This window comes from Aythya fuligula, chromosome 15, assembly GCF_009819795.1.
Source record: "Aythya fuligula isolate bAytFul2 chromosome 15, bAytFul2.pri, whole genome shotgun sequence".
Taxonomy (NCBI): domain Eukaryota; kingdom Metazoa; phylum Chordata; class Aves; order Anseriformes; family Anatidae; genus Aythya; species Aythya fuligula.
Genome location: NC_045573.1, coordinates 590,475 through 653,006, shown reverse-complemented (window position 1 = coordinate 653,006; position 62,532 = coordinate 590,475). Strand labels below are relative to the sequence as shown.

The window sequence follows — 62,532 nt, the reverse complement described above, 5'->3', positions numbered from 1 at the left end:
AGCCAAGCTGCTCAATAGCTTTGAATTTATGATGTTCAGCAGGTGTCAGACCAAATTCTCCTACCATTCCACAGACCTTTCTGGTGTTTCAGATGACTCAGGAGTTCAATAAAGTTCAATATTTAATTCATGATGAAGTAATCCATTTCTGGAGCTCCTGTAAAGGCTGCCTGCCTCCTGAGGGCTCTTCCTATGAAGGACAAAGCGCTGCTCCTGCCCCGGGGAGCAGGCACAGAAGTCACCCGCAGACAACCTGTGGTTCTGCAGCCCCTGGGGGCAGCTCAGCCTCCAGCTGCCCCCGGGGCTCACGGCAGGGTCAGGGGGGAGGCGACCCCTCAGCAGCTTTGCTCCCGGCCGGGTTGTGTTTTCCCCCAGAAGTACTGCAGTTACCAGGTGTGCTGTTCGCCCCCTTCCTACACCGGATTTCTTGTAGGATTGGTGCCACCCTGTTTTAGAAGGCTTTTGCTTAAAAAACTTTCTAGAGGTGTCACTGGTGGAAGTGCCATCTGTCGGGTTCTGCTATAACAAGAACTTCACGGCACTGCAGGGCTTTATTTATTTATTTTTTCTTATGAATTCCCAAGTAGATATGAGAAAGATGTGGGAACCGGTTCGTGGCAGCACATGGAAGCAGCACGTGATGCCTGACTGCCAGCGATGTGAAGGGTGCCTGCGGAGCCGCACCAAGGGCACGGCTCCTGCCCCGGGCCACATCCCCCCAGCCGTGCCTCGTGGCCCACCCGTGGGGGCAGCAGCTGTGGCATGGCGGGGACACGGCCGTGGCCGTTGCATGCAGGTGCTGAGGGAGCAGCACATGGCCATGGCCCTGCTGTGTCCCGCAGGGTGCCAGGTGCTGGGCCAGCCCCACGGAGGGAGGTGGGCTGCAGGGAGCCCCCAGCTGCAGATCAGGACGTGGTGGCTCCCTGCTGGGCTGGGCTGCGACCTTCACTGGGACCTGAGCTCCTCGTCAGGCAGGGCTGGGCTCTTTTGGCTGCGTAGTGCCAGCAACCTGAGAACAGCTCCTGTCTGCCCTTGATAAATGCCTCAACACCAAGTGATGATGCCCTTGCTCCTGACAGGGACACGTACGACACATCGTGCCCCATGGCTGCAGCCCCTGCTGCCCTGTCCCATCCCCACGTCCCAAGATGCCAGCGGGATGGCGCAGGGTGGTGCAAGGGGCAGCAGGTACAGGGGGTTTCCTTGGGGCAGCAGATTGCTTCATCAGTGCCAGCTGATTTAATTGAGCTCTGGGGGCTCAGCTGGGGGTGGTGGTTTGGGTGGGCTTGGGGCAGAGCTGTGCTGTCACCTCCCCTGCTCGTTGCTGCTGTGTCGGTGTGAGCTGGGCAGGGAGCTGCTGCCTGCTGTGTGTGCATGTTCTGATGAAGAGCCAAAGAACTGCGGTGTGTCCCGCTCTGAAGTGTTTCTCAGGTAGACTTTGTGTTGTTTTTACTTTTTCTCAACTTTCAATCTTCATGAGGTTACAGCCTGTAAGAGCTAGAGTTAACGTTGCTTCTAGGAACTCTTTGCATGTGTAAGAAGTTGTCTCAGGTGCTCCCGAGCCAAACTGGCTCCCACATAAAGGAGAATCAGCCTGGAAGGAGGCTTTCTGTAAGATGCTGTCTGGCTTAGACCTGCTCTGCCTTCCTTGCTGCTGTAGTTACAGCAGCTCAGTGCCATTTCCCCTCACGTTACAGACGTGGTGTGTGTTTGGCCCCTGCAGGCTGTCCCAGCTTTCCCCCCTGTCTGTTCCCTGCTGTCCCAAACAGCCAGTGTGGGGGTAAGGAGCGCTACTGCTGGGGGGACCCAGCAAGTAAGGGTGGCTGGGGCAAGCAGCTGGCTGCTCTGAGTGCCTCATCCTTGCCCATTAGAGAAGGGGCTTTGGGGCAGGGTGAAATCCATTCTCTTCTCCCTGATGGCCTCCCAGGGCTGCCCAACAGCTTGTCTGAAGGGAAGCACCAGGCATGATGTGTGTGCCTGCAGGTCAAACCCGCAGCTCCTCTCTGCCTTGTGGGCTGCAGACAAGTACTGAAAGCACAGGTGGCACCGGGCACTTCGGCCTGGCCTTTCCTCGGGTTGTGCTGCCAAGGCAGCACTTAGATTTACAGAAACACGACTCTCTTTTAGGCCACATACTCCTGGGGAGTTTGCTGCACAGCAGTCCTGGGGCAGGCACGGGAAAGTGCTGGCATCTCTTGGGCTGCCTGCAGGGAAACAACTCGCACATTGCTGCTTTAATAGGTGAGGTGGGGAAAAAATAGGAACAAGCACTTACTCAAAAATATATCTTTATTTTTTCAGTTTATCAGCTATTTAAATAATCCGATTAAAATATATTTTATTGCACATTAAAGAACCTTTCTGGATTCTCACTTTCCTATATAAAATAAGTTCATCTAGAGAGAGAAAGCAGGAGAGGGACTTTGCACATTGACACACGCACGCATGTGTGCGTTCACTATGAAATCCCCAAGCAGCCAACCCAGTGCAGGATCTGCTGCTCAACATCTACACAGTGTGCTCTGGTCGGCTACGGAGAGGCTGCAGTAGGCAGGGCCGGGTGCAGGATCTGGGGCTGTGGGAAGGATGCTGTTGCTGCTGGGTATCCCTGGATGGCCCCTGCAGGGCCAAGAGCCAGCTCTGCCGGTGTTTGGGCAACAAGCTGCAGGGCGTGAGCCTGCTGGAAGACAGCTACAGGCTCGGGAAGGAAAGCCACAGCTCTGCTTCATGCTCGGACAAAGCCAGCGTTGCTGTCGCCTGGCTGCCAGGTGCTCCTGCTCGCGGAGGTAAGGCGGGGACCTCTGTCGAGGAGGTCTCGCCTGCAGGACGGGCAGGGGCAGCAGAGGATGGGGAGGGGCAGCAGCCTTGAACAAATGGCGCAAAGCCTGGCGCTGGCTCTGCCCAGCACGGTGGCAGTGCAGGGAGGGTCTGGTGCATGGGAGGCAGGGTGTGGGGTGTGTGTGGGGCTGGGGACACAGCAGGGGGGCAGAGGCACCCTGTGCCCCCCTCCTGTCAGGGCGGTGCACAGAGCCTGGGCAGCAGCAGCCCTGCTGTGTCACCTCCCTGGGCAGCACCACCGCGGGCAGTGTTGGGGCACTGAACCGGTGGCTGCGGGAAGAAAAAGTCCTTGCCTGGGGTTGGGCAGGAAGAGAAGCCGGCTCCCTTTGAGGCTGCTGGGAAGTAATCAGTGGCTGAGCTTAACGAGTTACTCCAAGGCTACGTTTAAAGGCAGCTCAAGCAGCATTAAATGAAACAAGCTTGCAGAATACGCGGTTCATTACTCTAAGCTGAATTAGGCTTCGTGCCCTTTCCGATGACTATTTTGGGATGACTTAGGTTCTCCGACTCAAGCTGTGAATAACTTGCTTTACAAGCACATCGGTGACTATACTAACTCTTCACCCCAGAATAACAAGCTCTTCAAGCCACCTTTGGAATCAGGCTCCTAATCAAAACTCAGCTTGAGAGCTTTCCTTGTATCCATTTTCTTTTCTTCCCAAGCCTCTGTCCTTACCCTTCCTGAAAATGTCATGCTGCATTCCTGAAAGCCCCGGGTTTTTCCCACAAGTCAAGCCACACAGCAGAGAGCAATTAGTGTTGATAGTCAATGTGGCATCAATCTTCTGCTGTGGAGTAATTCCTGCCCACAAATAATGGGGTGCAGGTAGTTGGTTGCAAACACACGCCTCTGTTTGGCAAGACATCCCAGCTCAGTGCTACATCCTGCTCCAGCCATCTCCTGCAATAATTACCTTGGGAATTGATGTTGTTTGAAGTTCCTAATGTTTCTGAGCCCTTGGCTTTTGCGTCTGAGCTTTGCTCAGAGAATCTTAGGCTGCAAGTTCAATCCTTGAATAAGGGTCTGACCCAAGAGCCCTTCAGTGCTCGCTTGGGTGCGTGCCTTTCACCCCAGGCACATGGGTCCAGCACCCACCTCTGACTTTGGCACCTGGATGAGCGGATAAATAAGTGTCAGTGTTGCCCAGCCTCCAGTGTGTCGGGCAGCTGCTCCGTGAAGGCGGTCTCTAGCCGCAAAGTGCTGTAGTTTGGGGGGGGAGTCCTGGGCAGGTGGCTCTCCTGGGGCAGCGGCAGGCGGAGGGCGGTGTTGAAGGTGGGCAGGTCCTCGTCGATGCAGACGGGGTTGTCGTGGCCCTGCCGCTCCACATCGCCGACCTGAGGCTTCCCCGACCCTTCCCTTTTCCGGTCGTTCCACCACTTCTTCGCCTTTTGCCACTGGCGCCGCATTACGATGGAAAGCGAGTCGATGAAGAAGACCTCGACGATCTCAATGACGCAGACGACCGAGCAGCTCATCCAAAGGCCCAGCTGGCCACCAAAGTTGGACAGAAGAATGACGATCTGGAAGAGAAGAGAGCACGAGGTCAGCAGCTCCTGTGGGTGTGTGCCCGCAGGGATGCTGCGCCCAGGGCTTGGCACAGAGTGCCGTGAGCCCTTCCCCTGCCGCCTGTGTGGTCCTCTCCTGCCCGCTCTGCTGTGGTGGGAGGCTGGCGAGCTCTGTGCGTGTTCGGGGTAGCCCATGGGGTTCAGAAGGGCTGTGAAAGGGCAGGACTGGGCACCTCAGGCTGCACCGGGTTTCCTGCCTCTGCCTGGACGGGACCCTCCTGTGGCTGGAGGAAAGCCTCCGGCCCGGCAGGAGAACGAGCTGTCCTCCTGCTGTGTGCTCACCGTGTTCGTGGGATTCTCCGAAATGAATCTCTCATTCAGGTCTTTGTAAAACACCATGAGGTTTGCAAGGTCCGTCCTGAGAGGAGAAACAGAAGGCGGCTGAGGGTTTAGTAAAACAATAACATGAAACATACTGAAAAACTATGCAAATAACCAGTTGGACCAGTAGGGCTGGGCCGCTCTAAGGGAGCTTTTTCCCCAATTGCCATCATTAGGGCTGCTAAGATTATATCTGAGCTTGAGGTGCAAGCTAGAAACATATAAATGGAAACTTACTTGTTCAACTTGTTGATTTTTTGCCCTTTGTCCCAAGAGAGAACTCGAAGCATCCAATCCTGGAAAAAATATAGAAAATAATACTATAGCTGTGTGCACTTATGTAGAAATACCCTAGAAAGGGAGCTCAGGCTCCGCAGCTCCTGGGACCAGCTTGGGCTCCCAGACCAAATGCGTGACAAGCCAGCTGTCCCCAAGAGGACACAACCCAAACTTAGTGTCATGGCTAACGAGTATCCCCTGGCCCCTCTGCCACTGCATTGAACTTTGGGGTTTGTTTAGCACCTCCTTCTGCAGTCATGGCTAAGCAGAACTGGGAACTGACCTCTGACACGATGGACGGCCACTGGGCGATGCTGGTGGTGAGCGCCCACTCCTTGAAGCTGTGGGGAAGGGCAGGTTGTTAGCTGTGAGCCCAACGCCCCCGCGCAGCCCTACCGCTGCCCTGGGGCAGGGCTTACCTGCAGGCGTCTTTGCAGATTTGCTGGCAGCCCAGCTGCTCCTTCACGAACTTCTCGTGTAGTCTGTAGTAGCAGTACACTGCAAGAAGGGAACACAGGAGCTGTTTGAGAAGCTGGAGAGAAAAGCAGTGACCTTTTGCTGCCTATGCTGGAGTGAGGCGAAGGGGGTGTAGGTGGCCCCTGGGGCCATCGCCTCCATGATGGGGATAGCAAGATTTCCCCTACAAATATTGCAAAATACTGAGTAGTAGTTGTCACTTGCTGTAAGCATGCATGATTGCCTCACACAGTCAAGTCCTCCACTCGGCACTCCTGTGGTGTGTGTGAGTGACAAGCAATAAGGAAAACTGTCAGACACAATCCAAACGAGAGGCAGCTCCCGTGCTCTGCGGTGTGAGTGCTGTGTGGGCTACAGATCCCCTTTCCCACCTGCTGTGTGGGTGCCAGGCGCAGGCAGGGCCGTGTTGTGCTGAGGGCTTTGCGGCTGGCATGGGGTGGGGGTGTCCCAGCACTTACTCCAGTTGGGGTTCTTCTTGTAGTTGCAGTACTCTGCCCCGGCAGGTAACGGCTGCGTGTACTGGGCGCAGCCACAGGACTCCACCATGGCCTTCTGGAAGCAGGAGTGCAGGCAAATCTGGGGAGAGAAACCAAGACCTGGTGGCTCGGAAATGTGGGCTGCTGCCTTCTGCCCTGTGCTTGTGCAGCACTTGCCCCTGGCTCCCCAAAACCTCCCCTGCTCGTGGCAGCAGCAACAAAATGGGAACCCCAATGAACACAAAGATGGGCAGAAAGTGCTGCGGAGCGTTTAGGTGATAGTGCAAGGAATAGGAATATAATCCTTTATGAGGGGGAGGACTGTGTGCATGCTCCCCCTTTCCTCGCAGCCCTGTTGTTGCTTTTTCCATCAAAACCTCCACAGAGGCTTTTGGTCTGCCGTGGCACCTGGTCCATGATTCAACAAGGTGGGGGAAGTGACTTGCTACTGAAAATGTTCACAGCTCTGACTGTTTTGTGTTGGTTCATGTCTGGAGATTGGAAATTGTAAGGATTAAAAGGGCAGTAGTCAGTATTTTCTACTAAAATGCTGAATCAGTTGGAGCAAGCAGGAACTGAGCTTTTCTTTCACAATTCCTAGTCATCTTTTTGTTCCCAGTCCCAGCCTTCCTGAGCCCTGAGTTTTCTTGAAGTACTGTTATTAAAGCCTCAGATAATGTCTGTGTGATCCTGCTAGGCAATACATCACAGCAGATTTTGGGTTTAATACCCATAAAATAAAAATCCAGCCGAGGAAAAGGATTTGCAGAAAGCAGCAGCTAATAATGTAATTGTGATTCTTCAAGTGGAGAGTATCAGAACAACTGACACTCTCCAAGAGGACCCAATTACAGAAACCAAGGAAAATTAGTGGAAACTTACTCTGTAAACAAACATCCTGCTATCTGGATACTGATTAGATGGTATCTGTTATTCTTGGAGTCCTAAAGGTCACAATTTCTGGCTTCAAGGGTTACTAAGCTGCAACATTTACTTGGCCAATATTTTCCAGTCTCACAGTGCTTGAAAATTGCCTAATGAGCTAATGTTCCTTCTTTATCTAACAGGGTGCCTAAGGGAACTTCAAACATCAACCACTTAGGAATAAAACTCTGATTCTAAAAAGTGCTGCGGTATCTTGCATCAGTGATTGAAAGCAGTGACCCTATGCCTGGGCTGTTAACAATCTCAGATCCTGAACTACAGAATATTGTAGAGCTTTTTATGAAGGTAGTTTTCAAGCAATTGATAAAAAACAAATGCAACGGTGATTTACCTGGAGGGAGTAGCTCTTGTTATAGAGATTTTCTACTGGTATGTCAGCACCAGTCTCTGTACAGTCACTGTAGGGCTTGCTCAGCTTGCGGGACCGAGTCTGAGAACCAGAAAAGAGCAAATTTTGGTTTGGGAACATCAGAGAAACCAAAGAATCTCCTGGCAGCTCATTTGTGGTTGTAAAACTTTCAGTGATGGGGTGGTTTGAACAGCACGTTTACCTTCTGCCACCTCAAATGATTTGTCAAAATGAAGGTTTTCTGGTTTGTACAGTTCATTTCCCAAAGTGCTGTTCTAGCTTCATCTAGTGCCTCCGTATGCCACCTCTGCAGGAATACTGAGGTAGTATAACTGTAACAGTGAGGATTTTCCACAGCAGAGTCTTTCATCAGTGTAATTTCTCTCACTGCAGAGTCTTAGTGACCATGTACCACTTATCCTGAAGAGAAAGCACCTGGGGAGAGCTGCGCTGCCCCGAGCTGCTGCTGTGCTGGCTGCTCCTGCTCTGCGGGTAAAGCAGCACTTCGGGCTCCACTAGTGCTCAACAGCACCTCTCCAAAATCACTCCAAATGTTTGTATCTCCTTCAGGACCGTTTCCACGAACTGCTTTGACCCTTCCACTCTGTTGAATGCTAACAGCTTTTCCTGTTCTGCAATCTATGCTGAGAGAGAAGAGCTGTGAAATGCCAAGTGCTGTGCCTGCACGTGGAGTTGGGAGCCCTCAGCTTCACGAGACCTGCCTCAGGTTAGGCTGTCTGCTTCCTGCAGCTGTACCTCCCTCAGCCCCAAACTCGCTATCTTTTTGATATAATTATCTACTTATAGCAAAGAAAGTGGCCCAAATGCGACAAGAAATGTCACTTATTTAAGAATCTGTTCACTCATCTTTGTACAGAGTTTACATTAGCGGCTGGTCCTTCAAAGGCTGATAAATGCCTGCCTAGCTGTAAGGTACTGACTGTAGAGCAACAGGTTACTGAGATCAGGCCTGACAGCAAGCATCACCTTTCTGTCTGCACTACAGAAACGCCAAGTCTCCAATCATGAATTTGACAATAAAAGGTAGGACACATTGGCTCTTTTAGAAATATGCCCAAACCTCTCTTTGGGGAAACACGGAAATGTATTATTTCAGTATTACAGGTGGGCAACTTCTGAAAAAAACAAATGAAACCAGCTTTTGATAGTTATTCTTTTAACTTCTGTAGACAATCTGATGCCAGGATACCTGCCTTGGCGAGCATACTCCCTGGCAGATGATCAATCCTTTTTATAGATTATTATTTTTTGTCACAGCTTATGCCCCTATGAAAGCAAACTTGTTTATTTAGGTACTGAAATAATTTCCAAACTAAATATTTAACTGAAGTACTGAAACTGCTACCAAACAATGCCTTGTTTGCATTCCAAACATCTTGGAATATTTTTGGGGGTGGGGGTGTGTGGGAAGTCCTGGTATACAGCAGAAGTACATGAGTGATTAGGAACCTAGACGCTGACATTTGCATTTGGAAAACGTCCCTTGCCCCGCTCAGGCCTACAGAGTAGAGTGGTTGTGTGCAGCACATCCCTGCGTCCTCCTTCCCGTGTTTGGATGCAGGTACAGGGACTGATCCAGCCCCTCGGCTGCGCAGCCCTGTCCTGATAACCACAGCCCTGTCCTGATAACCACAGCCCTGTCCTGATAACCACAGCCCCCTCAGCAGGCTCTCTGCAGTCTCGCTTCACTGGCAGTACAGCGATCACCAGATACAGGCGTTTGTTTTGGGTCCAGAAACTGTGTTGAGCTTCTGTTTCAGCTGATACATTAGGATGCAATCAGAACACTTCCTCATGCCAAATCTTAAACGCAGCCACCAGGATGTATTCACTCTTGTTTTTATACTATATGCAACAGTTCAAATCTACTGTGCCAAGGAACTCTTGCATTAAATATTGATATTCCTTCTGCAGTGGCTTTCTCCTGCATGGTGTAAGAGTTACAGAAGAAATACAGCTTTCTGAGGGTCTGCCTCCTTCCCACCATTCTCATTCTGATGCCTTCTATTTGTTTTTTAGGCAGCATTTATCCCTGCTGGTTAGACCAAGCAGTTGGTGCCCCAGCTTTTCAGACAGCTGGAAGATAGTTAGCTATTTGCACATTTTAAAGCAGTCAGCCTTGTATTTAATGTCTTTTCTAATGCATGGACTATCTAGATCTGGCACACCCAGCCGGGACAGATAAGCAGGATCCCTGATGCATTTGAACCAGCCATCAGTGAAGAAAAGGCAGAACTAAAGCGCTCACTTAACAGCCCATCCAGATGAAAGGAAAGTCTGGCTTGCCTGATGGCACTGCTTTCACTTCTCCACCACAGAAAGAAGCCCCTTGGGTCAAACGCCTGGTTTGCACTACACTAATTGGGGGAAATTTGATAGCCGTTTGATGGCCATGCATTTGATAGCCCATCTCAGTGGCTGTGGATTTTGCTGTGAAAACAACACAGATACTGTAAAGCCAGGGGGCTGGAGAAAAGGTCCCCAGTAGCTGCTTGGTTTATAAAGAACAGATTTTCCATCCTCAGAAAAGAAAACTGTTCAGAATAGTGCTATCACAGGGTTTTCCTAGGGGTGCTTCAGCTGTACAAATGAGGAATTAGCTGCCCTCCCAACTGGCTGTGTTCAAACACCGCACTGGTTCACATTTACACCTGGTTCATAGAAATAATGCCGTGCACCTGCAAACAAGATTGCTGTCACTCACAAAGTGCATCCCTATGGAGGTGGCCGCTGCAGTTTCGATTTCTGTGCCGATGTCCTCAATAAAGGGATACTCGTCTTGGTCATGGACAATGATCTTGGCTCCTGTTGATGTCACCAGGAAAGGGTTGTAGTCTGCTTCGTCGATGTACAGAACAACCTGCAATCCTGAAGAACAGAGATGGGGTAGGAGCAGTGTTAAACCAGAAGCCAGAGCCAATTTTTTCTCTTCAGGGAGGGCACCAGAGTTTACTCAACACTACCTGGCCTTAAGTGGAATTATAACAGTCAGGCGATGCCTCTGCCATGCTAGACTGAGACACTTAGAGCAAGTGGTGTCCCTCTGCAGCCCCAAGTACAACAAACAAACAACGACTCCTTAGAAGGCAGCTGAAACTTACTTTAAGAAGTTATATAACTGGAAAGCAGTAATTTCAGATGGAAAACATTAGTGATGCAATGATATTATCTTTGTATTCTCTGGCAACAGTTTGCACTAGTTCAAACAGGCACTTCCCCAATCAGACTGCACATCTAGAGCCAACACATCAATCACTCTCCAGCAGGATCCAGTTCACTGAACCGCTCGTTATCTAATAGTTCCTCCGCAAGCAAAGTTTCCTTACCGTACTCGCTGCCTCCGGTGGAGGTGCTCAGGATGGTCCCATTTTCTCCACTGTTGAAGGTATAGCAGTTGCCGTGCAGGGGATGATGGAACCGGGTGAAATGCCTGAAAGAAACCAAATATTGTTGCATTGCCCTCTGCAGTTTTAACTGGCTCTGGCAGAAACTCAGCAGGTTTGGACTTTTTTTTTTTTTTTTTTTTTTTGGCCAATAACATAGCAGGACTGGATTTGGATTTTTCTTTTCTTTTTTCTTTTTTTTTTTTTTTTTTGTGTAAGCACTTTATTTTCCTGATTTTTTTTTCTTTTTCTTTTTTTCCCTTAATATCCCTTAATATCTTGAAACTACATGGAGATATGATCTGGTTTAACAGCACCAGGAAATGAAAGATTTCAGAGGTTTTAGTGTGGGAGTCGGGGCTGAGAGAGTGGGGGGGCAGATTTCTGAACTAGCAGGAAGGTGGCAGTGGAGGGGGCAGAGTCCTTTCTCATTCAACAGTCAAGTGTCCAAAGGAACATGAATCTTCATTTTTCAGAAAAGATGTCACAGCCACGGCTGTGCAGGAGAGGCTGAGGAAACACCCTTGCAGTTCAAGCACGTTCATGTCTTTCCTGAGAACCTCCCCTCCCAGTCAAGCAAATCTCTCTTAATTCCAATAAAATATTTTATGATTACAGACACAAACAAAATGCTTCCAGAAAAGCTTCAGCTCTACCTGCTAAGGTGAGAGTTACGATGCAGCTCACTTTGTACGTGGCAGTGGGAAAATTGCTAAAGCCATGTACAAGTGCAGCTTCATCCCAAGGGCTGCACCTGGCAGCTCTGCCGTTATCCCGGCATTAAGGGATGACTCTCCCACTACCAAGACACACGGGAATTGCACTGCAGCAATCATAAGCAGGTAGATCCAATTCTGACAAAAAACATGAGTTTATCTGAAATGTGGAGAGCAGAACACTGAGACAAATGAAATCAAAGACCATAATTGAAGTTCATTAAGACATGAATGTTTGCTTTCATTTAAAAATAGAGCTGGTTCTTGCTGGAATTCAGCAAACTCCAAATATTAAATTCCTACGTATGACATACTTGGAAATAAACCGGTAAGCTGGCAGGTATTTTCTGTGCACTGACCTTTTGTCACAAGATAGGCCATCAAAGAAACATGTCAATAGAAGGTCGTCAGCAGAATAACTCAATTCTTCTTTAGTCTCCAAGGGAATTTGAGCCATGATGTTCATGTAATGCAGTTTGTACCACTCTTGGATAGCATTAACACCAGAACTGAACGTATAAAGTGCACACTCACTGCTGTTGTTTGCATCGCACTGATAATTACAAAGGAGAAAAAGCATTTCAGACGGAAAGAAATGATATGTCCTATAAAGTCTGCGTGTATCATTTCTTTCCCACTGTAATAATCACATTTGAAGTTCTAGTGGCAGCAAGAGGACAAAGGGGCACCAAAAACCTTTCATTCAGGGCTAAACGATACAGTCAAATGCTTCAGGCCAAAAAGAAAGGTCACAGATGGCACTAAGTCTGTTTTGGCTAGACTTCAGGAAGGCGTTTCTCCTCCAGAGAGCAGGAGATGGATCTGCAGGCAGCAGCAGAGGCAGACCGGGCAGAGGGGTGGGCAGAACTTTATTCACTATCGCGCCACTAAGTGAGCAATAAAACCCCCCCAAAGAATACCCCCCCAAACACCCCCTCAATGCCCCCAGCAGGAGGTTGCTGCCCAAGGAAGGGTGCCACTCACCAGCTGGAAGCCGATGATATCGTTTGAATCCCCGGAGTTCACGATGGAGGAGTCCTTGTGAAAAACACTGCCCTCAATTTTCCTCTTCCTCCCGCTGCGGAGGTCAGTGGCCGTCCTGGAGAAGTCCTCGAACTTCAGCAGAGGGATCTGATTGAAGAAGTGGCTCTCCGTCTCGTTCCAGTCACCCGCCGAACGACGCACCTTGGACTTGCCCTCTGAGAACCCGTAGAAAGTCTCCAGTGCTTTTTTTGTCTCTTTGTCCAGTTCTGACAAGTAGTATTTCATCGAACTGTACCTGCGTTAGAGAAAACGGGAGAACATTGTGTCGTTCACCGCACTCCCCACCTGACTGCAGCACGCTGCCTGCTGCGTGTCTCAGTGCTCAGTGAGTTCTTTGTCACAGACCTGCATCCACCGCTTCTGACCCCACTCATTTAAATCGGTGTGGGGAGAGGCTGAGAGGGCTCAGGGAAGGGACCAGGGAAGGGAGCATCGTAAGCAGAGCAGACTGAGCCGATTCCCGAGCTCCCGGGAGGTTTTGCCAGCAAGCCCGAGGAGGCAGCACGTGTGGAAATGTGACTTCTGCAGCTGTGCCAGGAGGCAGCCGGAGAGCTGGACGGCAGGGACGGACTGGGGAGGATAGCTGGCAGCAGAACAGACCTCAGCATAAAGCGTAATTTGGCAGGAAAAAGATATTGTTGATAGAAAAAGTCAAGGCATCCCCTAGGAAAAGAAAGGTAACGGAGGAGTGACAGCTGCTCCCTCTCCCCTGTTCAGGAGATGTCACTGTTTGTAATCCTGGAACGGCCATCCTAGGGAGAAGGAAATTTGAAGAGTGCCACAGACCCGCCAGGGGCCGTCTCCAGCAGAAAGCTAAACCAAGAGCTGCGGCTCGGCAGGCAGTAAGTGGAGAGAGATTGTGATCCACAGGTGTCTGAGAGCAAGAGCACAGAGCGGGTGTGTTAGCTGATGAGCGGGAAGGGAAGGGAAGGGAAGGGAAGGGAAGGGAAGGGAAGGGAAGGGAAGGGAAGGGAAGGGAAGGGAAGGTGCTGAGGAGCAGCAGGGCCATTCTGCCCGAAGTGCCCGCAGCCAGGGCAGCGCGGGGCCGGGACTGGCAGCCCGGCGTCCACCACAACCTTACTTGTAGGGGTTGATGTTGCAGATGGTGACGGCAGGGAAGGGCAGCTTCTGGAACTGGACCGTGACGGACACCGAGGCGCTGTAGTAGTTCAAGAGCAGCTCCGCGCACTGCCAGAGGATGAGCCCCACGGCGCTCAGCGTCAGCAGGATCCAGATGAACCTGCGCAGCCGTCCCCGGGACACGACGATGCGGCGGCAGCCGTGCGTGTTGGTGTTGAGGCAGTACCAGCGCATCAGCTCGCTCAGCGTGGGCGCCTGCGGGCCCCGCACCGGCAGCGTCCTCTTGATCCTGGCCGTGATCTTCTTCCCGGGGGCCATGGCGCTGCCTGCGGGGGCACCGCGGGGCTGAGTCCGGCCCCGACGTGCCCCGGAGCCCCGCTGCCGCCCGCAGGGGCTGGGAGGGGGCCGGGGCCCGCTCCTCGCCCCCGCCCGCGCCGCTTGTGCCGGTTCGTGCCCTCGGACGGGACGGGACGGGACGGGTCGGGTCGGGGCAGCCCCGTTCCCCCCGCCCGGTCGCGGCAGACCCGTGGGGGCGGCCGGACCCGGACCCAGCCCCAGCCCCAGCCCCAGCCCCCCTGCACCCCCCGCGCCCCCCTCACCTCGGCCGCCGTCCGGGCCCGTCGGGGCCATGCTGCCGCTGCGCTCCCGGCCCCGGCGCCGCCGCTGCTGGCTCTGCGGCCGCCCGGCCCGGCACCTACCCCCCGCCCGCCCCCGCGGGGCCCGCCCCGGCCCTGCCCTGCCCGGCCCTGCCCGCCCCGCCGCGCCCTGTGCGGGCACACAGCGCCGCCAGCCGGCAGGGACGGGAAGGGACGGGGCGGGCACGGACGGCACCGGGCGGCCGTCGGGGGGCTGCGGCCCGGGGGGCGGCGGGGGGCGGCTCGCGCGGCCCCCGGGATGAGGCCGGCCCCGGACACCCGCCCCGTGTCCCCGTGGGGTGTCCCCGTGGTGTCCCCGCTCCCCCCCCGCCGGCAGTGGCGGTGTGACGGGGGGGAGGGTTGGGGGGGGCTGCCCGTCGGGGGGCGGCCGTGCCCTCAGCCAAGATGGCGGCGGGGCCGGCTTCTGCCCGGCGCGGCCATGGCGGCGCGGTCACGTGGGGCGCGGCCCGCCCCGCCCGCGGCATGGCGGCGCCGTGAGGCGGCTGCGGCCCGGGGCTGAGCGCGGCGGGGGGATGCGCGCTGCGCCGCGCCGCCATGCAGCGGGTGGGCGGCCCCGGGCCGGCGGGCAGCGCCAAGGAGAAGCGCTCCTTCAGCAAGCGGCTGTTCCGCGGCCGGGCGGCGGCGGGCGGCGGCGGCGCGGCCCCGGCCCCGGCCCCGGCCGCGGCCCCGGCCCCGTCCCCGGCCGCGGCGCCCGCCTCCGCCGCCCCGTCCGCTGCTCCGGGGCGCTCGCTGGGCGGCTTCATGAGCCGCGTGCTGAAGACCCTCTCCACGCTGTCGCACTACGGCGGCGAGCCCGAGCCCCGCGGCCCGCAGGCCCCGCGCCCGGCCCCGCCGCGGGCGGCCGGCGGCCTGGGCAGCTGCCTCCCGCCGGGGCCCCCCCGCAGCCCCGAGCCGCCCCCGCCGCCCGCCGCCGGCCCCGAGGCGGTGCCCGGCGTGGCGGGGCTGCGCAACCACGGCAACACCTGCTTCATGAACGCCGTGCTGCAGTGCCTCAGCAACACCGAGCTCTTCGCCGAGTTCCTGGCGCTCGAGCAGTTCCGCGGCCCCGCCGAGCCCGGCGAGGTGACGGAGCAGCTGGCGCAGCTGGTGCGGGCGCTCTGGACGCTGGAGTACACCCCGCAGCACAGCCGCGACTTCAAGGTGAGCCCCGCGCCTCACGCACGGGCCCGGCCCCGAGAGCTGCTCCCAGGGCCTCGCCGGGCGGCACCGCGTGGCTGCGGGGTGTGAAGGCGGCACCTCTTGGTGCCCTGCCCGCGGGGTGCCAGCCCGCACCGTGCCCCTCGCTGCAGGGCAGCCCGGCTGGGTTCTGCCCCATCGCCACGTTCGGGGCCCCGCGGGCCTTTCCCGCGGTCAGCAGGTCGCTGTGCCCCGTGTCGGTGCCGTGGGACGTTTCCCCCGCGCTGCTCGGGGTGCTGCAGCCCAGCTGGGTGTGGGGTGCGTGCAGGCACCTTGAGGAGCAGCAGAGAGCCCGGACCCGTGTGTGGGTGCCAGGTAAGTGGCAGCACCGTGTGTCCCCGCTGCTGCTCGGGGCGGCCGCTGCCCAGCTCCTCATCCCCAGCGGGAGCCCCGGGCAGGTGCCAGCGTACTCACTGCTGGCAGCACTGGAAGCCAGCTAACAGCTCTGCTGCTAATTGCCTGGCGGAGGTGCCCGTTTTGCTGTTTCATACCTCCGTTGTGCCGCCCTAGAAGTTGCAGTGAACTTGTGGCAGGGCCGGGAGCAGCGGCTGTGCGGAACAGGGCGGCCGCTGCAGGAGCTGGTGCTGCTGCCGGCGGGGCCGAGGCCCTGACCCCAGCACTCCCCCCTCTTGCCCTGCTCACCAGAACCACGCGGTGCCCAGCATGGGCAGAGCGGGGTCCCCTCCTGCAGCAGGGTCCGTGTGCCTGTGGTTGAACCTCACCCTGGAGCACCTTTGGGAGAAACGAGACCCAGCTGCTGTGAAAACGCTCCGGGCCTGCCGTGCTTCTGGAAGCCGTGCAGGGTTGTTGAGCTTTAATGTGAGGGCTCCCTGGCACGGCCGTTGGCTGTGGGGAGGAGCAGGCACAGGGGCAAGGGCCATGTGCAGACCCTGGCAGCCGGCACTGCTCGCTCACGGGGCAGCTGGAGAGCGGCCGCCAGCCCCCAGGCTGCCAGGGGCCTGTCCTGCTGTGATCTCCCTGCCCCGGAGCCTTCCTGACACCGGCAGAAATTGTGGGCTCCTCCTGAGTAATGAGAATCAAAAAGCTTGAAGGCGAAGCTGTCTTTTGGCAGCACAGCTGATAAAGGGGAGAGCAGAGCAGCTCTTAGGCCGAGAAGCGCTCTTTGTGCGAGCCCAAGGTAGAGGTGCTCAGATAAGAGAGGCAGAAAGAGGAAGGGAAACAGATACGGGGATTAAATTAAGGCCATGATCCAGGCTTTGTTTTTTTCCTAGTGGAACTTTCTTTGGCTGGTGGCCGCCGTCACTACCGGTAAGTGAGTGCTGCTCTGCTCCTTGGTGGTGTCGCTGGAGCACATCAATCTCCTACCTGCCAGGCCCTGGGAGGCTTTAAAAAGCCTCTTGCTGGGGGGGATCTTGTGCAAGCAGGTCCTGCTCAGAGCCGTGCGGTATCAACAGGCCTGGGTCCTATCCAGGGGACTTTGTTGTCGTGTCAAGTGCTCGGCTGTTTCTGCACAGGGGTCAATTACTTTCACTAGTACATTAATGCCTCTGAAGACAGTCAGGTAGCCTGAACCTGCTATTAAATGCGGTGTTCTTAATTAAAAATTTCTTCAGCAGCAGACTTGCACGGTTAATTTAAATGTATAAACAAGAGGCTTGTATTTGAGAAAGGTGAAGATTGGTGTTTGCACTCTGGAAACTTGTTTGTTTGTTTGTTTTTAAATGGTGAAAAGTGTTTTCAGGACAGTTGTTTCGTACTTTCACTCCAATAGTAGCAGTTATTGACAGCAACATTTATTTGGTACTTGAGCAGCTCTTTATCCAACGTGCTAAGAAGTGTTCCTGTTTGTGGGGTTTCTTTTTTTTTTCTTTTAGTTTTCCTCCTTTGCTGCCGTGTATAATCGCGTAAAGGCAGTCAGTCCTTGATTCCTAAATCCTTACCTGCAGGTGCTGAGCATATTTTGGGGTGCAGGATAGCACTTATCCTCTAGCTCATCCTTACAGCCGTGGGCTTTTTTTCTTGGGGCACTTTTCCAAGAGAAGGCCTCTCAGTGTCCTTGTGGACAGGGCCCTTGGAGGGGCTGAGTCTCTAGATGCTCGTTACCCTTGGCTGTTTTTTTCTTGGTAGTATTCAAAGCATTTCTCCTTGTTTAGGTTGGTCTTTGAGAAAATACCCATCCTACGGACTCGTGAATCACAAAGTCCTGCTGCTAGAAACGAGCACAATGCGACTGAAACAAGTGGTTGTGTAGCTGCGGGCCATGGGGTCGCTGTGCGGGTGATGTGCAGGGCTGTGCCCTACGGGGCAGGGAGGGAGCCCCTGGAACAGCCTGCCCGTGCTCCTGCTGTGGGGCACCGGGGCTGCCCTGGGGGCTCTCCTCGTCCCCAGCGGGTCCTGGGAGGGGGCAGAGGGTCTGAGGGCTGCGGGGTGAAGGCAGGAGAGGGAAGGAGCCGGTGGGTGCAGGCACTGGCACCGCACACCTCCCCTCGGGTGGCACAGCAGAGCCGGGCGCTGCTTTGGCTCCCCGATGGCCCCCTGCTCTCGTGCAGTTTGTTAGCAATCCTTCCCCCGACAGCTCTGTCCTTTTTATTTTCCTGCCTAAGCAGAGCTGCTGCTTTCATAACTAGTGCCAATATTGCAGCTCGTGCTTCCTCTCTCCCCTTTGTGATGGGGTGACAATAGCAGCAAACATCCATTGTGTCAGCAGGAGCTGTGCTTCGGGCTTGTTTTTTTTGCAGGAGCTGTCCCTGTGTCCCCGCAAAGTTCCCGGGAGCTCAGCTGTGCGGACACAGTGCCCTTTGTGATGGGAGCCAGCCTGCGGCGCTCGGAGGTGCTGGTGGGGTCTTCACTGGGGAGAAGTTTTATTTAAACTACTTGGGTTTTAAAAATCCTATACACTTACCCAAATCCTCTCCCTTTGTCCTTCTCGGAGTTCCGATCTGTGGACAGTGAGGTTATTTTTTTGTTTGGAGGCTTTCTTCCTAGCTCAGTGTTGTGCTCTAACCCAGCTGGCAGCTGAACACCACACGGCCGTTTGCTCACCCTCCTCCCTCCCTCTATGGGATAGGGGAGAGAAACGGGAAAGTGCAGCCCGTGAGTTGAGATAAAGACAGGAAAATAATAAGAACAATAATAATAATGACAATAATGATGCTAATAGTACTACTACCAATAATGTGCACAAACAAGTGATGCACAGTGCAATTGCTCAGCACCCGCTGACCGATGCCCAGCCTAACCCCGAGCAGCCGCCCCCCATCCCAGCCAGTCACCCTAGATGTAGCTCAGCATGGCCCCATAAGGTATGGAACACCCCTTTGGGCAGTTTGGGGTCAGCTGTCCCGGGTCTGTCCCCTCCCAGCTCCTGCTGCACCTGCAGCCTGCCCGCCGGCAGGACGGGGCGAGGAGCTGCAAAGTCCTTGGCTTGGTGTGAGCGCTGCTCTGCAGCAAGTGCAACATCGGGGGGTTATCAGCGCTCTGCTCATCCCGAGCCAAAACACAGCACCCTGCCAGCTGCTAGGAGGAAAATTAACTCTGTCCTAGCTGAAAGCAGGGCGCTAGGCTGGCTGCACGCCGGAGTGTCTCGGTGTTTAACGAGGCCCTTTGGGTGCTCGAGCTGTACCAGCTCGGTTTTGTCCCGTGGGACGGAGACTGCCTTGTTTTTGGGAGCTGTGTGCTCAGCAAATGCTGTGAAGTCATAAGGGCTTGGTTGGGTTGGGTTACCAGAGTTAGATGTGGACCCCAAACGGATCCCTGTTACTGGAGCAGAGGTTGCTGTGTTGCTAATGTTGCTGTTTTAAGTTTTTGTTTTTTTCTCCAGTCCGCACTCCTGGCAGTATCCCACAGCCGCGTGTGGCTGAGTTTCACAGTGCTCGAGTTTCAGAAGAGCTCTTGGTGTAAAGGCTGAAGTTGGGACAAGCAGCCATCAGCTGTGGTGATTGCTTCTTTGTGAATTAATTAAACAAACAAACAACACCCAACAAACTCCTGAATTGTGAAGCATCGGGGTGCCTGGCTGGGGGGTGTGGGGGGGCTGCAGGCAGGCATGGAGCTGGCTCGCTGGGTTTGCTGTCTTCTCCACGCTTTGGCCTCATCCAGCTGAGGTATTTAGAGGAGGCAGTGTCCTTCCCGAGTGTGCCTGCTCTTCTCTGTATCAGGAAAAGCCAGACAGGTCTGACACCCAGCTCTGAAAGCTCGCTGTCGGAGCGTTTCCTGAGGCTTGACCTGCGTGCACTTGGCTGTCCTGGCAAATTGCCTCCTCCCCAGTTGTTTGCCTCGTCCCGTCGGGCTCAGCACAGCTTTCAGTACGGCTCAGGAACTGAGCACAAAGGCCCGGTGCTGTGCCAGTTAGCAGGGTGCTAACTGCACGTGCTGCGGTGCTCTTGCCTTTTGTTTTCCATTGTGTTTTTATTGCTCTTCCTCCTGATGTTTCCTCCCCTTTCCTCTCTCCTGGCCGTGCCCTGTTCTGCAGGCATCGCCCATCGGTCCCTCTGCCCACGGCCCCCTTGCTCCTGCTCCGTGCCCATTGCCGTGTCCCCAGGTTTCTCCCCCTGTGCTGCGGGGTGCTGCTGGCTCAGCCCCGTCCCTGGGGCTGGGATGGCTGCGAGCCCTGTGCTGTGCTGTCTGCGGGGTTTGCTGCCCGCAGAGTGGGTGTCTCGTCTCGCCTTGGAGAGGGGAAGTCACTGTGTGAGAGTGCAGGGACTCAGGTGAACACTTCATGAGGTGTCTGCTGTAGAAGCTGCCCAAGCACAAAGCTGACTGTGGGATTAAACAGAAAGACACCACCACCAAATCTCTGCCCGAGCCTGACTTTACGATGTTCAATGAAAGGTAAATAACAGGCTCTCTTTCCTGCTCACGTGTGTCATTGTTTCAGGGCCGTAACGAGCTGGTTCCATCCGTTCATGCACAAAAACCTTTCCACAGCTGCTTCCTAGCAGGAGCACTGGCAAGCAGCAGGCTGACATCTTTCCTGTGGTTGTCTGTGTTAGCTGGGAGAACAACAGCAGCAAAGGGGAGGCCAGGAGTTCAGCTACGTTTGGCTTTATTTATTGCATCTATTTAGAGCAATAGATGATTAAACTTTCAGTGGGCTGATAAAAACGATAATGCATCTTTGCCGTAAATCTGCTTTATGGATGGACAGGGACTGGGTTGGTTGTAGGGTGCTTGCATTAGGGGGTCAGGTACGTGCGTGTGATCAATAGGAAATTATGATTTTTTCCCCCACTTATCTCTTCCAGCAGTGCTGCCTGCATTCAGGATGTCTGTGCTGGTGTGCCTGTGGGGAGGGAAGGGAAGGGAAGGGAGGGCCTCGTCCCCTGCCCTGCCCTGGGGCTGTGCAGAGGTGTGCCCGGTGGGCAGGCAGCCCCGGCACCGCGTGCTGCTGGTGTCCTGCAGCCCCCGGGGTGTGGGACAGGGCAGGCTGCACGCAGACCCCGGCTCGCTGGGGACTCGCTGGTGGCTTGCTCAGACTGTTCAGTTTGGGTCTGCTCCTTCCTCCCAGCCCCCGTGCGTTCTGTGGCACCGCTGTTCGCTGTGCTGTGTCTGTGTCTGTCTGCACCGTGCTCTCTCTGCCGGCTTTGCTGCCGCAGCGCCGTGCGGTGCGCTGGGAGGGAGGCGCGTAGAGCTCCGCAGCAGCGGTGACAGCAATGACAATAATGACAATAATAATAACAGGCCACTTGTCACGGCGACGGCAGGAAGCGTGCGTAACACTGGGAACACGCTGCTGATGCTGGAGTGTTTGTGCAGCACAGCCTCTTGTGAGGAAATCGCATCTGATACCTTGTAGTGCTTCCTGAACCGCTTCCAGCGCCGTGCCGTCCGTCTCCACAGGCAGCTCCGTGTCCCTGGCACACGCAGGCTGCGAGGAGCAGACCCAGTGCTGCTGGGACGGGAGCGGTGCCAGCACAGCCCCAGCCCCGCGCTCGCTGTGGGACCGGGCGTCAGCAGCACCCCGCGGGGTCTGTGCGGGTGGCGTGCTGGTGGCACCGGGAGGAGGGCGATGAGAAATCGAGCCGGGATTCCCCAGCTCCGTGGTTACGCCTGCTTCCACAGAGAAAGCCCCTGCACGCCTCCCTTCGGACTTGAAATACCAGATTCGCTTCCTCCTGGCAACGCCGAGGACCCTTTTATCTTCAGCTCTGTCTAGACAAGGGCGCAGTGGGAGCACCCGGTAGCTGGCTTCCCTCAAACAAACCGGCCCAGGTACGGCCGCCGGCTCCTGGCACGTCTGGTGGGGGCCTCCCCTCCGGCCTGGTGGCCCTCTGGAAGGGGCAAGAGCAGCAGCTGTGCTGGCTGGTGTGCTCCTGCACCTCTTCCTCATCCCCCTGTGGTCACCTCACCCCGGGCAGCATGATCCATGGTGCCTGGCACGGGGCTTGGCAGATTTTGGCTGATTGGCTGACTTTTGGTTCAGAACCTTACGTGGGTTTTCAAAGGTAAATTCAATTTTCAGAAGTTTTACATTGAACAAGGATGATGCTTGCCAAGGAAGTTTGTGCAGTTGTCCTGAATTCTTCCCTGTACCCTGGGGTGCCATGAACTGATCAGCCTGCCTTCCTCACAAAGCAGATCTTGGACATTGTAGGTGCCGAGAGCACCCACGGGGACAGGCTGGTGGCCAGCAGGGCCACGAGGCTGCATCTGCGGTGTCACTTCAGTAGGGTGGTAACCAGGTACTCCTCGTGCAGCTGAGCTACATGTAGGTTCCTCTAGGTCACTGCAATCTTGTCCTGGTGTTTTTTTGGTGGGTGAGTGTCGGGTGTTCAGGCATCGGACCAGGATCTGCAGGGACGTTAACTGTATTTTCGTGGTTTAGTGTTTAATGTTATAAACTGGTACAACACAAATAAATCACCAAGCTTTCCACTGATGGACAGCGAGAGGTATAAATAAGGCCAGCACATGAAGAGGATTAAGGTCCTTTCTTTTAGATTACGTTTTGTCCTCCCCCCATAGATCTTGTTTTGCTTGATTGGAACTTGGGGTGGGGAAGGCTTTGCTCTCCTTTAACCTCTGAGTCCCCGCAGACTCCTTTACCCCTCGGGACTGGCTCGCGGCAGCACCCGAGCTCCTGTTGGTCGAGCACCAAGCGGGGCTGCTGGGCTGCGGCTGTGTGTGGCAGAGGTGGGCACCCAGCGTGCACGGCTTGCTTGTCTCAGGCTGTGTTTGCATGGTTTGGCTGGAGGGTGCTGGTCCCTGTGCCCGTGAGGGTGGAAAATCTGCTGCCAGAAGGCTCGCGCATCTGTAATGTGAGCAGATTATTTCTGTTTTCTGTAATTTTGCTGCCTCGAGGCAGGTGGGCAGATTAGAGGACAGACAATGTGTGTCTATCGGTCCTTTTCCATCTTTCCCATTGCCCCTCCCTTCTGGTGACCCCATTTTTACAGGGATAAAGCCAGCAGCCCGGCCTCGTTTCTGCGATCTGTTGCCGAGTCAGACTGGAGAAGCAGCAGAGGTCTGGCACCGCGGGCATACAGCGGGGCTCAGGTCTGTGGCTGCCTCCTCGCCCTGCTGCTGCCCCTCTCTGCGGCCCCGTCCCACTGAGGCTCTGCTGTGCCCAGCCGGGCTGTGCCTGTGGCAGCACTGCCTGACCCCGTGGCAGTAGGTTGCTGCTTGGCTGGGAACACACCAGGACCAGCCCACCATGCGCATGGCATTACTCCAGAGAGCGTTTGTGCCAGGGTGCTGAACGCAGGTGTCGGTGCCTGGTTCCCGTCCTGCAGGGCTGTGCAGAGCTGGCTGCCCCAGCGCCATGGGAGGGGTGGAAGCGAGATCAGGGAGCTGGGGCAGAGACACCAAACAGCTCCTGGTGTTGGTCGCTTCTGGGGAAAGATGCGGCAGGCGCCGTCCTGAGGAGGGTGGCACGTGTGGCCCAGCTGGGGGCTCGGTGCAGATGCCCCCAGAGCTGCAGGGCAAGGGAAGGCTGTGGAGGTGCAGGTCTGTGTTGCTGGTGAACTTCAAGACCCTCCCATTCGTGTCCAGAAGAAAAACAGGTTGGATCAAATCCCTTGGGTGTGCTGGTGTCCTCCTGAGATGGCTTTTCTGGAAATTCAAGTGTAAATTACACACATTCCCCAGGCTCTTCAAGCGTACCCAGAGCAGTACGAGTTGCCTTTACCACGTGCCACCTCTGTGTCTCCGCAGAACATCGTGTCCAAGAACGCCATGCAGTACCGTGGGAACGCCCAGCACGATGCGCAGGAGTTCCTGCTCTGGCTGCTCGACAGAGTCCACGAAGATCTGAACAACGCGGTGAAGTACGGTGGCGTGCCTCCCCTCAAGGTGAGGAGTGTGCTGTGCGCCAGCGTGGGACAGCAGCTATCGCTTTGCATACGATCTTTCTTTTTAAAATAAATCTGCCTATTGGCTCCTTAACTCCGGTATGCAAACGGAACAAAAGCTTGGGTTAGAATCGTTCGTTTCTGGCCTATGAATGTAACTAGATGTTTCGTGAGGCCCTGGCACGGGCTCCCTGCTGCAGCCCTTTGTGAAGGCTGGGAAGCCTGGCAGGGGAGCTGCCAGGAGCCTCATCTGGGGTGAGATCCCTGCCCGTCCTCGGCTGTGCCGCGTTCCTGCGTAACCACCTGCATGCCAGGGAGCACTCGTTGCTTAAAATCTGTGTGGTGCTGTCCTGCTGTTCCTGGTCAAGGAGCGCACAAATTCGGCTGGGAGTACTGGAGCTGTCTGGTGCCCACCTACACGCTTGGCTATGCTTCTGGGCTTTATTCTTTTCTTTTAGCCACCGCTGGAGGATGATGTGCTGCTTGAGGGACCAGCCTTTCCCATCAGTAGTACTTTCGTGCAGGAACTCTTTCAAGCCCAGTACAGGTATGATGTGTTGTACCTTTTGAGGCGTTACTGCATGTACTGGTGACCCCAGTGTACTCTACCCTGACCCTAGCTCACGGTACAGTTGAGGCTGGTGTCATGTTAACTGCTACTTCTGAATTTTTCTGAATAAATTTTAAACTAAGATCTCTCACCAGAGGAGAGAGAGAGTTTGACTGCCTCAGATTCAGTATATTGTTTGAAAATCTACAGCATGTGCCACCTCTTCAACTGCCCTGACCCTTCCTGAAAGCAAGTCAGTGCTTAAGGGAGCAAAGGCCCAGGGCAGCTCGGTGCTGCGAGGCTCGCCCTGCCTGCTCGGGGTTGGAGCCTGTAGCAAGACCTGGAGGTGCCTGCAGGCAGCTGGGGAGCTGCAGGTCCCAGGCTTCTTGCAGAGTTCTCGTTATCTGGTGCTTGGGAACCCGGAGTCGAATCCTTCCTTGTCCCCTCAGGGTATTTCCTGTGAGTTTCTCAGACTTCTGGGAAGTGAGCTTTGTAACTTCAGAACTACTGCAGGAAAACAACCTCATTGTGAGTTCCTTGATAGCTTGTATCTGTGCTGCGATGGGCACTTGAATTACCGGGCGTTCCCCCCAATGTTTGCCAGGTTTTCCTTTGCAAAGGAGACACCTTAAGCCCTGGTGCAAAGCCAGCATAAGGTGGAGGTGAATCTGAATGAGAGACGTGTTGTTTGGGGTTTTTGCCTCCTGAATAAGAGATCTGTGTTCCTGCAGTGCTCACTGTCCCCGTCTCTTCCCCTCTCTTCAAAGAGAAAACCCTTTCAGGTCTTGCACATCGGAGCTGCGATTGGTGAATTATTAATCTTGCAGTGATGCTTATTAAAAGCCAAATTCAGCGTCTCAAGCAAAGTCTTTTCCTGGCATGCCGTGTAATGAACTTGAGACTAATTACTCTGAAAGGATTCAGACATCCTGAGCCCCTCACTTACCGCGGCTGTGCCTGGTGCACCGCTGTGCAGAGCCGCTTCGTAGGGAGGAAGAAGAGTGCGAGGGCAGCCGAGCTGACACGCAGAGGCAGTGATTTGTGATGTGATCATTTATCCATTCCTGATGACACGACGTGTAACTGTCCTCTTATTGGTATTGTAACAGGTCCTCTCTGACGTGCCCTCATTGCCAGAAGCAGAGCAACACCTTTGACCCTTTTCTCTGCATCTCTCTGCCAATTCCCTTGCCTCACACGCGGTATGTAGTTATCTGTTGGTTTGTGTTGGCTGTTTTCAGTGTAGTCAGAGTTGTGCAATTTGGTATAGAAGCAAAAGAGATGACAGCAAAATCTCTGTTTTAAAAGTCTCTTAAAAAAATACAAGGACCTATATGGTACTGAAATCTTCGATTTGCAGGTAAATTGGAAAATTGAGCCTTTTACTCGTTTCAGAATGTTTCAGAGAAAGAAGCCTTTTACTTGTTTCTTCACCCCTACCCTTCCAAAAGCTTCCTAGAGAATTACTTTGTGGAGAGAAGTTATACTTGATTCAGGGAACCAAAATATCTTGCTTTATTTATAGAATGTTGAAATTAAAAATGGGAGAAGGATGAAACTTTTTTTTTTTTTTAATTTTTCATGGGAAAAGTCTCTGATCACTTTAATTTTAAAAAGCAAAGTTAAAAGCTCTCCTGCAAAATGTTTTGCTTTTGAAATACAGCTGTTGCCAATAAAGAAAAAGGGAAAAAATGTCTAGGTAAAAAGTTCAGAGCAAACATCATGAGATGCTTATTTATGTAGTGGGTAGTAGGGCTGTGCAGCTCCTTCACCTTATGCTGTGTGTGCAGAAACTTTGTGTGGGTTCAAGAAGCAAAGGAACAAAGTAATGAAAGTACTCAATGTGAAGGTATCAGGTTTGGTTCGAAGCTCCTACTGCACCGCTAAGTGGAGGCTGAGGGGGATTTCCAAGGAGAGCGCTTCCTGTAGGGTCGCTGCCCCGCTGTGCTCCTCTGAAGGCATTGCTGGTACTGCTGGGGGAGGCAGCACCTCATTTAGAGAGACAGCCCGGAGATCCGTCCTGGTGGTCACAGCAGCTCTCTTTGAATGTTCCAAGCTACTGCTTTGGGCTGACCCACATCACAGCGCGCTGCCTGGAAAATCAGATTGTCTTGCAGTGGAGAGTTTTATTTTTAACTCTGGGATTTTTTTCCAAGAACACTTTCTGCTTGTAGGAACAAGCAACAGCAGCCCATGTAGTAAGAAAAGTTTAGAAATCCCACACGTGTGTCTGGCTGAGGCTGAGCACAGCTCTGGGTCGTCAGCAGGGCCCCGTAGCTGGCAGCAGCCTGGGTGCCTGGGTTCGGGTGGGTCCCCCTGCGGAGGCAGGAGCTCCCCCCAGGCAGCGCCTCTGCTCCCCACAGGCCGCTCTACATCACCGTGGTGTACCAGGGCAAGTGCTCCCACTGCATGCGCATCGGCGTGGCCGTGCCCATCGCCGGGACCGTGGCCAGGCTGCGGGAAGCGGTCTCGTCGGAGACCAAGATACCCACGGAGCAGGTAAGGGCTCGCCTTGCCGGGACCCCTCGTGCCGAAGGAGGGCAGTGCTGAGGCTCCCAGCCCGTGGGAGCGGTGCTGGCCGTGTAGGAGCTGCAGTTGGCTGTCCCTGTCTGGATGGGGGAGCAGGGTGGTGGTGACCTGAGTCACTCTTTTCCCTGTGCCTTGACCCCGTGAGCGCTAGCGGTGCGAGGGCAGCCCCCTGTGCTGTCTTGCCCCATGCCCTGCGATTCCCACGCGTGGGCAGCGAGAGAACTGTGGGGCAGCTGTGGAACAGGCACAGCAATTCCTCTGCAGGAGGAGTTCCAAGAAAGCTGTCAGATCCACCAGCACCCCCTCTCGTGCTGCTGTCACCCCAGCTCCAGGGTCACGGCCGCCCTTTTCCCAGCTCCTCGTGCTGGCTGGCAGCAGGGTGCTTTGGGGGATGCCGTCCCGTGGCGGGTAGCCCCAGTCGAGGCATGGGGCAGCTCAGCAGGGCCAGGACTGGTGGCATCAGGGGTTCTGCTTTGCTTCTGCTGGCTCTAGATCGTGCTGACAGAGATGTACTACGACGGGTTTCATCGCTCCTTCTGCGACACTGACGATCTGGACACGATTCACGAAAGTGACTGCATCTTTGCCTTTGAGACCCCAGAGATATTTAGGCCCGAGGGTATCCTTAGTCAGAGAGGTAAGTGGATAACTGCATGGTGCCCACCCGGGTGTTTAGATGAGGAGGGCTTGGTTTTGTAAGCAGATGTACTTGATAATGAAAGTGCCACAAGTAGACGATGCCCTGGTGTATTGATTTCAGCTCTGACTTTGTCCAGACTCATTCCAGCAGACTCAATTCCCTCGCTCCCTCAGCTGGGAGGCTGTCAAGAAGTGATGTACGTGACTTTATTCCTCTTCCTGGCTCTCGTTCTTCGGGCCAGGCTGGCTTCTTCTGAGATCTGTTGTTAGGCTTGCTTTAAAGGCCAGACCAAGCCACCGAAATTGTGTTATTTAAAATCAGATTGCCAGTGATGAACAAACAGTCTGAGGAATGAGGAAACACTTTCTCTGTTAAAGCTCAAGAAATTCAGCTTTTCTGTGCCTCCCTCTCAGAGGAAGGGAGTAATTGCATCCTGGGTAGACAGAGGGTAGTCAAAGGCAAATTTCATTATTGGAAGTAACAAGGAGGGTGTCTGCCACTTTAGCTTCTCATGCAGTCAGACAAGATATGAGTATTTGCACAAATTACTGTGAAAAATCAGTTAGTTGAGCATTACATAACACTTATTTCTGTAAAGAAGTAGGCACCATGGAAAGTAATTGCTCACTGAAGTCTTTGTGCGAGGCTAATAAAAATGGTCAGTCTCACTTCCACGCTGGCCTGCTCCTCGAGGCCCAAGGAAGGCTTCCCGAGGGGGATGTATATTGTAAATAATGGTACAAAGTATCCCGTTCTCCTAATTTTTCAGGATTACATGTGAACAATAACCTGAATAACTTGAAATATGGCACTGAGCACTCCCGAACAATATCCTACTCTCAAGGAACAGTGAAGTCTGGAAAACTAGAACAGCCTTCTCCTAGACAAACAGCAAACGACAAGATTGTCTTGCTGGTGTGTAACAGAGCGTGCACTGGACAGCAGAGCAAAAGGTGACTGGCAGCTTCCCGGCCAGGCTTACGGCTCTGGCTGCTTCCTTGGTGGCCTGGGCTTTACTCACCGTGTGGGGCAAATGCAAGGTGCGGGAGGGACGGCTTGCGTGCACGCTCTTTTGATCTCTTCCTCAAATGCTACTCCTTTCTCTAGGTTTGGCTTGCCCTTTGTGTTGCACCTGGAAAAAACAATTGCTTGGGATATTCTGCAGAAGGAAATTCTGGAGAAGATGCAGTATTTCCTGCGGCCTGCAGCCTGCTTGCAGGTGAGCCAAACGGTGTGGCTGCTTTGAGACTAAGTGGGAAGGGAGGTTACTGGGAGCAATGGACGTGCTGCGCTGGTGCCTTCCCATGTTTCTTAGTGCAGTAGTGTCCGAGTCTGATGTGCTTTTGTCTGCTGTTTGCTGAACGTTACAGGTAAGAGTAGACTGATCAGGTGAAGGAATGACGTGCTTCTCTTCCTTCCTTATCCCCAAAAGCTACTCGAGAAGTCAGTGCTGCTGTCTGCACTGGAAGTGGTGCTTGCCTTAAGGAAGGCTGCAGTTTGCCTGGTGACTGCTGAGCGTGTGTCTGATGGGCATTCCCTCTGAGCAGCACCTTGTCTGGTCGCTGCAGAGGAGGTTTTGTCTTTTGTAAAACACGTTCTAGGATAAACCGTTTGCCTGTGCTGTGAGGTGATGTGTGTTTGAGTCATTCAGATGGCTTCTGCTGTCTTTCTGCAGGTTTGCCCGTTCAGCTTGCGAGTGGTCAGTGTTGTGGGCATAACGTACCTGCTACCTCAGGAGGAGCGGCCCCTCTGCCACCCAACAGTGGAAAGGTAGGGGCAGGGACCGGCCACCTGGGGCTGAGGGACAGTCCTGGCACGGCTGCGTGCAGTGGGCTTCCTGGGCCTGGGAGCTGGGAATGACTGAGAGTCCTCCAGAAGCTGTCAGGATTGCTCAGTGGTGTGTCGTGCTGTCTGGAACCTGCTTTTTTCTACTTTCCAAGCTTGACCTGGGTGGCAGTGGGGGAAGGTGAAGGGCTAAAGAAAATAAGCCACATGCATATGAAAGACAACATAGCCCATCTTGGAATCTGAAGCCTAACCTCTGTCTGCTCCTTTCTCCAGGGCATTGAAGTCATGTGGACAGGGGGGAACTGCTCACGTGAAGTTAGTCGTAGAATGGGACAAAGAAACGAAAGATTAGTAAGTATGGAGTAGGAAGCCTTAAAGTGAATTCACCTTGACAGCCTTGCTTGCAGCCAGCTCGGCACTGTGCTGCCTGTGGGACCCGGCGGGGGCCGTGCACACTGAACGTGCTCTGACCCAGAACCCTTTGCCCTGCAGCTGGCATTCTGCATTACAGGGCAGGTGTCTCACCTGTAGCTGCTTCCCTCACCAACTGCATTCATGTGAGACATCCTGTGGGCAGTGAGCTGCTGCCGAGATGCTGCTGAAGCTGCTCACGTCTGTGTTCTGTTGTGTTGCTCTGGTGGGGTCTTGCCAGGCAGCTCTCGCTCGTGGATAATGAGACAAATGCAGGAAGGAGCTGCTGGTTCTGCTTCTATCCTTGTGTTGGCTCAGCAGCAGCGTGGGGAGCAGGTGGCTGTGCTGGTAAATGTGTCGTGTCTCTGGTGCAGCTTGTTCGTGAACACGGAAGATGAGTATATTCCAGACTCTGAAAGCGTCCGCCAGCAGAGAGAGCTTCATCACCAACCTCAGACCTGCACTTTATCTCAGTGTTTCCAACTGTACACCAAAGAGGAACAGGTAGGGGCACGCCTGTATAGCAGCCATGACTCAAGGCCTGGTAGGTCTGTGTGCTGCTTGAATCCCATGCTCAGCTGCGTTCTGCAGACACTGATGTGTTGAGGCAGGAGAATAAATTTGTTAACACAGCACTAGGCACCAGTCCTGCTAGCAGAGCTTTTCTGTGGTAGGAAGAAAGCTGTGGGCAGTACTGCTCCCCCTCCAGTCCCCGATGTTAAGACTGCAGATCAGAGGAGCAAATTCCTGTGCTTCCCCCTGTGAAACAGCAGTGCCTTTTCTGGCGTTCAGGATGAAGGATCAGATCAGCGTGGCATCTGTGGCAATGTGCTGCTGTCGTGGAGCAGTCGGGTGCTCCCAGGCCTGAGCTGGGCAGCTCCCAAGCTGAGTGGGCTCGAGGCAGCCTGTGCTGAGCAGGGACCTGCTGGGCAGTCACACAGGGACAAGGGGCTCCAGAAGTGTGGTTGCACTTCTCCAGCTTGGTGTGAGGAGGTGGAAGGGGCAGGAGCAGTGATGTGCCACAGCGCAGGCTAGAGCTGGGTCTGGTCTGGCCCTCACCTGGAACATCATGCGAGTGATCTGTGTGTCTTTGCCAGTGGTGTCTAATCCCCTGTAAAAAGGGATGGTCCCAGATGTGGACTGTGGACCTGCGATTGAGCTTTAATAATTTTGGAGCCTTTCTTGTCGCTTCTTTCAGAGGTGAGAGAAAAGTTGTCTGACAGCTTACAGCTCTGGCTTCTCAATTTTCTGAGCATGGGGCTCTGGATGGAAGTGCTTGTCATGCTTGTGGCTTTTAAAAGATACCATCTCCTTGGTGGAGAGTGAAAATCTCCATCGTCTGTAACTCTGTGCTACTGGGACATGGGGAGACGTGGAGAGGGCTCTTACAGGTGTCAGAGACGAAACTTGGAGTATATCTGTAATCCTTCTGGTCAGGTTCCTTCTTTGCTGCTGGTGTTCCTGTAAGGATACTGCTACTCAGGCTGCCAAGCCTGCTGGCTTTCTCCTTTTTTTTCTTAATTTCTAAGGGACGGGGGGTTTGAAGGATGGAAATAGTTTCTCCGCACAGCAGCACCAGCTGACTTCTGTCTTGCAGTGGGAGGTGCCTGTGCCGCGAGGCACCCCTCTCTTGCCTCGTTTGCTGTTTTGAAAGGTATCAGTGGGAGCCCTGTGTTTCTAATGAGCTTGATGAATGCTGGAGGTAGCTGAGGTGCGTGTGTCAGTGCCTGCACTGCGCCTTGGGCAGCGGGGCAGTGGTGAAGAGCTGCCTTGGAACCAGGAAACTAATTCCTGCTCCTGCCTCTTGTAGCTTGCCCCAGATGATGCGTGGCGATGCCCACACTGCAAGCAGCTGCAGCAGGGCAGCATCACACTGAGCCTCTGGACCTTACCTGATGTTCTCATCATACATCTCAAAAGGTTTAGGCAGGTAAGAGTGTCTGGGGGGGTGCTGGATGGGGAGCGACCTGATGAGAGCATCTCAGCAGCAGCTGCTCTGTCTGACACATCTCTTCAGGGCTTTGTTAGTTCTGCCAAGTGCAGTGGCCTTGCTGCAGCTCATGCTGTCCTCCACTTACACAGGAAGGAGACCGAAGGATGAAACTCCAAAACATGGTGAAATTCCCCCTGAGTGGCTTGGACATGACTCCTCACGTGGTAAAGCGCAGTCAGAGCAGCTGGAGCCTGCCGTCTCACTGGTCACCCTGGAGGCGACCTTACGGCCTCGGAAGGGATCCTGAGGACTACATCTACGACCTGTACGCAGTCTGCAATCATCATGGCACCATGCAAGGGGGACACTATACAGGCAAGTGCTCTGCGATGTTATGTCTGTTAGATCCTTTCAGAAAGAAAACAGTTCTGTTCTCTATCCTGTCTGTAGTTTTTTACTTCTCTCTTGACAAAAGGACCTAACCCAGTTCAGAAGGGCTGGCTATGTGATATTGGATGGGGAACTTTTATGACCCTGGGAAATGAAACAATGCCTGTTGACCCCCAAATGTCCTACTGTATGTTCCTTTCTCCATTTTTTTTTTTTTTTTTTTTTTTACCTTGTGTGTAATGTCACCAGCCTTTTGTGTCTCAAAAATGTTCTTTCCCGCCACTGTAGTTGCCAGAGTCTTTTATATATGAGAAATATTTGCACATTGCCTGTGCGTACAGCACAGGTTTTGAATTCCTCTTTGCATGTTTTGGCAGCTCCCAGGGCAGCCAGAGATAGGCTAAGTTGTTTGGTGGTTCTTAGTATCTGTTCATTTTCACTCAGCCCAAAAAACGTGCATCTGGCGTTGCCCTCTGCTGCACACCTCTGGGCTTCATCCTCCTGTATCCTCCCTTCTGGGACTCCATCAGGAGGAGAGTCACTGGTGGGGGCAGACCCTCCACAAATAACAACATGGAGTGAATGGGGCCACCCCAAATAGTGTTCTGTTCTGAGCAGCAATGCTGAACAAAGACAATCCGGAGCTGTGAGCTGTTCATTTTACTCTGGTCGTCTCAGGCTTCCTTCTTGCTAGTCAGACTGGAAGAGGATGTGTTGCATGAATGAATCTGTTCCTTTCATTCTCCTCCGAGTTTATCGTAGCAGATAAAGTCATGTTCAAGTTATCATACGGGAATCCTGATAGTAGGAGTGAGGAAAGTCTAATGGTAACGTTTCTCTCAGCATATTGCAAAAACTCAGTTGATGGCCAGTGGTACTGCTTTGATGACAGCGATGTTCAGCAGCTTTCTGAAAATGAAGTCTGCAAGCAGACAGCGTATATTCTTTTCTACCAGAGACGCACAGCAATCCCATCGTGGTCTGCTAACAGCTCTGTGGCAGGTAAGCCCTGTTACCTTTGTTAGGGAGTGGATGTAGTTCTTGTCCTGCACGGAACAGAGGAATTTTCTGCCCGCCTCTGCTTACACCCCAGCTCTCTGTCCCAGAACTCACAGTGAGCTTGTCTCAGAGTCCTCTGCTAAACCGAGGAGACTGTGGGAAACTTCCCACCTGTTCTGCTGTCCAGCCTTATGTACCCCACGCTAGTTATGGCACAGAGGCTGTGGAGATGGGGGAGCCCCCTCCAGTGCCACGTGTTCAGAGCTGCCCTTGCTGAGCCAGGACATAGCCGTGTGGCTGGTTCATTCCCCCTGCCAGTGCAGTTGGTCTCGGGTAAGCGGCCAGCAGCTGGACATGTTGGTTGTGAATCTGGGCTGAGCTGTGGGCAGGTACAGGCTTGATGACTTGTCTTTGTAAATAAAAGGGTTTGCAGGGTGCATTTGTGGCAGCTCGAGGACTGTCCTCCACCTCTGTGCTGTTGCACTGAGGCACAGATTCTTTTGATTCGCAGCGTATTGGGACAAGTGTGATGGTCTCTGTTGCTTATTATTAGAGGTTTATTTCTGCATTATCTGGATGCTGTGGCTATGTGAGACGGCCCCAGACTCAGTGACTGTTGAAGCTGGTGCAGTACTGACCTGGCTCTGTGGCCTTCCCAGAGGTTTCACATGTTGTGCAGCTCTGTGCTGCTGGTCTGATGTCTCTGCCTGATGCCTTGCAGGCTCCACGAGCTCCTCGCTCTGCGAGCACTGGGTCAGCCGCCTTCCTGGTAGCAAGCAGCCCAGCATCGCTTCAGCAGCATCGTCACGGCGCACGTCTCTGGCTTCGCTCTCTGAATCGGTGGAGCTGACCGGGGAGAGGAGTGAAGATGATGGTGTGTATTAACGATGCAGTGCCTGGGGGAACTGGGTCAAAAATATTTTCTCAGGCACTAACTTGTCAGTTACGAGATCCCTACCAGGACAGCTGCAGGTGAAGTAGTTAGGATGGATGGTTTCTCTAGCAGCTGGGGGAGGCAGGCACAGTGTCAGTAGGAACAAAGGTGGGCTTTTCTCTGGTGTGAAATGATGGGCAGGAACCTTAAGGAGCCTTTCAAAGAAAGAAAATATTGTCAACTAAACCTCTCAATCAAGTATTTTGTGTTTTTATTTTCTCTGGGTTTCGCTGCAGCACCTTTGCAGGGAGGCTGATGCACTCCTGCTGCTTGGTATAGGCACTAATTGTCTGCTGCCCTGCTGTACCTTTTCCCATGTGACTCCCACCATGGGGTTGAGAAGACAGGCACACTTTTTATTGAATTCCTTGTTCAGCTTTTATACAAGGAATGGTGCCTGTGGTGCAGGTGAACTGTCTGACTTGTAGGGAAACGGCATCTGTGGATGGGTGGGATAAAATGTGGGCTTGGCTCTCGTACTGATGATGTTGCTTCCTCTCTAGGAGGATTTTCAACTCGGCCCTTTGTGAGAAGTGTCCAGCGTCAGAGCTTGTCGTCTCGATCCTCTGTCACCAGCCCACTGGCAGTGAGTGAGAACGGCGTCAGGCCCTCGTGGTCGCTCTCTGCAAAGCTGCAGTTACGCTCCAACTCCCCGTCACGCTTCTCTGGAGATTCCCCAGTACACACCTCTGCTTCCACCCTGGAGAAGATCGGGGAGGCTGCTGATGATAAAGTCTCCACCTCTTGCTTTGGCAGCTTGAGGAACCTTTCCAGCAGCTACTTGGAACCCTGCGATGGCAGCCGCCGAGAGCACAGGACGGCTCGCAGAGCCCCCCTGGCTGTCATGGAAGGGGCGTTCAGGGAAGAGTCTGTTGTAAGGACATCTAGCTCAGACCTTTCAGATGGGCTTGGCAAAAGCTCTGTGCAGCCAGACAAGAATCACCCTGCTTTGGACCCTTTTGATAACAACAATCAAATTGCCTTTGTTGATCAGAGTGATTCTGTGGATAGCTCTCCGGTCAAGGAGGTGAAAGCCCCCAGTGGGACGGGACTGGCTCCAGAGAAGGCAGAGGGAACCCCTAAGAAGGCTCACAGCTCTAAGGGAGCTTCCGAAACAGACAAAAGCTTGAGGAAGGGAAGGACAGTCTTATCTACCCACGAGACCAAAGTCTCTCGCTCTTCTCCTCCTCCCCAAAAGGGTTCCCAGAAGGTTTCCCGGTCTAGGAGTAAGACTGACTCCTCCAGGGCCAGCGGGCGACATGGGTCTCCTGCTCCCACTCAGGCTAGGAAGGACCACAGCACCAAGCCCGTTGAGGTGGCTGTCCCAGCAGCTCAGCAGAAGCAAAAGTCAGGTTCTTCTCCCTCTTCCACAGCTGCCAAGAAAGCCACATCAGGCTCATTGACTAAGGGCTCTTCTGCTGGGAAGAGCCGGACTTCAGAGCGAAGCCTCAGCAGGGAGGGCTCTAAGATAAGCCTGGGCTCGGACAAAACGAGCGTTACCAGCAGCTCAAGAATGAGCTCCCCACGGATAAGCCACTCCAGGAGTGACAGCAGGGCAGTAGACAGCAAGCACGTGAGGAGCTCTTCCATGGCCAACCTGCGGTCTCCCAACGTTGGTATGCGCTCTGGGCTGAAGAGGGACAGCAAGTCAGAAGAGAAGGGGTTGTCCTTCTTCAAGTCGGCCTTACGGCAGAAGGAGACCCGGAGGTCGGCAGACCTGGGAAAGACCACGATGCTCTCCAAAAAGGCAGCGGGTGGCAGTTCCAAGTCAGTCAGCAAAAACGTGCTGGAGGACAAGTCTGAGAAAGGTGGTGTCCCACCAGCCTCTCAAACCAATGCCAATGTTACTGCAAAAGAAAAGCTCGTCCCAAAAGATGCCGCACCCAACAAACACTCGCTGCTCTCCAGTCGCAAGTCCAAGTCTTCCCAGCTAGATCCCGGAGCCCAGTCTCCTCCTTCCAGTGGCAAGCAGTCCGCTGACAAGCCGCTGAAGAAGTTACCTTCCAGCATGCAGGTGTCCGTACGGCCTTCTCTGGAACCTCAGTGAAATGCTGCAATCCAGGTGTCTTTTCTGCTGAGAAGCTAATTTATTCTGAGCTCTTGTTTTTTGTTCATGTGCCTAATGTATGTTTTGAGGAGAAGTTAACTGCGAGTTGTTAAAGCGCCTTTTGATTCTGCCATCAAACCAAATAGCCACAGGCAGGCAGCACCGATGCAAGTAGTCTATCTGGAGTCGTTGTTGAACCCGAACGCAGCTGTCCCATAGCACTTGTGCAGGAGTCTCTTCGTAGAAAATGCAACAACTTCCTTCAGACTCGAGGTCTGAAATCGGAAACCCAGTTGTACTGACACTGGTGTGCTTCGTAGAGCTGTGAGCTGGTGTTCCTTTGGTCTCGTTCTGAGCAGGCTGTGTCTGCACTGGCCTTGTTCTGCGCTGTGGAGGATGCGAAGGAAGCTGGACAGGAGAGCCTCCCGCTGCTTACGCGCTCTCTCGACCCGCTCTCCCTACTCCCTTCCATTTTCTAGCTTTCTTAAGGGCAATATCTCAACACTAATGTTGTTTCTCAGGTATATACTCAGCCAGTATAGGAGGGACTAGCATTAGTGGATGGACAGAAAGGTACCCGTGTGTCTGTGCGTACGCGTGTCTTTGTAACAGATCTCACATTTGCATTCCGACAGCGGAAAGATTTTTCCATAAAATGTTATCTGCGTTTTTTGTTGCTCTGTCTGTGAAGAGTTTTACTCTGTCCACACCTAAGGCGACCTCTAGCCTGTTCTCTTTAATTGCTTTCTCTCTTTGAAGCACTATACTCAGCAACAGAAGTCACTGAGCAGCAGCTGGCTCCAGCCCGTTCCTGTGAGTGGCTTGTTGGTGCGGTGCCCCGGGAGGTGGCTGTCCCCGTGCACCTGGTGGGCAGCGCTGCTGGGACCCCTGCCCAAACTCCTGAGCAGCGGCGTTTCCTGATGTGCTCAGATGCTTACCTGGCGTGGTGCGGAGGGAGCACCTTTACGTCCAGCTGTGGTACTTGGCCAAGGCAAGTGTCGTCCTGTCCCTCTGCCTTCTCTGAGCAAGGGTCGGAGGGGCTGTGCCCCGGAGCCGTGCCGGGGTTGCTGCCCTGCTCCTCCCCGGCGCGCTCCTCGCGTTCCCCATGGTCTGCCCCCTGTGTGTCTCTTACGGCCGCGGTCCCGTCCCCCTCTGGGTGTTGTTCTGTCAGGGCTGAAGCACTACATCTAGCGACATCCTTGTTTACATGCCCTTCTCCAAGGGGAGATTCCTCAAGCTCTTTAGGATTCCTCTCTGAAGGTGGATTCCTCAAGCCCTTTTGTATACTCATGGTGTAATTTTTTTTAATTTCATGAGGTTTTACTACTGCTCTGCATATCCTTTCTGTACGGCAGCAGCCTGTCGTGTGGCTCGTGGCATGCAGCCGCTGGCAGTGTGCTGTGCACGCTTGTCTTTTGGTGAGGTCTTTGCCTGCTGCCCAGTCTCGTCCAGTGAAGCTCCCGGGCTCAGCCTGCAGACCCCTGCTCGTTCGTCTCCCGTCACCGTGGCAGTGCCCTCAGACGAGCAGTTGCTTGCAGCTGGCCTGTCCCAGCTCCGCTCCTAGCCGCCGTGCTGGTGACCCTGCAAGAAGCCTTGCCCCAGGCTGCTCGGGCGCGTTGCTGCTCCTTGGGTTTGTTCTCTGCTCACCACTTGCTGCTTTGGAGAGAAGCGTGCCTCGGGGCAGCTGCTGCCTGGTGCAAAGCTGGGGCGCGGAGCTGAGCCGGGGAGCTGCAGGGCTCTGTGGCTGCAGCACAGCCCTCGGCCTGTCCTGGCTGAGCCCTTAGGACCTGCCTCCTGCATCCCAGAGGCAATGCCAGTGGCCTGCCTGTTTTTACGGTCTGTTGGACTCTGTGCTGTGCCCTGGACTGTATTTTTAAGCCTGAACGTGACCATCTTCCTGATCCGTTTCTTCTCCCGTGCGTTGTTGTCACCTTCTCGTTTAATGCAGCAACAAGAAGCGAAGGTGGTATCGCTTGCTTCTTAAATGTGTAACTTGGGTTCTTCTCGGATTATTTTTTGTTATACCCAGCAGAGCAGAGGAGACTTGCTTCACATTTTGGTACTTAAATTTCTCCCTGAAATGCCGATATTGAAGTACTTGTTTAAGATTTGATCTGCATTAGGATCTTGCACCGTGTTGGCTCTTCTCTTGTAACAACTCTTCTAGCAAGAATGTAATTCCGGTAGCTGTTGCTAACTTGGTTTGACATCCTTTTAATAGACAGAACCTAGTTCTCTGTGTGTTTCACCATGGGACGTTTGTGAAAGGCTATTTTTATCAAATGACACTTTCTTTTCATGTCATCCATCATTCACTGGAAAAGTTCCAACTGGAAGATGGTGTATGGTTTCTGAGGTGTTTTTTGCTAATGTATTGCATGTCTGTACTGAAGGAAACTTGAAGCCATGTCCAAGCTGGCGTTTCAGCCGAATGCCAGTTCAGAATGTTTGTATTTGGGGCACGAGAGTGGTCATTAGAGCTGCCGTTAGGATACAACGGGAACGAGAGGTCTTGGTGCCGAGCATTCCCGTAGCTGAGGTTAAAAGCAGTCAAAGCTCTGCATTCCCAAGATAAGTTACGTAGCCCTTCCTCTTTGTGCTTACTGTAATTTCTGATGGAAACTGCTGCCAGCTCCAGCACTGTCCGCTCTGCGTACGCTGCCAATTTGGTTTTCTACCCGGCCCTCTGAAAAACAGAAGCTCTGGTGCTCAGACGCCTCGCCCCATGGATAAGCGTGGGGTGGGCTGCAGAGCTGGCCCTGCCAGTGCCCTTTTCTTCCCATTAAGCTGGTGTCAGAGTGACTGAGGGGTGCTGCTCTTCTCCGGGGGGCTGCCAGCACGTGGCGTGTCCTCTGGCTCAGGAGGGCTTGCCTTCGGGTGTCCTCAAGCAAAACGCTTTGACTTGCAAGGGTGCACTGTTGTTGTTGAGTGTAAGACACCTCGGGCAAAATGTGGCAGGCATGTCTGTAGGGACCTGCAGAGTGCGGTCCCTGCTCCCGTGGCTGTGTCGATTCTGTAACAAAGCAGTTTGGAAAGTAGCTGCTTGCTGCCTCTCTGTGTCCTCCTTTTTCTGGTCTCAGATTTCCAGCAGTCTGTGAATTTCTTTGCATAGGAGAGGGCTAAAGGATGCAGGCCCAGGAACAGCAGTGTCCGTGATGGGTATAAATCCAGGTCTGATCACCGTTAAAACCCTGGCTTCACCAGTGCTGTGGAGTAAATCTTTCTAAAACTGATCGTGGGCTCCTGCAGGCCTTACTTAAAGTGACTTGAGGAAAAACCATCAGGCTTCTCTCCTCGCTTTAAGCAGACTTGTTTCTTAGCCCTTTCCTGCAGAGGAATCCCGGTCTGTGTGCACCACGCTGTCCCGATGTGGATGTGGCCCAGCTCGAGGGGTGCTCCAGGGAGGGACCTTCCCAGCACAGGCTTTGCCTGGGGGCTGTAGGATGGTGGGGGCTTGTGCCTGCTCTGCGGCAGCCGCTAGTGCCCGGCCACCCCTTTCCTGAAAGTTCGGGCCCTGGAAGGCTTTGTGATGTGCTTCTAGCCGAGGTCGGATGGAATTCACCTGGAATTCGCCTGCTGGGGTCTGCCCGTGCCCCTCATCACGCCCCTGGTCCGAGGCTTGTGCCGGGGGCCAGCCCTCAGGGCCCGGGAGAGCAGCGCCCTCATTCCAGTGCTAGGTTCCTGCTGGGGTCACCTACAGAAATTATTTTTACCCTTTTTGGGCTTTGTCTTTTGGATAGTGTTTAGTAGTGTACAACTTATAAGCACATTTTCAACGATGTGTATTAAAGAGGCACCTCTTATTTGTATTAATCACATTTGATAGAAGATTTGGTGCCTGCAGTTCTCAGTAACTCGTGTCTCACTTTGGATGTATAAATTGTAACCCTTTCCAACTTACCAGATATGGCTAAAAAAAAATAAAAAATAAAAACGCTTAGGATAGAAAATTAGCAGCTTAATTACAGTACACTTACTGCAAGTGCCCTCATCCTTCTTAGCTGCAGAGTTGTTTGCTTTCCAAAGCTGAAACTTGAGCATGATCAACCATTTTTTCTACGTAATAAAGGCAGTTTTGCATGGCAGTTCTCTTGCTGTACTCAAATGCATGCACTTATTAACTATGCAAGCATCTAATACAAACCATAGACCGTGCTTTCAGTATCCAGAGCTGCTCCCTCGGTGCCGGAGCACTGCTTTGACTCTGTACTTCTGTTTCTTGGTGCAGCTATGTGTCAGCACACAGGAGCATGTACCTGGTTTCCTGCTTTATTTGCACATCTTTGATTCTTTTCTTTGCAGAATTTGGGATTACTGACAAGGCTGGAGCGTAGCATAACGTCAAAGGAATTTGAAATGTTGAAATGAGAACAAACTGGTTTTCTGTATTGTATTGTTTTCTCTCTTTTTTTCTTTTTTTAAAAAAAAAAACAGGAAAAACCCGATCAGTGTTCGTATGTAGCCTGCCACGTTGTGTACCTGTACTGACACACTCAGCGCTGTGGGAAGAGGCTGTGCCCGTGGTGGTGCTCGGGGGGCAGCCCCCAGCAGCCTCCCCCCGGCCAGCCCCAGTGCCACGGCTGGGGGCTGCCCTGAGCCGTGCCCGGGGCTCAGCTGCCTGGGGAGGGTGGGGAGCGACATTCCGAGTGGTTTTGCTGTCATCTTTCTTTCTATCTTCGTCATTGCCTTCTGATCCAAAATAATTTGGCGGCATCTGATGTTATCTGTGGAGGGAACTGAAATTTAGTTTTAATCTGTGGTGAGATGAAAGTACTATGCGGTTTCCTTAATAAAAGCACCATGAAGCATTTCCTATTAGGAGCTTTATTTTGTAAAAATAAGGGTATGTGAAGACTTGTATGTTATCTATATTAGGTTTAAAGGTTTAGGAAGTCTTCTATTTTTTTTAAAGGCGATAGCACTCAATTTACCTGCAAATAGTGTTTTTTAAAAGACACAGATTAAAACTAAGTGTAAACACAAATTGTTTTGCTCTAGGCCCTGCAGCACAAACGCGCTGCAAGAAAGTTAGCGTTAGGTTTGTATGGCATTTGTGCAGTGCAATAAGAAAACATTTTTAGGTGCTACATTGCCTTGGGTAGGGTGACACAAGGGAATACAGGCTACAAGTGGCTACATTATTTTCTTGTGGCCTTCCAAGTATTAATTTGTACAGATTTGCTCACCAACTGTGCCTCACCATTGGTTAAAATTGAATTTTAAGTCCTGTTACAAATGTAGTTTCTCTTCTGGACACAATGTCAGATTTTACACTGGAATATCTACAGTTCTGAAAACTGCATGTCACATCACTGTACGCCGATACTGGGACGTGGGGCTTGCCCACACCTTTGATATTCTCTTCTGTATTTTAATGTTTTTGAACTGTACAGTAATCTGGAGAGCAGGCTGTCTTTACTTGGGATTGAACATTGTACCATAAATTTTAAATTATTTGAGGACAAGTGCATGAGACTGTGTCAATGCCTTTTATTATTTATTTGTATGTTTTATTATTCAAGGTGTATGCACTTTTAATACGCAGAATTTATATTTTTATGTTAAAAATCATTTTCTTTCAGAAAGAAGAGTTTGAATATGAGGAATTGGGATTCAGTGGAAAAAGGGGAATATGTAATAAAATACAATAAATTTATTACTAGGCATCCTGGCTGCGTGAGCCTTCTTTCAGGTCAGCATTGCTGCCCAGCTCCCTGCAGTGACAGATGGGTGCGAGGGCCTCCTCTGCCTTCCTCCTGGCTGCAGAGCTGCTGCCAGTGGTTGTGGGGGTCTTCTAGCTAGAGCCAGCCGCAGGGACCTGTCTGTGGGGTCCTGGGGCTGTGGGGTCCCGGGGTGCCACCAGCCCCCCGTGGGCAGCAGGAGGGGACGGCGGGCAGGGTGCAGTCACTGATGTATTTGCTGTAGGTGGGTGAAACGTGCTCCGGCTGCAGCCTCGGCTGGCGTGGGTCACCCCTGAGCTCTCCCTTGTGCCCCAGCAGGGCCATGCCATCAGCCCTCGCCCTGTCCCAGCCCTGATCACAGAACCGTCACCACGAGCCGGCTGCAGCGGCGTGGGTCTGGCCGAGGCAGAGCCCTGCACCCCGTGGCCCCTGCAGGTGTCGCGTGGAGGAACCTCGCCTTACTCTGGGCAGTCACAGGGCACGAGGAGACCTGGGCTTTTATTAGTTATTGGAGAGCATAATTGCTTCGTATCTTGTATGGAAATGGGGATGACAGATGTCATATTAAATCATAGGGTCATCACTTATTTATAGGTGATTACATTAAAGAGAGATTAATATAGCCAAAGGCTCTGCAGAATTAGAGTTAATATATTTTTGTTTATTATATTTGCCAATATTTCTCCAATCCAGATGGGTTTTTATGGCCACTTATTAAATAGCGAGCCCACTGCGGTTCCCTTAATCTAGCTGGGAGGGTGGTGAGAGGACAATTGGAAAACACTTGAGAACTTTGATCTTGGAATGATTAAATTTTATTGCCTCCTTGTTTATGAGGCATCCAATGGCAGGTGCTTTGTGCACTGAGATGAAGCGAGGGCAGGTTAGGACTCGGGCCGTTATTAAATCCAGGTCAGCAGGGGAGGCTCAGCCCTGGTGCGGGGTTACGGCTGTGCTCAACCAGCTCTGGGGCCCTGCGGAGGGAGGAGAAGGTTTTGGGTGCCCGGGGGTGCCTAGGGCTTGGTGCCCATCCCACAGAGCTCTCAGCTCTCCCTGCAGCCTTCCCTGCTGTCCCTGTGCAAACTGCAGGGGCTGAAAAACACTTGCTGGGTGCGGAGCCCCTGATGGCTGTGCCGTGCTGGGCTGTGCCTTGGCTGTGGGGCACTGGGGCACGGCGCAGGGTGGGCAGGCGGCTGCCCCTGCTGTGGGACGGGGGCCTGGGGCTTGCTGTGTTTCATTAACACCCAGCTGCCGCTGAGAGCCAGAACAAAACCTGATCTTTGGAGGCCGTCAATAAATTATAACATATTAGGCACTGTCATCAGTACCTCTGGACTCCTAAATTTTGTTCTAATTGGAGTATCGCTTTTCCTTTCTCAGCACTTTTTCCCCTCTGCTGGGTATCGATCCTTTCTCTGTGGGGATCTGACCAACTGTTGACAATTTATGGTAACATAAACCCGGTGCCTCTTACAGCAAAAACACAGCTTTTAATAAAAACCGCTGACACCAGCCTCTCGCTGGCAGCCTAACCTGATTACCGCATGGATTTAGCAGTTAAGGCCGTGCTGATACCCCGGTCGTTTTGCACATAGGGATTTTTACTGTAACACTTAAAAGGCTTTCAATTGTCATAATATTTCATAAATACACATGTACCTAATTGAAAGCTGGGAGGCTGATAGGAAGCATCAAGAGAGCTGCTGAGACCTTGGCTGGCTCCTGGATGCTCATGGCTTGTTATTGATGGTTAACTGGGGCATCCGTAGGGCTCATAGAACTGCACTGCTGACAAAACCATTCCTTCTTCTGCCAGGGAGAAGTCCATACGCAGGCTTTTGTCGTACGCAGAGATGGGACCGATAAGGTTTGGGAGCTGCAGTGCCCTCCTGCTCGCCTGTGCCCGCGGTGTGGTGCCGTGCCGTGCTCCTGGCCGGTGTGGGGCCGTGGCTCCAGGCCCTGCTGCACCTCTGGGGGCCGAGCGGTGGCCCCGTCCCACTGCCTGTGCATGAGGCCCCTGCTGCTGGGCCCTGCAGCAGCCTTGGCGCGAGGCTGGCCGGGAGCCTGCCACCGGTGACCGGGGCCTCGTCCCACCTGCACCACATCCCCGCAGCCACCAGCTGCCAGCGTCCTGCCCCACGCTGGGCACAGCCCTGCAGCACTGTGCACTGCCAGAGCCCGAGGCCGCCCAACGCGTTTCCTCGCAGCGCCCCGCGGCCTGTGGGGGTCTCGGGCCTGCCGGCTCCAGCCTGGGAGCTTTGGAGAGCGGTGACGGCCGCTGCCACGGGGCAAATCCTTCTGCTGTTATTGGGGTGCGTGTGCTAACTGGAGGCTGCCGCAGCCCACCCAGCCGCGCTGAACCTGGCCCTGCCTCGATGTCCTGGAGATGTTTAAATGGGCCTGGAACACGTCGCTGGCTGCCGGAGCAATTTATCGCCTCACCGCACGGTCCCTTTTCCACGTTAGATTCATCCAGTGAAAAAAAAAAAAATAAGAAACCGCATGTCTAACATAATGACATGAATTTCTTAATAAACGAATGCAATGTGGATGGCTGTGTGTTTCCACTCAGCCTGAGCCAAACTGTGATGAATTGATCCTTCCTAAAGGTATTGAATATTTCTCAAACTATTCATCAGCCCCACAACAAATGCCTCTGTCAGCCCCAGCTGACATCCTATTTTAAATACCTCTTCCAGGGCACCAGCATGGAGCAGTGGCTGCTCGAGAAGCAGGGACCTTATCATTTTTTAATGCACTGCAGTTCTTGGGCTTATAGAATATTTATAACAACACTGGTATTTACCAAACAAGCCGGTGCGTTTGCAGGAACCCCTGGTGAGTGTCTCCTGTGCACGTTCCCATGGGTGGCTAACAGCCCACGGGGTGGGTGACCCCAGTGGGGCAGTCCCAGCCCCAGCCCCATGGGACCTGGGTTCCTGCCGTGCCCCCGGCTGTGCCCTGCCTGGGGCCCAGTCCCACTGCCCACGGTGTGCTCGTGCCTCTGTGCTGCCCACCCGGCTCCTGGCCGGCTCTGCGCAGCACATCCCATCCCCTCATCCCACCTATGTCCCCTCATCCCAGCCCTTCCCGTTCCTTCCCTCCCAGCACAAGTCTGAGGGCTGAAAGCGCCGTCCCCGTGTAATACAGCGCTATCAGCTTGTTCTTCTGGGTGTCACAAATACCGTAACATCTGCTCTCCCTGCCATTTGCTTCAATCTAATTCTTTTTTTATTGAAATGAGTCTAAATTGTCTGAGAATATATTAGATTACTCTTTCCCTGAGGTTAGCACACTTGTATAGACGTGAATAAAGTGCACAGTTAGCAGCACTCGCATGCTCTTTCGCTCCCTTTTTTAATCTACAAGAAGCTGGCTCCCTGGAGAACTGGTGTGTTTCCTAACGACCTTAATGAGTTTCCATAGCTGAGGTCAGATTATCTAGAAAGGCTGGTAATGGCAGGGCAGGAAGGTGGCTCTTTCTCCACTGCTGTGAGTCTCTGATAGCTTTGTACTCCAGACTGTAAATAAAGCAGAATTTGATAGCTCTGCCTGGATCCACGATGAATACATTTTCCCCTTTAATAGGCAGAAGTGTGTGTGTTGCAAAGCAATTCATGAAGACCATATGACAGTCTTTAAGCATTTTAATATTTTGCAACTGATTTATCATTGGTAATGAGCAGATGATATACTCCACTTCAAGGGTATGGATTATCTATTAAAGTCCACACGTAAAAGGCATCTGCCGATGACATATTGCTAACAGAAAATGGAAAGTACAACTTATCTTTTGTTTAACAGGAGGGGTCAACAGCTTCTGCCACAGTTCAGGAGATAACCTGCATTTTCATTCTCTCCTGTAATGACGTCGGTAAATATCTCCCGCGTTTGGGCATTATGTCGGGCCGGCACCGATCCTGCCCTTCTCCTCGTGCTGCCTTTGGAGGCACCGGCACATCGAGCCGGAGCTTATTTAGTGCTTGGTTAAGAGCTGAGGGCGGTGCTGATTCACTGGCTGCTGCTAGATTAGTTTATGGTCTCTGATATCATCTCTCCAGGGCTGTTTGTGCTCCAAGTAGTTTGGGAGAAGTCTGCTTGCTTATTTATTTATGAAGCAATTCATACGACGGGGCTGTTTGTGCCGCGGGGGCGGCTGGGTGCCAGTGAGCCCTGGGGGGGAGATGCCTGGCCGGGGGGTGGCGGTGGGCAGGCACTGGGGGTCCGCAGGCTGAGGCACCCTGCTCCCGAGGGGCAGCACAGGGCCCATGCTGCTGCTGCTGCCGCCCACTGACTGTGCCCCACGAAAAGCTGGTGGACGAGCGGTGGTTTCCACATCTCAGCAGTGCTGGCAGCACCTCGTGTCCCCCCCCAGCACCTTGTGTCCCCCCCCAGCACCTTGTGTCCCCCCTGCTCGGCCACCCATTGGCAGGGCCGTGGCTGAGGAGCTGGCGTTGCTGCCGCCTCTCTTTGGAAGACAGCAGGCAGGGGCTTCTGGGCTGGAAATTCAGTTTTGGTGCCCAGTTAAAAGCCGAGCTGAGAGCAAGCGGCTGATGCTGCCTGTTGTGCATGGCCCCATGCCCAGGCTGGGGCTCCCAGCAGCTCATCACAGCCCGTGAGTGTCCCCATGGTCCTGAGAGCTGCAGCAGCCCACGGTGCCGGTGCCGCGCCGCCCGGCTCTGCTCAGGCATGCTGCGCCCTCCCGGCCCCACAGCACGCCTGGTGCAGGACGCGCAGCTCTTTGCACAGCCTGGCACGGGCTGTTGTGCTCTCTCCCACACTCCTGAAACTGCGACACCCCAGCCTGGCCTCCTGTGGCAGGCACAGCGTGTCCCAAGGGTCTGGTGCTGCTCTGGGGGGGCTCTGAGCACCGGGACAGGCCAGGCGAGAGGGGCCTGGTGGGCTCGGGGTGACGGTGGCAGCGGGATGTCCCCGTGCTGCACAGCCCCACATGTGCCCCTCGCCCTGCAGCCCCTGCCTGCTGAGCAGTGGTGCCGAGTCCCCAGGCAGGGCCCTTGCAGCCCAGCGCCGACGCTCACACGGGCGGGATGGGGGCTCACACATTGTTCTGGGGCTTTGTTAGGGCGAGGTTAGTGCTGGTTACTGGCTGGGAGTTTTATCCCTGAGTGCTTCCCCTTAGCTCCTGAGACCGACTTCGGTGCAGATTTATCACCCAGCAAATAAATAAAAGTGCAGGTTTATTTTGCCTCCTTGTTCATCAGAAAGGAATGAAAATGTAAGCAAAATATTAAAAATAAAATAGTCTCAGTTTTACTTTAATTGACCTTTGATTTTTAGCTTAATACCTTCCCTGTGTTGCTGCCTCAACCTTTAATTTCTCTTGGTGAAGTGGCTGTGTTCAATGATTCATTCTGTCCCGAGGCAAAGCACACACTGTAATTGGTTTTTAACTTCCTGGAATGTCAAAGCCAGGATTGAAATTTTACGTATCACACCACCAATTCAATACTGGCTTTAATAATAATGTTGCAGAAAGGAAGGCAGATTTACAGCTGTAGAAAAATGTAATCAAATTTTAAGCCAGAATGCAATAAGTCCAAATGCTAGTTTTCATTTAGAAGCTTGTTAGATAAATGTGGCATCACCTGAGCCGCTCCAGAAGCATTTCTGCCGTTCCCTGCCCGATGGACCATGGCTAGGGGATGGGGGAGAGGTGCCACACGCTGCCCTGCGGCCGTGCTCTGCGCTGGGGCACAGCCGGCACCCACAGCCCCCAGCCTCTCCCAGCCGGCATGCTCCCCACGGTGGCGGTGCCCTCACGCCCTGAAACCAGGACACCTCGCTGGGCCACTGGGCTTGGTGGGCTCCTGCCGTGCCTGGGGCTCCCCGGGTCCTGCAGAGGCACGGCAGCATGGACAGGGCTGCCCCACAGCCCGGGACAGGAGAGCTGCTGTGGGAGCTGCCGTGCAGGTGCCGGTCCTGGCAGTGCTGACTGCCCTGCTCTGCCTGCCGGGGCTCCTGGGGGGGAAGCACCCCTAATACACTGCAAATGCCAAATAACTAATCGATTCTAGCCAATTAATGTCTGATAGAAACTAATAACCCTTCTCTTCCTTTCTTATTACTAAATGACCTCCAGCAATCCATTAGTTTAACAAATGATATGCAAGTCTTCAGCATGGCTAATGACTCTGGATTAAAGCCGGTGACACCTCATCCGTCAGCGCACTCCTGTACCGCAGTGCCCATTAAGCCTCGGCGTCGTCCATCACGGCGGCTCTTACGCCCGGCACAGCCACGTGGCAGCGCTCCGGGCACTCCTGGGGGAGGCGGCCCCGGGGATGCCACGCACCCTGTGCCATGTCCCCTCGTCCTCTGATGGCTGTGGCTGGAGCGGCTGCAGCCTGTGCCGGGCGCCCTGCGCTGCCCGGGGGCCGCACCAGCCCCAGCGCCTTGCCCTCGCCCCGCAGCCCCCGGTGCCCAGGGTGAGCTCCCTGCTGCTCACAGCTCAGCTCCCTGCTCCCTCCTCACACTGCCCTAAAAAGCTAACTAAGCTGAAATTATTTTCCTTCCTTAGAAGCCTTTAAATAATGTATTGCCCTCACTTGCTGTTAGCGAATGTTTTAAAAATCCAGGGGACTTTTCCTCCTCGCTCATGAATTTGCATGTGTTTGCTGCGGGGCCGTGAATTGCTGTTGGCAGGTGCAATTAGCAGGCGATGCCCTGCCCACTGCGCCACAAGCCTGCAAGAGGCAGCACGGGGCGGGCGGGAGGCACCCGCAGACATTGCCCCAGCGCTGGGTGCTGGCTATGAGGGCGAGCCCAGCGTGGGGCTGCGCTGTGTCACTGCATGGCAGCCCTGTCCTGTGCATCCCCCTGCAGCCGTACCTGGAGCCCCTCGCTGCCCCGAGCTCTGCGGGTCTGCCCCCAGGTTTGCAGCCCCCAAAGGGTTGGCAGCCCCCCAGGGGTTGGCAGCCCAGCCCTGGCACCGCAGAGGAGACGTGGCCCAGAGGGGCTGAGCCCTGCCCAGGCGGGCTGAGCCCTGCTCGTGTTCCCAGCCAGCGGGGCAGCTCCCCCATCCTGCATTCAAGTGGCAGTGAATCAGAATTAAATTGGAGGCACCTAAAACAGAGCCCCTACAAACGTCTTCCAAAGAAGCTTACCTCCTGAGAAATGGCGATAAGAACTTGCTGAAAGGATGATAATTAAATCAGGGGAGCTGTCAGCAAAGCAAACACCTCCTGTCCTGAGCAGCTCGTAAATGTTTTCCTTTCCGCGCTGGTTTTGTGCGGATACTTGTGTACTCTGCAAGGTTTTTAATATTTTAATCAGAATTAACCCAAGCATTTACCAGACCATCAGGGCCTCAGTGCTTGATGTTCCTAGCAGGCTGGCATTCTTGATCAATTGGAATGAAATCACTTATTTGAGCCACTTTCCTGGTTGGCTGAACAGCCAAACTCATTTGCAACCTGAATTTCACAGGAAATTAAGCTCTCCCAATAGGGCTAAAGAAAATATGAAACTGGGTAAATGTTAAACCTGTTAGAAATTTGTCCCATAAAGTTTCTTCCAGATATATCTCCCTTTTCCCTGAAGTGATAGTATTTTTGAATCATGTTTCCATAAAGCGCAGGGCACTCCTGGGAGAAGCCTCCCTAACTGCACCGTCTGTCTCTGTAATATAACGGGGCTCCCTGGAGGAGCCGTAAATTCTCAGCCGAGGCTCGGCCCGGCTTTCAGGCACTGTGCGAGCAGAGGCAGGGGAGCAGGGGGAGCTGCCAGGGCTCTGGGGACTGCGGCACCCCAGGGCTGGGCCAGGGGTGCCATGGGGCCGGGGGTGCCCGCTGTTAGGGAGCATGAAGGGCAATCACCAGAGGCTGTGCGGGGCTGCTGTCGGCTGCTTGCAAGTGACAAAACCTCCCTGCTGCTGCCGTAGGCTGCTGAGCGTTTTGTGAGCGACAGGAGCTGCCAGCTTGTGGCCCAGCTGCCCGTCCCCTGCGTGTGGGTTCGGCAGGGTCCCGCTGCAAGGCGAGGTGCCGCTGCCCGGGCCTGATGCCAGGGTGAGGGACACCCGGAGCCAGCTGCCGGGTAGTTTGCACAGCTCGGCATGCTCTGCGCTGGCACGGGCTGCCCTCTGCAGCCGCACGGTGCAGCGCCAGGCACGGATCCTGGCTGTGCCTGGCCCTGGGGGAGCGGCTGCTGCCAGAGGAGGGGGCTGAGAGGGGCCGAGAGGGACATGGGGAAGTAAATGCAACCAGGACGGGGTGAACCGGTGCACAGCTTTTATGTGGCAGCAGGGCCAGGGATGCGGGGTGGCTGCAGGGGGATTTTTCCCTCTCCTCTGAGGCTCTGGGCTCTGTGGCACCTCCCCTGCTTGCCAGGGCTCAGCCGCCAGCTCTGCCAGCCCCGTGCTGGCTGCAGCTGCCCCTGACATTCAGAGTAAGGACGGGAGTACAGTGTAATATATGGAAATGAATCTCCAAACTCATACTGTGTCTGTTTTGCATGATTGATTTCTATTAAATTACTGCTGTGCAAACACTGGTGGAGCCCAGTGGGTTTGTGCTTTCTAGAGAATGGGAGTTTCCACGATCACTGCTCCGAGCCACATCTCCCGTGACGAGCGACTCTCCCAGCTGTCCTTTCATTCCCTTCACAGCACATTATTTTCTGTGACGATTCAGCTCTTGGCCTCAGGTTTTCTTTAAGGTGTTTTTTAATACTTAAATACTTGTTAACAGCATCTGGGGCTCTGCACACAGTCAGCTGGGGCTCTCCTCATCCTGTACCCCCCTGCCAGGGATGGAGCTGAGTGTGGGCATCAGAGCCCCAGACCCCAGCTGGCCCTCGGACAGCAGCAAGAGCAGTGCTTCTCGCTACAGAAAGCCCATTTCCAGTTCCATTTCTTTTCTTACTTCGTCTTTTAATCCCAATTACCAATAATTTTAATCCCAATTACCTCGCGGGTGGTGGCACTGACACATGTGAGGGCTGTAAGAGCCCCCAGCCCAGCCTGCGGCAAAGAAAGCTGAGCTGTTACCGGGATCAGGGCAATGAGGGATCGCTGCTGGGGCTCCTGCTCGCCCTGCCCTGCCCTGCCCTGGTGCAATGCGGGTGCACGAGGTCCCCGTGGGGCTGTGGCGTGTTCCTGTGCCCCACGGCAAGCAGTGGAGGGGCTGCAACAACCCCTCTGCTGTCAGCCGAGCCCTTCCCCTGTGAGTCTGTGAAACGGGGCCCGAGCCTAGCTGCTGCTACTGCCGGCTCTGTGGCTAATTCTGTTGTTTTACAGCAAGAGGACCGTGTTTGCTATTGATTGCATAGGTTGCTAATGGTCTTTTTCATACAATAAGAGGCTTTTGTGGGGACTACTTAATCCAGTCATATCGCAGGGTGAAATTGCACAGCTTACTGCGTAGGTTTCCAGGACGTGATCTGCTTTAATAGCAGAAGCAGTTTTATCTAATACATTTAATGTTCCAGTGTTTTTACAGCACGAGGGGCTCTAATTGAGCTGCATTTCTGTATCGGGAGGGCAGAAGGCAAGAGGCCATTTCCGTACCAGCCCGGGGAGGGGTAGAAGCTGACATGGCACTTGGTGGCCTGCAGGGACCTCTGCTGCGTGACCGTCACCTTCACCAGCTGCTGTGCAGAGCCTGCTGCTGCCAGGAATGCTCGTTACTGAAGCAATCATCACAGTGATGGCGAGGCTTCTTGCTGGAGACCGCAGATCTGTGCACACTGGGACTTTCTGTTTCCCCCAGGGATTAATTCCACCCCCACCTCTCCCAGGTGTTGCTGCTCCTGCTGCTCCATGGTGAGAGCCTTGCTGCAGGGGCAGAGCCCCGTGCTGCAGGGCCTGGTTTGCAGGACGTGCTTGCGCTCACCTGTGGTGCTGGATGTGCTCATGACCTTTGGTGATGTGGCTGCACCTTTCCCACCCCGCAGGCAGCTGTGTGCTGACCCAGACCTGTTTCGGCATCATTTGAGGAGACAAGGCAGCAGCTGGCACCATCTTCTGGGCTCACCGTGGCTGAGAGTGGGGCTCTGGGAGAAGCATGCACCGAGGGAATGGGGTTTGTGCTTCTGCCTTTGAATTAAGCATACAGGAGGTATCTAAATGGATTGTGACTGCCAGGATTAAAGGTTAGGAAATTTTTCTGTGTATCTTATGTAAATGAGAACTAATGAGGTTTTCATGATTACCTTTAATTAGCTTTCCCAAAAGTAGTGGTGATTTATATGGTGTGAGCCTGGACAGATGACACACGCAGATATGCACACAGCCACACACCTTCATTAAAACTGTTTTTAAAAATGAACCTGCAACATGCAAATTACCTATTAAACTCTCAAGAAAAAGACTGTAAGAGGGGAAAAGGCACAAACACAGCACGGGTTCTGCAAGGCCTCTGGGGCTGCGCTGTGTTAGGGTGGCAGGCTGGGCTGTCCCGTGCCTGCTGGTCACGCTGGGGGGTCCCTGCTGTGGGCACCACGCAGCCCACGCTGCTCCCAGCCCAGCCCAGCTCCTTCCCAGTGCCAGCCCCAGCTCCGGGGAGCACCCAGCACCGCAGCTGAGCGCCTGGCAGACACTTCATGGTCATCGGTGCCCTCCTGCAGCTCTGGGCTGAGCAGGTGCTGCTGCCTCTCATCAGAAATGGGGAATGGGGACTGACTTTGGTCAGGAAGCAGCGTGACCTCCTCCCTCTCAAATCTGAACAAAATAGGGAAATGCCCATTTTCATTAAAAGACAAGAATCCTTGTCTCTTGTGGATGCAGAGAGAAATGGGTAAATGAGGCCTCCAAAAGCTCAAACCCTGTAAATCAGATGATGCAAATGGAAGGGAATCGGCCAGCCGGTGTGTGGAGGCCCAGGTGAGCAGCAGAGGTGGGGTCGGTGGGGAGCAGGCACACAGCACGATGCTGGCGGGTCCTGTGGCAGCCTGGTCCTCAGCCCTGCCCCAGGGTCTGTGCGGATGGGACGGCTTAAATTAAAGTCAGAGCAGGGAAATGGTGTTGGGTGGGAGGAGAAGGTGCTGTGCTGAGACACAGAAGTGAGTGAAATGGCTGGGATGACTACAGCCAATTAGCTTGACATCAGTCCTGGGCAAATCAGTGGAAAAACTACTGCAAGAGTCAATTAATGGGAGAATTAGAGCCCGAGAATATAAATTCATGCCTGTCAACATGGTTGAAAAGAAGTAGGTCTTGTCAAACAAACCTGATTTCATTCTCCGATGCGATTACAAGTTTGGCTGGTGAAGGCAGTGGCACAGAAATAACAGGCTTTGGGCAGCGTTTCGCCCGGCGCTGATGCTCTCGTTCACCAGCTCGGTGCGGCGCGGAGATGTGGGCAGGGGGCGCGTGCCGGGGGGCTCGGTGGCACGGGGATGGCCACGGGCTGGGGGCAGCAGCTGAGTGCTGCAGCACGGCCCTGGCCTTGCGCAGGGGCAGAGGGAGGCGCCTGGGGCCGGGAGCTGCCGGTGGCTGGCGCGCTTTGCAGAGCAGCGTGAGCGGGGAGAGCAATGAGGGATCCTCGAGCTGCGCCTGGAAAGCAAATTGCCGGGTTCTCTCCGGTGCCTGCGTGCTGCCTGCCATGAAATTACGCACAGGCTCTCCGGGGAAAACGTGCGTTTTTCTGAAAATGTCAAGTTTGCTTTATTTTCCTGAACCTTTATGTGAAGATGATTCTGAGTGTAACTAAAGCAGCAGAAACTGTGCCCAAAGAAAGGCCAAAATCCATCTGATTATGAATGGATTTAATTAACCAAGATATTCCCTTTTATCAGGGTTCCAGCAATTGACAGATTTATGCAGCTCTTGTCTCATCCCTCCTCAACACTTCAGTGCGTATTTCAAGGTGAAAGAAGAGGTCCCCAGTTAATTGAGCATCTAGCTCCAATCATGCCCTGCCCGACTGCCGTTGTCTCAGGCGTACGTGCAGGGTGCTGCTCCCCTCAGGGCACCCTCTGGGCACGGTGGCTGAGGCAGATGAGACCCCTCAGCCCTGGACACGGCCCTGTGCCCGCAGCCCCTTCCCGCACAGGGCACGGGCAGCTCACCCACCCAGCTGCAGAGCCCTGAGCCGCTGGTGGTGCCAAAGAGAGGGCACTGCGGGGCTCTCCTGCACTCAGAGCGGTGCGAAGGCAGCTGCCTCCTGCCCCACTCACGGCTTCTGATCTCCAGACTCAGCTCTTCACCCAGCAGCTTTCAGGCATTAATGGGATTTGTGCACGTGGCCACAGCACAGCGCTCCCCTGCCCTGCAGCCCCTGAACGGGCACTATGGCCCTGGCAGCTCTCTGCCTGTGAGAACAGACTACCTGCTAAAGGCTTTTATTGCTGCCTTTTAAATACTATTTTTTTCTCAAAATACAACAATTGCACAGCCATTGTAGCCGTAATTGTAGACAGGTACAAATTACATCCTGCACTAAAGCTCCCGAGGGGAGCCGGAGCAGCCAAGCCCGGGGAAGCAGTGGGGATACCTGCGTGTGCTGCGCTCGGAGCCCCCTCCCTGCGCCCCCCGGCACGGATGTGCTCACCAGGGCGCACAGTGTGGGGGCTGCCCATGGGGGGGACTGCCCGTGGGGGGGCTCACTCTGAGAATCCAGCGGGTACAAGGTCCTGCCCCAGGCTTTGCTGCTCCTCTGCGGGCTGGTACCCGGGGGGCTCGTGTGCGGTCAGGGGCAGCACGCGGCTCCCACAGCCGCCGTCCCGTGGTGCTGTGCCTGGCGCTGCTGTGTTATGGCACGGGCTGGGAGGGGAGCTCAGAGCTGCTTCGCTGCTGCCACATCCTGCGTGTGCCACTGCCGGGTGCTGCTCTGCCCACAGAACACGTTACAGAGCCCACGTGTCCTTTGCCTGCAAAGAGCCCCATTACAGCGCATTAATAAACCATGACAGATTACCTTTCTTCTCTAAAATAGTACAACAGCTTTTCAAACACACAAGTAATGAAAATTTTATTGCAGCTGACTTGATCTCCTGCCAGCCTGTTGTTTCAGAGCAGGTCGGAGTCCACCCGGAGCCCACGCAAGCTGCCACAAGACTGAGCTGCTGCTGAGTGGTGGGGCACAGGCTCTCTGGCTCACTTGTGGGGATGTTTGAGCCCAATTTCTTTCTGTTTTTCAGTCTTTTGATGCCGGATGCACACTCAGTTCCCTTGCACTGTCCTGGCCTCCTACATCTGGAGACAGTGGATCCCCCGGTGATAGCTCCCAGTGCTTTTGGGAGGCTGCAGCTGAGCAGAGCAGAGCAGACGGTGTGCACGCTGCTGCAGGATGCTCTCTGCTGGCATGGGGCCACACGGTGTAGCATAGCAGGGGGGCGATGCATGCCATGGGGCTGTGATCAGGTCCTGTGCAGTGGCCTGGGGCAGCGGTGCCCACAGGCCTCCCGTGTCTGCACAGGATGGTGCAGGGAGCCTGGCGCGGTGCTCAGGCATGCGGTGAATAATGGCCCGATTGCTCTTTCCCTGGGATGGCTTAAATAAAGTGCAATGAAGCAGCACAGAGTGTGCCTTTTACTAACTCCATCCAGGCAGTATTAAGATGTGAAGATAAAGAACATGTAATGCAGTGTACCAACGTTATCTATGTAGAGGAGGTGGTTAAGTGAGGCGTGAAGTCTTCCTGGCCCAGCCCTGACTGAAGCAGGAGCTGCCCCGGCCCCACAGTGCCTGGTGCTGCCTGGGGCACCCAGCGCCATCCGTCGGGGCTGGGGAGCTGCTGCTGGGCAGGGCTGGGTGCTGGGGGCGGCAGGGACAGGGGATGTTTTTTCCCTTGGTCTTCACTTGGCCTGGTAATGAGGTCACTTTCTCCCTTCCTGTTGTTTCTGTGCCCTCCACTAAGGACAGGCTATTTTCCTGAAGCACTGCATCAGGCTTGCAGTGAATTCACTCGCAGCACACGGGCGGGCTGCTGGCACAGCGCAGTGCCTGCTGCACAGGGTCCAGCTCTGCGCCCTCCGCCCGCGTCCCACGGCTGCAGTCCCCTCGTGACCCTGGGGTCTCCCCGTGACCCTGGGGTCCTGCCCTCCCCTCCTGGCAGCCTGGCCGGGTGTACAAGGCGTCTGTGTGCCCATCAGCACGTGTGGGCACAGCCGCACAGAAATGCACCTCCCGTGCTGCCAGCGGCTTGGCAGGGCTCAGGGAGCCGCGAGCCCTCCTGCCCTGCGCTGCCTGTGCTGGCCGGGGCTGCCCGACCTCGGAGGTGGCGGGCATCGGGCCGGGGGCTGCCTGCCCGGCAGGAGCCTGCTGGCTCCGGCACCGCCACCAACTCTTCCAATTTCCCCCTGGAAATTGCTTCTGTCAATATTTTAATTTCATTTGGGCTGTGCAGGCAGAGGCGGAGGCGGCACATCCCAAGCAGATCGTTTGTCACCCGCCTGGCTCTCGGTGGAGGCCCGGCACAGGGATGATGTCTGTGGCACAGGGATGATGTCCGTGGCACGGGGCAGCGTGGTGGGGCACCCCACAAAGCCCCCAGCAGCGAGACATCTCCCCTGGCTCCGTGCAGCAGCTCTGCTTCGCCTGCAGAGGATCGGCCAGGCCACGTGCGGGGCCGGGCCAGGCCCTGGCTGTCTCTCCCACTTTTTCACATTTCCTGCAGATGCCGTTTCTGTCAATGAGGTACGTTTAACTGGGGGAATGAAATGAAGTCTTAACCAGATGGCAGGGCTAATAAATTGCTCAGGAAAAGCAAGCTAGTACTTGCAGCATGCACCTCCTCTGCGTATCTATTGCAAAGTGCCAAAAGAAATCTGTCTCAGGAATTATTTCAGAGAGGGTAATTTCTGTTTCCCAGTTGCTTTCATACATTAGAAATATCTGAAATGCCTCCAGTTGGTTACCAGCGGTGAGGAGCAGCCAGGGGCTGCCATGTCTGAGCAGCACTAAAAGAAAATAAATTAGCCTATTGCACTCAGCCCTTCCTTAGCTGCTGAGCCACAAGTGACGAGCGGCTGTTGCTTAAGTAACGACCAGAATAATGAGGAGCAGAAGATCCGCAAGGGAATATTAACTCGGAGCAGCAGCGTTTTCTCCCCCTTTTGAAGTCTGCTCCCGGCAGCCCCGGTCCTGCTGCACTGGGCCACGTGTCCCGCGCTGCCCCTCAGCGCCGGGTGCCGTCGGGTCCCTTCCCTCTCCTTCTGCCCGATCCTGTGTGGGTGCTGCTCCTCCCGGCTCACCCAGGTGTAAATCCCCGTGTGTCCCCTGTCCTGCCAGCACAGTCTCCTGCAGCCAGAGCCGGCTGTGTTGCAAACTGCCTGTTTTCATGGACAAACTACTGGGAGCCCCGGCTGGAGCCGCCTGGAGCTCGTCAGTGGCTGTGTCTGAGACCTCGCTTCCCGGCGGGGGGGACAGGGGCAGCCCTCCCTGCTAACAAGTGGCGAGAGCAGGAGCTGCAGCCTGACAGACCTGCCCGCTGCTGGCTGCAGTGGCTTTCCAGGAATGGTTAATAACTTAGCAAACCAACCGGCTGCTCGTGGGCACCTTGAAGGAGAAAAAGAAATGAGAAAAGGATTTGTCAGAAACAAACTGCATCACTTCAATCTAATTTCTGCCTATGACAGGGCAAGAGGCCGTGCAGGTAGGGGACAATATTGGCTCGAATCAGGCTGCCGAGGCTGTCTCCCATGCCGTGCTCACAAGCAGGCATCTGGGTATGGATCAGCCCCAGCCTGCCCAGAGGCAGCCGCTGGCTGGCTCCAGGTGCAGGAGAAGGGAAATCCCGACCAAGGTGCTGGCAGAGGTGGGCACGGCTCTAGGCAGGGTGCCTTCCCCTCTCTGTTTTCCGTGCACTGGGGAGCTCTTGCTCCCCGGCGGGCTGGGGCTGCCCTGCAGCGTGTGCTGGGTGTGTGCTGGCACCGAGAGCTGCAGCAGCACCGGCACTGGCAGTGCTTCTGTGCCCCAGCTGCAGGGCGCTGTGCACGCACCCGTGTGGTGCGGAGCTGTGAGATGCCTTAATCACAGGCTCAGTAGCGTGATGCGAGCATTGGCAAGCTGTCCCCTCTTATTTCTCCGCGTGCAGCTCACGTTGCTCTAACTGCTGGTTTGACTAACTCCGCTGAATGAGCGGCTGCGAGGCGCCCGTTGTGGCTCGGTGCCGAGTGGTTGCAGACGGTGGCGGGGCTGGGGCGGCGTTAAGCAGCAGGTGGCAGAGCAGGGATGTTCCCACTACTTCCATCCTGGTTTATTCACAAGAGAGAGCGCTCAGGTGCTGCGGGGCCCTTGCAAAGAACCATATTGTTCTGCCAGCACCTCAGGCCCCTGGGGAGCCCCACCTGTGCGGTCCTGTCCCACACTGCTCGCCCAGACCGTCCGGTGTCACCTGCCCCGGCCTCCTCGGGGCTCCACTCGGGCTTCCTAAGCTCTGCCTCTCTGCAGAGAGCTCTCTGAAATGAGGTCCCTTGGAAAGTGCTCAAAGCTGAGAACTCGTAGCTGCTAAATGGCTCTTGAAACATGGGCATGCTGTGCCAGCTGGCTGGGGAATAACTGAACTCTGCTCACTTGTTGTCACTGCCTCATTATAAATAACAATAATTATCATGCGAGACATTCTGCTCTCGGTTTCTCTAAGCATCTGAGCTGTGATGGCTGGAAATGCTCTCGGGTGCCTGGCCCCAGAGCGACCCAGCCGCAAGGAGCCCCCCGATGGGCTGCCCCCGCGGGGCTCTGCTGGTGGTGCAGGACACAGCGTCCTGCAGGATGCTCTGCCAGCATCGCCCCACACAGCTCATCTCCGTGTCCTCTGTAAGCTGCAGAAGGGGACTGGAAGCCTGTGGGGAGCAAGGAAGGCTCTGGGCAGCTGCAGCTGGCGCGGCCGCGGGGCTGCATCGTGCGGGGCTTTCCCAAGTGGCACGGACGGATGATTCCCTCCCCGTGGCTGTGCCCTGCCGCTGCCTCCTGGCCCCGGGCTCCTGCAGCAGGAGGCGAGGGGCAGCCCCGGGCACTGCACAGAGTGTTTGAGGCACCCGCCTGGCCAGGGGCGGGCGGCGCTTTGTGTTGCTGTTGTCAGTTCATGAAATGAAGGAGCTGGTTGTGAGCCCTGCTCCTGGTCTAATGAGCATCTTAGGGAAGGTTGTCCCTATGACAATGTAAAACAGAAGCACTCACGATGTTCAATTCCTTTATTTCCTCTCTGATTCCTTTATCTCTTCTGGCTGTCTGAGTCATCTGGGGAACATTACCCTGACTTACTGCTGGTTGTTTGGATCCACTAACAATTATATGGGGGGGCAATTTTGAGAACTACCTCATTTCACAGTGCCTGATTAATGATGGAAATTTTCTTTCCCATTTAGCAGTTTGTTAGGTACCTGTTGCAGCTGCAGCTATCCCCAGGAGGACGTGTGTTCACTTAATGTGTCGTCTCAGGGAAAACAAGGCATTCTTCTGCTAAAAAAAGGCAACAAAGCAAACCTAAATGGGGCCATAACTTTTCTCAGTGTTATTTCTCTTCAACACCCTTTTCCATCCATTCCAATGTGTGAGCAGTGGGTAAGAAGTCATTGCACTGCGTGCTCTCCCCAAGGAAGTACCAGGCTACCTTCCCTCAAATGTCCCCGTGCCGCCAATTAACCCGTTTGGCACTCGGTGTTGTCTGGGCCGTGCTGCGAACGCTGCAGCTCGTACGGCAGCCTCAGCCTTGGATTTGGGGTACTGTAGGCGTCTCTGCAGCAGTTGTTTCCAGCACCTACAAAACTAAAAGGGCACAGTGATACCCAACAAGCCCGGCCCTGACCCTGCAATGTCTGCACCCTGTGCAGCGAGCCAGGCCCCTGCCCTGCCGGGACGACACGCTGCAGCCGCTCGCTGCTCAGTGCCGGGCTTGGCCTGAGCTGGGCTTGAACCCAGGGCTCAAACCGCTGGGGCAGCTCCACCGCTGTGCTGGAGGAGGGAGGGCTCTGAGCCGTGCCCGTGGAAGGGGAGAGGAGCGGCTGCTGCAGTGCTGCCCGGGCAGAGGAGCGAGGCCATCACGCTGTCGGAGAGCTGGGCTCTCGGCCTCCGTGACAGCCGTCACCTCCTGGCCCTGGGCTTTGCAGGGCTCGGCAGGAGGGATGCGAGCCACTGCGCGCTGCACGGCCGTGCCCCCGGCTGCAGCAAGGTGTGCGGCACGTTATTAACGTGAACCTGCTGGGGAGCTGCGGGCAGTGTGGGCACGGGCTGCACGGTGGGCACCGGCTGCTCCTGGGGCACGACACGGGCTGCAGCACCGCAGTGACGGCCTGGGAACACCCCTGCTGCTCTGGCAGAGGCGGCTCTGGGACAGCAAGGCGATATTTTGCTGGGGAAAAGGAAGATGAGAATAGTCTCTATCAAAATTATTGTAGCGCTGTTCCTTAGTCAACAGCCCAGAGCTGTAAGGGAGGTTTTCTTCCTTTTTTTCTTCTTTTTTTTTTTTTTTTTTTTTTTTTTTTTTTTTTTTTTTTTTCTTACAAGGCGTTTTAATGCCACTTAGCGCAGCTCTGGCCACAAGGCACCTAGCACCGAGCTATCTGCCATGCAGGCAGCTCATGCTAATTACACCACGGTACATGGCAGTTCCGAAATTACATTAGCAGACTGGGGGCTGGGGGACGGCCCTGGCATTAAGAACCCTCTGTGCTCCGATTATTTCTACAGAGATACACATTTGAACGAGCTTGTCAAGTGAAATTTTCTGTCTGGTTAGAAATGGATTTTTGAGCTTCTTGCTCACATGTAAACATTTTTAGTGGTCCCCAGATAAAGCAGGAACAGCGAAAGCAAACATCAGACTGAGCAAACCCAATCCCTTTAGGGAAATCATCGGCCACAGAAGGAAACAAAATGCATGATGGCTTCAAAAGACATCCATTAAACTGTGTGCTGAAGTGATTCATAGCGCTGGTAGTTAGAGTTTAATTAGATCTTAATCACGTAATTTTATCTTTGTTTTAGAAATTAGAGCTTAATGACCGTATTGCTCTCACAACAGTGCCGTAGCTAAACACAGCGATATCATATGGCAGTGCTGCAGCGCGCAGCGATGGGACAGAGATTATCTGCTGGTCTCAGATCATTGTTCCTTAAATAAAGAGCTATATTCACAATATTCGAATCCAGCAGGACCTGCCAGGCAGGGAAGGTGGGAGAAGCTGAGAACTGCCTTAAGACAAGGGGCAGGTGCCCATGGCCCCGTCCCAAGCTCCAGCGATGCCCAGAGCTGCGGGAGGTGCTGGGCAGCCCCCAGACCCCCAGGCCCTGGCTCTGGGGACGTGGCTGTCACCACCGGCCTGGGCACAGCAGGGCCTGACACCGCTCACCTGCCCGGCTGCCGAGAGCATGGCGTACCAGCGAGGGCAAAATGCTGTGTGTGATAAGGAGAGATGGACCGCGGGTGCTCACTTCAGCTGGCAGGTCAGATCCTTTGCAGGATTAGCACCAGAGTGATTCATCTCCATCACTCCTGGGCACTTCTTCTGTTGTGTTGCCTCTTAGGGCATTGCTGTGCTTGTAGACTCCCACCCTGCAGCCCCATGGTGTGCATGGCTGGGCATGCTCCAGTGGCAATAGCAGCACGGACTGTGCACCTGGCAAGCACACACAGAGCCCGGACACCTCTCCCAGAGGGGATTTTCTCCCTTGCTGTGCTTTGGGATGAGTCAATACCTGCAGCAGCAGGACGATGAGCTCAGCCTCACAGCCTGCTGTTTAATTATTTTATCTTGTTTGAGTCAGATGAAGTCAATTGAAGTTTGTGCAGTGAGTCTGTAAGCTGGGCAGGACTGGGCTGCACGGAGGCGTGGAGCCAGAGCCTGGGTGCCCTGCGGGAGCTGCAGCACTCCGTCCTGCAGCGCATCCCATGCACAACACCAGTGCTGGGAAGCACTGGTTTCCCCAACATTTCAGCTTCTGTTTTCCTTTCTGAGCTCAGTCAGCCCTCCCTGCACTGTGCCCAATGCTCACCTTGCCCTGCTGTTGGTGGGCAGAGCAGGAGCCCTGCGTCCCAGCGCCGCGGTGCTGCCGCAGCCTCAGGCCGATGACTCTGCTGTCCTTGAGCCCTGCCCTGCCCCTGCTGCGGATGGCAGCCGTACCCTTCCCACCTCCCCTCTCCTGTTTATTATGCCACTTGAGCCACTTGAACTCATTACTGTGGCAGATTATAGGTCCCCAGGTAATAACGCATATTCAGATAATTACTAACAGATCCTCTAATAGGAATGAACTCAGCTGAATCCATTCAATCTCTAGGTAAATATTTATACCGAAGCCATCCTTATTGCCAGCCAGCGGAGCGTGCACGAGCCGTTGCTGTCCTCACTGCCGTGCCTGCCTCAAGAGCAGGCTGCAGCGAGGGAGCTGCTGGCACCCAATGCGCTGCTGTCTGAACCTGCCCCACTGCCACGGCTCAGGACCGGCCAGGGACCCAGTGCCACCCAGTGCTGGCCCCACACTGGTGTCCCTGTGCCCCCAGGACCAGCACCGTGGGCTGGGGACTGCCCAGCAGCCAAGCGCTGCCAGCATGGCCCTGGTGAAGGTCCCTGCCCCACCCCACTGCTGCCTTTGGGGCTGCTGCTGGAGTTGGTTTCCTCGCAGGGGTGTGAGCAGCAGCACCTCTCCGTCGGTGCTGAAATGCTCTTGACGGGGCATTTGCAGCCATCCCCGTGCTCCCGTCTGTTGGCAGCAGCTTTATGTCACAGCTGACATCCTCATCGGGCCCCGTGGCCCCCAGCGGGCGCCTGCTTGTGGGGAGCACCAGGGCCCCGCTCCCTCCATGCCCTGAGCCCTGGCTGCAGGAGTCACCCTAATTGGACCAGCTGGTTAATTAGCTGTCAGGTAATGAATTATGCAGTGATGCCCAGACTTCAGTGCAGTATTGATACCATCAGATCTTCTCCTTTTCACACGCTCTTGTTCTCTGGAGCGCTGCACAGAGCTTGTGGAAGAAGTTGGAAAACTTTCAAAGCAAATTGACCACGTTAATCAGTTGTGCAGGACGTGAGCTGCTGGGAAAGCAGGCGGGCAGGCTGACACCCAGCCACGCTGACACGCTCATGGGCAGCCAGCAGTTTCTCCTCATTGCCCATTCCCTCCATGCAGTGGGACCAGAGCAGGGCCAGCCTCAGGGC

General features: G+C 54.4%; 2 protein-coding genes across 2 annotated transcripts; one reads left to right on the top strand and one right to left on the bottom strand.

The window, feature by feature from the left end:
• Positions 1–2,947: 2,947 nt before the first annotated feature.
• Positions 2,948–13,813, bottom strand: SCNN1G (sodium channel epithelial 1 subunit gamma). Its single transcript, XM_032197620.1, has 12 exons — positions 13,497–13,813; positions 12,356–12,650; positions 11,731–11,924; positions 10,599–10,702; positions 9,977–10,140; positions 7,234–7,332; positions 5,940–6,057; positions 5,424–5,502; positions 5,288–5,345; positions 4,963–5,021; positions 4,687–4,762; positions 2,948–4,359 (listed from the first exon to the last, which is right to left on the bottom strand). The coding sequence occupies exons 1-12, from the start codon at positions 13,811–13,813 to the stop codon at positions 3,973–3,975; spliced, it is 1,950 nt and encodes a 649-aa protein (XP_032053511.1). The 3' UTR covers positions 2,948–3,972.
• Positions 13,814–14,685: 872 nt separating this feature from the next.
• USP31 (ubiquitin specific peptidase 31) lies at positions 14,686–41,463 on the top strand. Its single transcript, XM_032197379.1, has 16 exons — positions 14,686–15,291; positions 23,440–23,577; positions 24,035–24,123; positions 25,236–25,328; positions 26,490–26,625; positions 27,148–27,292; positions 28,065–28,248; positions 28,403–28,514; positions 28,971–29,065; positions 29,357–29,434; positions 29,869–29,998; positions 31,305–31,424; positions 31,577–31,802; positions 32,661–32,819; positions 33,538–33,690; positions 34,254–41,463. The coding sequence occupies exons 1-16, from the start codon at positions 14,686–14,688 to the stop codon at positions 35,795–35,797; spliced, it is 4,008 nt and encodes a 1,335-aa protein (XP_032053270.1). The 3' UTR covers positions 35,798–41,463.
• Positions 41,464–62,532: the final 21,069 nt, after the last annotated feature.

What these genes read in the sequence shown, in the direction of transcription:
- SCNN1G (XM_032197620.1), bottom strand. Translation starts at nt 13,813, where the DNA reads ATGGCCCCCGGGAAGAAGATCACGGCCAGGATCAAGAGGACGCTGCCG. An exon ending in CAAGAAGAACCCCAACTGGA is followed by an intron (nt 5,503 to 5,939) that starts GTAAGTGCTGGG and finishes CCCTTCTTGCAG; the next exon opens with TGTACTGCTACTACAGACTA. An exon ending in CGGAGAATCCCACGAACACG is followed by an intron (nt 4,360 to 4,686) that starts GTGAGCACACAG and finishes CTTCTCTTCCAG; the next exon opens with ATCGTCATTCTTCTGTCCAA.
- USP31 (XM_032197379.1), top strand. Translation starts at nt 14,686, where the DNA reads ATGCAGCGGGTGGGCGGCCCCGGGCCGGCGGGCAGCGCCAAGGAGAAG. An exon ending in CTCTTTCAAGCCCAGTACAG is followed by an intron (nt 24,124 to 25,235) that starts GTATGATGTGTT and finishes GTATTGTAACAG; the next exon opens with GTCCTCTCTGACGTGCCCTC. An exon ending in ATTCCCTTGCCTCACACGCG is followed by an intron (nt 25,329 to 26,489) that starts GTATGTAGTTAT and finishes TGCTCCCCACAG; the next exon opens with GCCGCTCTACATCACCGTGG.